Source organism: Apis laboriosa, unplaced genomic scaffold (assembly GCF_014066325.1).
Source record: "Apis laboriosa isolate Shangri-la unplaced genomic scaffold, ASM1406632v1 scaffold14_cov150, whole genome shotgun sequence".
NCBI lineage: Eukaryota > Metazoa > Arthropoda > Insecta > Hymenoptera > Apidae > Apis > Apis laboriosa.
In genome coordinates this window covers 2,619-74,707 of record NW_025221798.1, presented here as the reverse complement: position 1 = coordinate 74,707, position 72,089 = coordinate 2,619, and positions in this window count along the sequence as shown.

Genomic DNA, 72,089 nt, shown 5'->3' with positions numbered 1-72,089 from the left:
TGCTTTAGACCATATAAACTACGATTTAGCTTGCAAACACGGTTGGTTCCATCCTCGTATTCTTTTGGTTGTTGCATATAGATGACTTCGTCGAATTTTCCATGAAGAAAAGCTGTCTTGACGTCTTGACGAAATTGCTGTAAATACATTTTGTTCGAAGCTATAATAGATAATATAGTTCTTATTGAATCGAATCTAGCTACAGGACTAAACGTTTCATGATAGTCAACTCCAGCAGTTTGTTTAAAACCTCTTGTTTAAAACGAGTCTTGCCTTGAATCGTTGTATGTTTCCATCGCTATTTATTTTTAGTTTATAAGTCTATCGATTATCTATGACTTGATAGTCTGATGGCGGATTTACTAATGTCCATGTTTGAGTTTTTCTCAAAGAATCAATTTCGTCACCCATGGCTTCTTTCCATTTGATTGCGTTGCTACATGTGATCGTATCATCATAGTTTTCCGGTTCATAGTGTTCTGTGATCACAATATTTCCATATGTGACTCTGTCTGGTCGGCGTATTTTATTTCTGTCTCTCAAACGTCGGTCTTGTTCGTATTGATTTTTATCTTCTGGATCGTTTGATTCTTCATCTGAATGTACTTGTTCGTTGTTTTCGGACTGAATAACGGTTTTTTTAACGGATTCGACATTTGTTGTGTCATCTTTCTGATGTTCAAAGATTATGGTATTTGACTCTGATTCCCATTTTTCATTTAAATTAATTTCGTAAAGTTGATCTGTGAATCTTACATCCCTATGTATTTTAACTTGTCCTCTTTCAGGAAGCCAGATCCAGAATCCTTTTGTGTTTTCATCATATCCGACGAAAATGCCTTTTTCGGCTTTGACATCCCATTTTCGTCTCTTCTCTTTAGGGATATGAAAGTATACTTCTTCTCCGAAGGTTCTGAGACTTGAAATGTTCGGTCTCTTCTTGAGCCACAATTCAATAGGTGTTACTCCTTTCTCCCCACTGGTTCTATTTAAATATAAACAGTGTAATTAACTGCTTCAGCTCACATTTTGATTGGCAATTTTCCTGCATGTAACGACGTTCTCGCTAAGTCAACTACAGTTCTGTTTTCTCGTTCGGCGCAACCGTTCTGTTCGGAGTAAATGGTACTGTTTTCTGATGCGTAATGCCATATCGACGTATTAGTTCCTCAATTTCTTTATTGACGAACTCAAGACCATTATCTGATCTGAAGATCTTGATTCCTTTTTCTAAATGTTTATTAGTCTTCTTGAAGAAATCCTCTAGACATTGTGATGTCTCTGATTTATTTTTGATAAAATATAAACTTCTCCAGTGGCTGTAGTCATCTTTCAACATTAAGAAATATCGAGCTCCTCCAAGCGAATTTTCTTGCATTGAACCTGAAAGGATGGATGAGTTTTCCAATGCGTTCAGATTTTGTATCGCTTTTTGGGAATGGTAGTCTGTGCATTTTTCCTAAAATGCAATCTTCGCAAGAAAATTTTTGATCCTTAAAAATGATGTTTTCAGATTTTAGAATTTTCTTCACCTGATCCACATTCTGATGAGCCATTCATTTGTGCCAAGAGAAAAGATAATTGCGCACTGCTACATTTGCCTGATGCTCGTCTGTAATGACTTTAAATTTCATTACGACTCCCACTGCAACAATATTTCCATTCTTCATGAATGTGCATATTTTATTATCGGAGTATTGTCGTAGTCCCTTGTCAAGAACTGCATCCGCCGAAAAAAGATTGAAACTTAGTTCTGATACGTGAAAAACATTACTGAGGTACTTTCGCACCCACTCTTTTCCATTAAAAGCAAGAATGTCGATATCTCCTGATCCAATTGCTTCAATATATTTTCCATCGCCTATCTTAATATTCTCTACTGTGTCAAATTTTTTATACGACGAAAACCATTCGCGACGATTTGACATGTGCTCAGTCACACCTGAATCCATGTGCCATGCATCATTGGATGTTTCTAAATTATATTCTGCAGACATGGCTCCAATGAGTGCCTCTTCTTTCCTTCCTTTGTATTTTTCGTTTGCTGCTTTTCGATTTCTACATCCCTTGATCCAATGTCCTGGTTTGTGGCAATAATGACACACGCCTAGTTTAACGTTGCCTTTTTTGAAATTTTTCTTGTATTGATGCTTATTGGCAATAAAAGCAATGTTCTCTGCCCTTTCTTCGGTTCTTATTACCTTGTTTCCTCAATGGTGAGCTTTGAAATAAGATTTGTGAGAGTTCTTTGGGTTGAGTTGATACGCACTAATAAAGTATTTGAATGATGGAGGTAATGTCATGAGTATTTTAGTAATAATCATTTGATTTGGAATTTTCTCACCCAGAGTTTGTAGCCGATGTGCAAGATTCTCGATTTTTACGATGTGAGTAGCGACATCATCGCTTGATTCCTTGGTAATTGTACCATTGCTGCAACAGCATGTGTATACTAGTATCAGATTTTTGTTCGTAAACAGATTCCAGCTTTTTCCATATATCCTTAGCCGATTCACAATTGATAATATGCAAAAGTGGTTTTTCATCCACTGATGTGGCAATTGAACTGTACTGTCAAGTTTTGTCCAGGCAGCGTGTGCTCGATTTGCCGCATCATCTCCTAGTACAGGAAGAATTGATTCACCTGTAATTATTTCCCATGCACCGCAGGATTTCAAAATAACGCGCACTTGAAATTTCCATGAGGCCCAATTTTCCAATCCTTTCAACTTATTAATACGAACAGTTTCGTACTCCATCACGATTAGGGTTATATTTCACGTTTGCTCAAGGCCGGATAACAAACCCACGTGCTTTTTCAATTTAATTGTACTTTACTTAATTATTTATTGTTTCTTTCGTAATCTGAACCCGTAACCTGTTGACTGGGCAGTGGAAAACAATAAATAAAAATATACGGGTTTAGCTGAATGAATATATTTGATTATACGTGATTGCGCGTATTTGTTTATAAAACATTTGAAATACGTGTATCGAAGAGAAACAAATAGCTACTAACTATGAAATAATAATGTTGCTGACAACATTCAATAATGAAATCACATATAAAATTTCAGTGAACTTTAAATTCTATAACAAATACTTATCATGTGAAAGATAAGAATAGAATATATATATTTCAAAACATCATGTAATGTATTTCTTTCTGTTAAATTAGCAAAATATATATAATGTATATATCAAAACATTATGGAATAAAAAAAATCTAAACTACATATATATATATGATTTGTGCTTGTTTTCCACTGAATCTTTCATTTTTAGATCCAGTTACTAAATTAGATTTATGATATATATTTAGATTTAAAATAAAAACAATCATTTCAAATAAAATTTTATTTGAAATAAATATTTATTAATAAAATCTCATTTGATAAAAATAAAATATTTTCAAATTATTCATTTATCAAATATTTTTATTATAATTAATAGAGTTTAGAGAAACAGTTTAAGCGTTTCAAAGCATTTCATGTAAAAAATTCAATGATCTTAAATTAATAAAGGTAATGTTTTTGAACTAGAGGATATCATTTTGAATAAATATACTCATTATATTTTAAAAGAATTGTTTACATATTTAAAACATTTAGAGAACTCTTTTTTTTTCTTTGTTTTGATTTTGAAATCAAAACATATTTTAATTCATATTTTAAATTGGCCATCAAATTGGAAGTATTTATAAATACAAGAAAAATTTAATTCGTATTCAATAATAATATTTTTATTGTTATATTTTTACAATATAAAAATGAACTAATAATAAATTTATTCATTATATTATTATTATTTTTATATTATGTAAAATTATTAAATAATCAAAAGAACTATTGAATAATATATACAGATTTAATTTCACAACAATATAACATTGTTGGCGAACACTCCTATTACATTCCAGAAACTTGAAATCTGTTTCGTAAACAAGTTCGGGACTCGCGATGCGGAACACGTTTTAAATTGTTAGAAGAAATCGGCAGGGGAGAGGGCGAGAAGGATGTCATATGTCGTACATCAATGCAGCCGCGTCCAATTTTGAGACAAGATCGAACTTCAAGGGTCGCCTCCCCGATGAGAAATTCGCATGCACTATACTGGTCGAAGATGTTTCCAATTTTTCGACAGGAAAGAACTTTAAAGTCGCTTGGAAGGGATCCAATACCGGTACTACCGTGCCCGTTCCAGCATTACCGACAAAGCGGCCAAGCAAACGATACTTCTTTCCTATCACGCCCTCCCACCATCCCCTGTTTTCTATAAAATAAACTGACGAAGAACAAACACGCCATTGGCAAGGGAAAAAATTGAATTTGTTAAGAAAGAATAGAAGAATTTTGGTTCTTCCAATCTTTGATGCAATACGTATTTTATAACCGTGCTATTAAAAATATTTTATATTATAATTATTTCTTTTTCTAATAAATGTATAAGAAGAGATAAGTATGTATTATATGAAATACTAGAATTATTTTAACAATTAAACACATCAAAATGTAAGAATTTCATTGAGAACATATATTTTGTTGTATTCATATCATTTTAATTAAAATTATTTATATGTAAAATAGATACTGTACTATAAGCTAAAATTATATTTGTTTTATACGTTCAATTATACTTAATATTCTATTCCCAGTTTGTACATAATGTTTAACTTTAACTTCTTCTTTTATTATTATTTTTTTTAAACATTTTGTAAAATATTATTATTCTTAGTTTATTTTTTATTCATATCTGATATTTTTCCAAGAATAATGTTTTTTTTTCAATTATTTAACATAATAATGGATAAATTAATTGTTTCAATATCGAAGCATATTTATGGATAAGACATTATTATTTACGCATCTTATTTTTTCTTTATTATGTAACTATCGAATAACTCTAGAAATGTAACACATATTTAAGTTTAATTCAAAACTTAATACAAAATTGTTAATATTCATATAATTTACAAAAGAAATCAATAACATTATAGATTTAATATCTGATAATAATTATAAAATTAGTGTTAATATCGTATTATTGTTACACATTCATTCAATACAACCAATTATTAAAACTGATCTTTCTAATATAATTTAGAACGGGAATTATTCTTCAATTTTTTATTATTTCGTTTTTAAACGAATATATTTCATTCCTCCCTCTTTTGAAATTTACATTTCAATATCTCTTATAAAAAAAAAATTATAAGTTAAAAAAAAAAGATACAAGAATATAAGCAAGATCACAATATACGAGAAAATTCCTTATCATTTTTCCTTCGTTTCATTTGCGCAAAATTTCTAGGAGAAAGAGAGAGAGAGAGAGAGAGAGAGAGAGAGAGAGAGAGATCGTGGTAACAAGAAAGAATTCGCGCGACGATTTTAGAGATGAGAAGAATATTCATCCATGTAATATCGAGCTGATACTGAAGAATAACTTTCTCCAGACATGGCGGATAATCTTGTTGTCGTGGGGAACGAGAGGCGGGCAGATATCGTCACAGGGGTCTCTTATCGGAGGTAATACGAACGATGTTACCCCCTCGTTCCTTCGACAACGAGGAACAGCCTTTTACCTTCGGCTCGAATTGCTCGAGAAGTGGAGGATTTAGATAACCGTGGCGCGGAGACTTACTGCTACCGTAATTCTTCTCACATGAATATTGAAAGGGCAAGAGAAAGTACTGGAACATGGAGAGGGGGAAGAGGTGGATCCTCCCTGGGCTATTGTTTCTTCTTTAGAAGAGATTCCCTCCCCAAACGATTAGAGGAAATTCATTGAACAATTTCACTTTAAAATTACATTTTAATAATTTCGTTTTTGTCTTAACCGTATTTGCAATTTTATTATCTTTTTTGAATATAGTTAAAACACTCTGTTATTCGAAACATGACAAGCTTGTTCGAATAATTTTGTTATTTGAAATTTATATTTTATATTTGTTTGATGAGAAAAGATTATCACGGAAAAAGTATTATATGAAAATTTTTGAATCAAAAATTATTATATTTGGTATATTTTTATGTAATTTTTTCCTTTCTAGAGGAATAAATTATTATTTATAATAATAATTATTATTATTAAATAAATATTTATGCATTTCAATATTTAAAATATTAAATATAATAAATTAATATATATAATATAATTCCAACATTAAATTAAAATTAAATATTAAATAAAAATACAATATAATTTCTCGAAACAAGAACACAACTTACGCCAATTCAAAAATTGATCACTGTACCTTATACAATATAGCATAAACATTAAAGAACTAACATATCGTGCAGAACCAATTATCTTCGTGTTCAGATAATTACACAGCCTGAAATATAAGGTTCGCGACGTTACGAAAACAAACGAATACAAACGCGCATTTTGAGCACCGATTAGTAACACGATCTCGTAAGCAACGCGTCATTTAACAACGGCGCGTAATTTCGTACTAATGCCCGAGTTGGGATTAAAACAGTCCAGTCAGTTTCTAGAGCTCTTTCGAGTGCTCGTGAAGCATCCATAACGACATGGGATACAGCAAATGTATTCGTTCGATTCTCGAGAATGTTCATAATATCGTTGTCGAGCAAGTACGAGTGGCTGTTCGTGGTATTCGCTGAATGATCGTGATATTCAAAGACTCGAATATTTAAACGTTTTCGAGTCTAAAGAGGAAGTTGAAAGTTCTCACATTGGCCGATATTGGCCGATATTTTTGATTTAAATATACAATTGTCGAATATAGAGCTTTTATAGAGATGCATATTGTTCGAATTAAATTTTTAAAGTTTATAAGATGTAAAGGATAAAGAAAATGTGTAAAATTAAATTTGGGTGAAATTTATCTCAAATTATAATTTAGAAGTAAGTAGTATTTTAAATAATACTTGTATTTTGTTAATTGAAGAAAATGAAATAGTATGGCAAGTAGTTTATTAAATTATTTTTTTTTTGAGATTTATATAAGACGAAACATTTGTATTTATATAACAATATTTATATAACAAAAATAAGCTATTTGAATATTTATTACTATTTAATGTATTATACAAATACAAAAGCGTTAAATCAAATAAATTTAATTTTAAAATAAATCTTTCTAAATTATCTTATTTTAACGACAAAGAAATATAAATTTACAATCATGCAAAATTATAAATCAATTTTATGTAAAATATAAAAGAAATTTTTTCATTAAAACTTGCTCAAGAAATAATAATGTAATTAAAGCCTTTTTCATCTCAATATCTTAATCAAGACAGAGATTTAAAATATTCATAGCACTCAAGTTTACTAAATTAGTACTCAAATAATAAATTATCCATAGTACAATGCAGAAAATTATGGATTGGCCAAGTAACTAGTGACCTCTATGTTTTTCTTAGAAATATATCACTTCTTTAGAGATTGGTTAGTGACGAGATACAAAAAATTACTATTTTCTTTACATGCCGATATGTCGAAAATTGAAAGTCGTATCGAAATAAATAAAAAATCATTTTAAGGAGCAAAATTCCACGTTTCTAATGGTATTTTATTTATTCACCGAAAGTTACTACGTTCAGAATTATAGCGATTGAAAATTTTCCGCTAATTTGAATAGAATTTAATCAAGTTTAAGATAAATTACATAATAGATAGGCTTATTTTCGAAAATATATTGCTTTCTATTTAAATGATTTATTTGTCATTTCAAATAAATTTGTTATTATTTGCTATTATATTTATCGTTTGATTTTCATAAAAAAATAACTTATATTATTACTATATCTTAATAACACTATTACATACTTGTTACAATTTATTATTAAATATTATTTTACGAACAAATTTTGTTCAAATAATTAGTTCCTCATTTCATTTATTTCAAATGAAGAACATGACATTAAAATATATTACAACATACCAAATAATGATTAGACTCATTCGAAATAATTATTTTTAAATTATTATTTAAATAATACAAATTTCGTCTTAATTTATTATAAGACTTATTGTCACGATATTCGAGTTCCAGTTAAAAACAAACTTGTCGCAAAGCCAGAGAGGTACGGACGAATGAAGAAAGGAAACAACTGCCCGCCGAAGTGGTATGAGTCGGCGATAAGGCGGACAGGCTTCAGTTTGGCGTACAAGTTAAATCCCCGCTGAGCTGAGTACGTCAGATAGTATAAAAGTGTCTGATGCAAAGATGCGCTGATCTTAGGCTTACACTCGCACACGAGTATTAAACGCATTCATCGACGAGGAAAAGGAAAAAGAAAATGAAAATGCGAAAGAAGAGAAAAACTTATACAAATATAATAAAAGAAGAAGAAGAATAATTTATTAATTTACTTTGAAAATTTAGACTGATTATTGAAGATTTTGCATATTAATTGTCTCATAATTAAATTGTCACATAATTAAAAATTAATCAGTTGGAATTTTCTTACATAAGTAGAATAGTCAATGTTAATTTGCTTGTAATGAAAAATATTGAAAATTAACTTGTCTAAAAATAACTGAACATTTTACATTTTATATTCTGCAATTTAAAATAATCAAATGATAAATATTATCTGCTAATTTCAAAATAATATAAAAAAAAAAAAATAGCAAAATTCTGTTAAACCCAAAAAAACTGAAGTTGATAATAAAATCATTCCTTATTCCTAAAACTTTTTAAAAGTTTTATGTATAATAGCATTATAGATATTATATTATCTGAAATACAATTTTTTTATATTTCAACGTATTCGTATAAGTTGATATTTAAATATATATTTCAAATTATTCAAATTATTTCTTTTATCTTTATTATATTTAAAAAAAAAATAAAAATATTTATTTATAATTACTTTTATTTTTACAAATCTATTTTTCCTAATAATAGATCAATGAATCAAATCCTCTTTCACATTTTTAATCCATCGTGTAGTGTTGCTAAAAATAAAAATTGTTGTTATCTTTATACACACAAATAAGAGGAAGCTTTAAGTACGCAGGTTCGGTAAAGCGGAAGGAAGAAGGTATGCTGAGAGAGAAGGGGAAGCAACGGATGAGGAGTAAGCAGAGAAACCGATCGTTGTCAGGGAAACGAAGGAAATCTGCATTTTGTCAAACTGTCGCTGGAAAGTTGGTGGCTGCGTCTGGAAAGGGGTGTGACAAGAGTGAAAGGTGAGGAGTTGGGGATAGAGAAAGAAGAGGAAAAAGATGGAGAACAAAAGAGAAGAAAAAGACGAAGAGGGAGTGGTTGGTCGGTATGGGGGCGATGAAAGGAAAGAGAAAGAGAACAGCCCCCAAAGAAAAAAGTGAGAAAGTTTGGAGTAACTCTCGGGCATGCTGTTATCTAAACCCTTCACGTACCGCTTGAGTAGTTCGGGGATGAAGGGGGATACTTTCTTCTTCGCGCTGCGACGAGAATATCCGTCGAATTACTTTCGATAACGATCCCTGTGACAGTATCTTCATTCTCCACGTTTGACGAAAACAACTTTTGAGAGATGACGGATTCGCTTTGCCTACAGCGTGATCCTCTCGCTAGAGGGCCCAAAGTCTGCATATGACGATGACAATTTTTGAAAGATGATAGATTTGCTTGTGCCTTGATGCGATTTTCTCGCTAGGAAGATTCAAAGGCAGTGTCTTAACATTTCGTATTTAAGGATAACAACTTTTGAAAACGACACGTTCGCATGTGGTTTTATCTATCAGTGTAATTTTAAAAGACTCAAAGGTGGTGCCTAGAACTATTAGAACTTTCACATTTAACGACAATAACTTTTGAAACATGATGTATTCGTTTGTGATTTAATAATGTTTATAATGATTCTCTTACTAGAGCACCCAAATACAGTGTCTTAACCATTCACATTTAAGAGCAATTTTTAACATATAATACATTTACTCATGTCCTAATTTATTCTTTATGATTCTTCTGGTTAAAGTATTTAAAGTCAATGTCTTTACTTTATTGTAAAGTGATAAAATAAATTCTAAAATATGAAAGATTCATTTACTTTTTTATCTATATTCTCTTGTTAAGATCCAATAATGCCTTAACTTTATATGCGTACAAAAACTTTATATAGTGATCCTGTCATTGGAAGATAATGCATATAATGACTATTTCTAAAAGATAATAAATTCTCTTTCTAGAAAATCTAAAGACAATTTTTTTAGATGACAATAACTTCTGAAAGATAACGGATTTACTTATAATACAAGTAAATTTTTGTAAGCTTTGTAATACAAAGTAAGTCTCTTGTTAAAGAATTCAAAGACAATACCTTAACTTTTCATATTTGACAAGAACAATTTTTGAAAAATATTAAATTTTTTTACTAAAAAAAGTCAGTATTTTTTATGTTTGCATATAATAATAGTAAAATTTAATAAATGATTAAATAAAAAAATTTGTGATTTTATTATATAAAATTATTATACTAATGCTATTGCTGAACGTTGTTGTTGTCACTTTGAAGATATTCATTACTATTCCATCAATTTCAAACTTTTCAAAATCTTTCAAAATTATATGATTTAACTTTAAAAAGTACAATATTTTATTTTCATATCTATTGAATTCCTATATTAATATTATTAATCAAATTATATTTTATTGTTACGAGACTTTAATAATATAATATTTCTTTTTGTTTTTTTCATGTGTCAATTCACGACATGTGAATTGATTTCCATGTTTTAGCGTAACGTGAATCAACTCTATGATTTGTCGCAACGATTAAGAAATCGTTTTTACCCATTACGTCTAGCAAACCTCCGCCATTTTAAAGAGATCTAAAACTCGAAATGGCGCGAATTAAATACAAGGAGAAGCTGACAATGAGTGATAAAATAACGCTCTTGAATCGAAGCTCTTCTCGTCCGTGGAAAATCGTTGAGAAGGAAGTTTAGCTTAAGCTTGGACTGATGGTTTTAAAGCCAAGTGAACGAAAAAAATGAAAGAAAGAGAGAAAGGGAGGGAAAAAAAAAAAAGAAAAATGCCTCCGTGAAGTATCTCCCTTTCACGGTGGATAAATCTCGCACGCGCGACAATCTCTTTGAAAAGAGATAAGCGTCCGCGAAAAAAAGGATCCACTTTTTTCTCTCGTTCGTTCGTGCCCTCGACGTCGCCATCGTCGTCGTCGTCGGACAGTGCAACTTCTCACCTCATCCTTTGCTTACTCTGTTTGTTTCTTCTTTCTACGCCGCCGCGCTTCATAAATAATAAATAGGTGTATGGGGGATCCCGGTAGACGGCCAGCGCATTTAGTACCATCTCGGCCTATAAAGCGCACCCATCCTCCGCGAAACTAGACGTTTCGCACGCAGATGTCGCCCGAAGCGAGGCATCGCGAAAATACTCTAGTTGCCTCGGGGATTCACGCGATCCTATGGATGAATTGCAATCTTTCGCGTGCATTTCTGTGTCTTGGATAAAAATGAAGATTAAATTTTGTTTAAAAGGGAAATTTTTTTTTTATTTATTCTTGTGTCTTTTTAGGAATATTTGACAATTTTAAAAATAATAATTTTGGATAAAAATGAAGATTAAATTTGGTTTTAGAGAACTCTCAATATTTTTGATTTATTTTTGATTAATTTTTGCCTCGAGAACTCAATATAAATGAATTGTAATCTTCTAGAATGACATTTTGCATTTTGGAAGATTAAATTTTAAGAAAACTTAAAAATTTTAATTTATTCTTATGGCTTTTAAAATATTTAACAATTTTGAAAACAACTTTGAATAAAATGAAGATTAAATTTTATTTAAGGTGAATAATTGACTTTACTTCAATATTTTTGATTTAATATATTTAATATATTATATTTTATTTAATATATTTTTAATTCTAGTTTTCTCAAGAGTTCATGCTGATAGATAAAATGCAATCTTTATATATCTTGGATAAAAAGAAAGGTTAAATTTTGTTTAAAAAAAAATTTTTTATTTATTCTTGTAATTTTTTATGAAATTTGAATACGAAAATAATCGAAAATAATAATTTTCATTTCTATAAAAATTCAATTGAGTCAAGAATTATATATGTATATATTTATTATTTTTACAAGATATAATGATTCAATTTAGAAGATATATTTCAAATTATAGTATATTAAAAATAATTATTGAAATAGTTTTATTAAACTAATATTATTAATTAAAATAATGTTTTGTTATGTATTTGAAAATGAAATATATCATTATTTTTTTATATTTTTTGATTAATATATGAATGTTTAAATAAATATTAACAAATCAATCACGTCTATAAATAAGAATTTTAACATATAATTATAATTGTATGGCAGACAGAATTTCATTAAAATACTATTCAAATATGTTATCGGATCTATAATGAAGAAAATAAATTGAATTCTAATTAATTATTTCAAACTCAAGTTAAAAAATATACAATTAAAATATTTATTACATATTTATATATTTTGTTTATTATTAAAGAAACAAATTATTATTTTAATAGTATTAATAATTAATAATATCTAACACAAAGAAGATTTTTATTTCTAATTTCAAATACTACTATTATTCAAAACTGATTAAGTCATTTACAATTTGTTTATTATCATTCTCAGTAATGTCATGTATATTTTATTTATGCTAGCATCCTACTATTTAATACTAGATATCTAGTATTAAATCTTTAAATAATCTTTAAATATCTTTAAATAATAAATTAAAAATAACTAATTATAAGTAATAGATAAGTAAAGTAAGTAAAGTAGAACAATTTAGTAAAAAAAAATTTGAGCCTTACTTTCATATTTAATATTGCATATAGTATTTTATTTAATTATTACATAATCTTTGAATAATCGATTCTAGAAGTTATAATATTTGTATATATTTATAATATTTTTTGTAAATTTTGTTCTATTGTTAATTTATAGATTTTTTTTATTTATTTATAGATATTTATAGATATATATCCTTATTTTACGACTTATTAAGAAAAAAATAATAAAATTTTATATTAGATGAAATAAAGTTAAGATAAAGTAAGACTACTCTATTGTTTTACTTCATCTAACATAACAAATTCAATTATTTATGTCTCAATAATTTAAGAATCAAAATTTTCGTACACCAACTTTTGTATTTGTCCTAACCTCTAAAATCTATCTTTTAATGGTATCATATAAGAATATATTTCCTGTATTTCTTTCCAATGGAATATTAATACATTATATCTTTTTCATAAACATATATTTATACTATATAATTAAAATTTATACTAAATAATTAAAAAAGAATTTTTCACCTAAAAAAATTCAATCTAAAAGTTTCAAGTTTTAGTTACGAAATAGTATATAATTTTTACTATATCCGATTATAATTATTTGCATAAACATTTATTGACGCGCATATATTGACGCGTTTGCATAATTTGACCAAGCAATGATCGTTAACGTTTCACTATCGATAAACATCGTGGCGCGTGGCGATGTTTCGCGGCGTGATTGTCGCTTTTCCGCGTGGAAATTTCTATTTGAAATAAAAAAAAAAAAAAAAAAAACTGGATCGTTACGACGAATCGATTCGATGTTCCAATGATGTTCCCTCTCTTTTTTCTCCTCTTTTCTTTTTTTTTTTATTCGACCATCGAGCTCGTCGATAAATCGCAAGTAACGGTAATCGCGATTCCGCCGAGTGGCCGTTAAAAAGTCGACTACTCCGTTAGCCAATATCTGTTCAAATTCGATTTCACGGGACTATAATTCACTAAAATCGGAATCCTTCTCGATCTAGATTTTACAAGGTCGTAATCTGAAATGGATAATACGTAGGAAATAATACGTAATACGTAAGGAATAATACGTAAGGAACGTAAGATAGTGACGATTTTTCTGTATGCTAACAACAGCTTTTCTGTTTGAACTAAGATTCTTATTGATATCTAATTTTTTAAATTTCGAGTATAAAAGTTAGGTTTGTATAATGTTCGAATAAAATTCTTTATTCTTTTTTATTCACTTGTTTTTATAGTGCAATGTAATGTGCAAGAAATTCATTTGCCATTGACAAATTATTTCTGAAAAAGTGATATGATTTTGCTTTAATTGAAAATTGAAATGAAAGCAGAAATGAAAATTAATTAAAATTTCTCTATGTAAATAAGTTTAATAATTGTGATTTTTTTTTTTTTGTTTATCAATATATTAATACTCACCACATTCAAAAAAATGTACAAATATTTTGATTGCTGCTATCATCTGTCGGTGAAATTTTTAAATATTGCACTTTGAATTGTTTCTTTGTCAATTGTTGTTTTAACGATATATAACATTCAAAAACCAATTTAACATGTTTTAAATGAATATTAGTTTTATTATAATCTTTAATAGTAAACATATTTGTTTTGTTATAAATAATGCAATATTAAAAATTACGAATGGTTAGTATTAACTTGAAAAATGATTTTAACGAATAATAAAATCGTTTAATTTGTCTTTCAAATAATAAATGGTTACATGGTTACTTTTAAATCTATTATTCTTTTCAATGATATTTTATAAGAGATATCGTTACAGTAATTCAAATTCAAATTTCAAACGGCATTAGTTAATATATATGATTATATTATATATAATAAGTTTTATATAATAATAAATAAATATAATAAATATTTATGTGTATTTTTATTTCATTTAAAATAACTTATAAATGATATTATTGTTATTAATCGATCATTCATCCAATCAAGAAAACATGTAGATATCTTTATTATTTAATACAACAATCTATTATTTTATTTTATATTTTTCGATACATTGGAACAATTTGATTCAATTATTTGAACAAGAGATGATAGGATTCCTTACCTCATTATCTTTTAAGAGGCGATGTTTTTAAATAATTCAAATTGCTTTTCCGCGCAAAGACGAAGAAAAAAAAAACACGACTATCAAGTGATAAATCAGCCCGACCGCGTTGAATAACGAGCTGTTGAAAAATAAGCCGATTACATTTCGCCTTAAGATACTGTGAAAGAGATTCAATCTCATGCCAGTCTGTCTTTCTCCTCGTTAATATGTTAATCCGCTAAAAATATGCACCGACCCGTAACCGGTGACGAGAATACGCTGTCAGAGCTACGATTATCTGATCTAAAAGGATTCGAAACAAAGCTAACCTGGCGTCGATTAATTCTCACCTCTGAATTTCAGAAAATATTCAAACGTTACTGCTTTCGCACCAGAATTAATTCCTATCCTAATTGCGAGAATTTGGTTTGTTCTTTCGATGATTTTTAATCAAGGATCGAATGAAATATGTAATGTTGTTTAAATAGATTAATTTAAACTTAAATTTAATTTTAAATAGATTTAAATTTAAATAGAATTATCTAGAAGGTTTTCTTCTTATACTGAACTATTTCACTTACATATATCAATGACATTAATTTTAATTTCCAAGATATTTATAAAAAAATATTTTAAACTTATTTTAAATATTTTAAATATTTTAAACTTTAAGAATACATTTATTGTGAATTATGAATTCTGGCAAAGATAGGTGATTAATGATATTCAAATTCCTACATAACCTAAAACTAATAACAAAGAAAAAAGTTTATGGTGAGATTAAATTAGGTTAGATTAAGTTAGATTAGATTATTTAGATTTTTATCGATTTATTATTTAATGACAGGTTAAATTAGATTAGATTTTATTGGCAATATTGTTTAATAGCAACCACATTTTTATAACTCAATCTAAACAATAAAAGAGAAAAATTAATGGTTAAGATTAAAAAAAAATCATTGGTTTATTATAGTTTGTACGTATAATTCATCGTGACATGAATGAACTTTTCGTTTGATTAAAAACTGTATCAACTTATTATAAGTTACGTATAATTCATATAATTTCTAAATGTTACGATTGCATTTCTTAGCTCTTTAATAATTTTATCATTTTCACTGTACATACGTTTATCATTAATTGATAAGACAGTCATTCGGAAAAATTGTGTATCAAATATTCAAATATAATTAATAATATATTTATTGTAAAAAGTAGAATATAATATGTACTATCAATTATAAATCTACGTTTATCAAAAGTTTTTTATAAATATTTCAGAAACTAAAGTTAAGCACTAACATGTATAGAAAAAGAAAAACCATGAAAAAACTGTATTTTTAAATAATTATCATAAAAATTGTTTAATTTAAAAATATGGAAAGTTAAAGAATAAATAAAAAATAATAATTATAAGAAACATAAATATTTTTAATATTTTATCTAAATTTATAAGAGGAAAGAAAGAGAATTAAGGGGAAAAAAATATTTCTACAAAAGAAAGTAAAAGTTTAAACGAATAAATAAATTATAAGAATTAATTATTAAAATTAATTATTAAAATAATTAATTGTTCGCTTGAATTTTTTTCTTTTTTTTCCATTTCCGTCAATATCATTGAAATTATATCACGTTGTGATTTTGCAGATAATATGCTATTGATGGAAAATGAAGCAAAATTCAGGAATAATAAATCAAAAATAAAAGCTACTTTTATCCGATCAGAAATTTTATTTACGAGCATTATATCCAAAAAATGAATGTAATAAAAATTTTTATAAATTTATAAAATATATATAAATGTGATTTTTATATAACATAAAAAAACAGATACCAGTTACGTTTAAATTTCATGAAAATTGGACATAAAATATTTGTGCAATATTTATTTTCTTTTAAATTCATTTTATCCATTTTTTTTCCATTTGAATAAGTTATGTAATTTAGTAAATTATATTAATTTAATGTAATTTTTAAAAATATTATTTTTAAAAAATATTAATTTATGAAAAGTTTATGAAAAATTTATGAAAACATTTTTTTCTTTCTATATATTCGTTTCAAGTAAATTTAAGGATAATTATTTCGTCCATTATTATTTCTTTTCTTTTCTTTTATTTATTTATTTATTTTTGGATATAATTATATATTATATATTTTAATTTTAATTCGTATTAATATTTATTTTTTGTAAATTCAATGCAATATGAATTAAATTAAGCAAATTAAATATCATATTGAGATTATATCTTATATAATTTTCTTTCTTTAATACAACTACAATGATCAAATAAAAATTTTTATTTGAATTAAACAATATATCTGAAAATGCTCTCAAGTTTTAATTTTTTCTTTAATACTTGATCAAATACACAAAATCCATTATATTATAATTTAAATAAAATTGAAAAAAAATAAAAAACAATAAAAATAGTATGACAATGGAACATATCGTATTTAACAATACTATACTTTGTATTTCTCCAATTTGCAAATATTATACGTAATAGAAACATGAACCAAATATTTTATATCTGGTCCTTAATGTTTGATAATCTAATATTATTTGCATAGTGATGTTCAAGTTTCTTCACTGTATAAATTAGAAGTGACTCGACAAAGTAATCTAATTTCATTATGCTATGAATTTGAATTCATCGAATAGAGAGAGAATAGACAGCGTGATGTAATCAGAAATAACACATTAATTAGGAACTCCTCTGAGGACAGATTGTCAAATGTAAATGAGATTCAAATCTTATTTTTAAAATCTTTTTTTTTTCAAAGTTTCTAAATATTAAATTTTTTTGATCGTATTAATAAATAAAACTCTTTTTATAGAGCTTTTCTTTTCTTTTATTTTTTCAGTAATATTTTTTTTCTATTTAGGATTACTTAGGATTTGGTTTAGAATTAGATTCGCAATGAAACAAATAAAAATCTTGACAAAGGCAACGCAATTTACAAAATGGCCCAATGAATATTTAATTTTCGATTTCGAATCCTAATTTCCAACTAAATTTCTTTGTTGGAATTTTCACGGTCGTTCAAATGACAAATATACTGAATCGTACAATAGATGAAATGATTTCTAACTGATTCCTAAATGATCAATGATAAATTCGTGTTTTTTAGATTAACCAAAAAATCTTTTTATTTTCTTTCCTTAATAAAATAATTTAATTCAAAACTTTTATCGGTTTTATTATTCATTCATTTATTTTTACGAAACATTTTCATAAATTTTACATCAAGAAAATTCGAAAACAAAATTTGACACAAAATTATTTATAATATTTTCTTTATAATACATGCATGTACTATTTATTTTCTAATTTAAATTTTTAGATAACAATGTAATATAATGGCGAAAGTTTGTGCTTATATCTTCTATTTTATCATTGATAATACTTGATAAATTTCAGTAATCAGATACTTAATCACTAACGTTTACTTTTTATGAAATCTATTGAATTTCTCATAAAAAAATCGTAACCTACGAGTCTTCGAATATTTCCACGTGTTCTAGACTCTCACAATCATCTTATTTAGAAATTATTATGTTCATCGTGTGGTGATAGAAAATTAATTCTAAATTGCAAATTAATTGATTCTATTTCGAACGCGTGTATAGACTATTAGCGAAATATGGTAGAAAGGATCGGCGTGCCGTCGATTCAATGTCAGTCTAGCAGTAGTAGTTTCAAGTTGGCGAATTTCACCGATGGTGAGGTAGTTAAATTACTTGGAATTTGCTGTGGCAAGTCACGTGATCCGAAAGTTACTACTTTGATGACTGAATGCCCATTGAGTCGGCCAAGTATACGGTCATCTATGTCGAACTCTCCTAAAACTTTCTTCGCCACACACACACAATTTCCAAAGTGCAAAAGATAGTCTTGAGATTCCTTACTTTTGCTTTCCAAAATTTCAAAAATTCTGGATTCTTATTAAATTATAAAATTATATAAAATTCTAATTTTATTGATCGAATTATTTTTTTCTTTTTTTAACTAAAAATAATCCAAGTAAAGGTACTTTGAAATCATTTTGAAATATTTTCAAATAGAATTCATTAATTGTTCATGAATTTCAATTTCAATGGTTAGTTTATAAAATGACGACTACTTAAATAATTCGATACGAAATGTAACAAATAACAACGATTTAATTAAATATGAAAATTTATGAACAAAATAATTTTAAACTTTTTTTAAAAAAATTAGATTTTAAAGGATTCTGAAATTTTCAGAACTCAAATAAAATGAATAATATTTGGGTATCCGATTGCAATATTTATTTCTTATATGGTCGAATTTTTTTTATAATATATATTTGTTAACTTTATGAAACAAATAATGTAACACCGAAACAATGCCATAAATTTCTTAAAATTTTTTTCAAGCTTGTTGAATATTCAATAGATAACAATTCGATAAATTTGGAGATCTATATCCGATAACTTTAATTTTGATATATATTATCAAAATTAATCTTCTGAATGACTTTTTATATTGTTATTTATTAATTGTAAAAAATTATTAACAAAATATATCATTTCAATATTGAATATAGATTATGTTAAGTTAGGTTAAGAATATATCAAAATCTTAAGCTAATTATAGAAATAAAAGTTCGAATTATTGGTGTAAAAATACGAATTACGAATATATTTAAAAATAAAATTTTAGAATTATTATTATTTTTTGTTAATACTGCATTAAGAATAAAAATAATAATCATTCTCAGTGTATATTTAGAAAAATAACTCTCAATAATAATTCTTGAGAATTTTATTTTCGAATGTATATGTAAATAAAAAATATCAATATCGAGATCCTAGGTAGTCGAGATCTCGAATAATCTTGAATTGATTAATGCAAATATTAATGATTCAATTAATTATAATGATTCAATTAAAGTAGAAATTAAACGACACTTTATTTTCATTTCTTTAAAATTTTTTTCAAACTTTTACAAACTAATCCACTTTCAAAAACAATTATTTCTCACAATCAACTTAATCATATGCGTATTTTATAAGAGAACAAGACTTAAATAAATATTATTTTATCACTTTTATTGAATACACTTAAATAAACATACAATAAAGTATACGCAAAGAATATTTTACTTTCTTCTTTATTTCCGCCAATAATTTTAACATTTAATCCATATTTAATATTTTACATTTTCAATCGATAAATACGAAATGCAATTTTAAAATAATTGGTCAAAAATTAATCTTAAATCTGTTTCATCACGCATTATTTATTCGAGATTCGGATGGAAACGAGTTCAAATTCCGAATCCCCTTCAATTAAAAGAAGTTCAATCCTTGAACGAAACGTGGGACAATTCAAAATCGCTTTAAATTACGGCGAAATCACGAAAGACCGTTTGTAATTTTCTATCCGCATTTCCATGGCTTAATGCCTTGATCAATTTCATTCGTGCGTTATGATGCGCGCGCACACGCACGCATCTGTTGGATTAAATTCTGGTGTGTATTCGAGAATTGTTTTTCAGCTTACTTCCTTAATTGGATTTCCGTATTTTGCATACACCATAGTTTCCAGTTGGTGAGAAGAGTAGGGTATATTGACGCAATGCAATATCAGTTTTTATCGCATTTATAAAATTTTTATTTTCCCTTGATAACGCGCGTTATCGATCGTCGATAACGGAATTTAGAGAGAGAGAGAGAGAAAGAGAGAGAGAGAGCGAGGGAGAAAAAATATTGTTAAATAAACAAGAATCGCCATGATGTTTATTATCAACGTTATGTTTACGCAAACATTCAAACCTGAATTTCGTCCCCTCTTATTGAAACATTTTATTTTATGGCCCGTTTTATTCCCACGGTCGCCCCATTTTCAATTCGAAATCTAATTAGAACGTTCCTCCACTATTACGATTAACGAGCCACCGCTCAATCTACACGCGAATGTTTGTGGCGCGAAAGAAGAGGAAGGGGGAGGAAAAAAAAAAGTGAAAGAAAGAAAAAAAATTTTTTTTTATGCGTCACAATGTCATATTATTTACAAGGGGACTAAATCTGCGTTAAACAACGTCGCTTCCGACGGGACGTTATTCGTCCAGAGAATACGGTTCGTTTATCAACGTAGTTTCACCCGTTGCTCGCGGTTCCGTGTCACGGTGAAATTTTTCAAGAACCGCAAATAACTACCCCAAGATGCTGGCCCAAGAGTCACTTTGCAGAGTCGTGCAACATAAAATTAAATGGATCCGCGGGAATATCGCGGAGAATATTACACCGGCAAAGAGAGAGTTCCGCCACGAAGAATTCAGGGGAATTCCATTTCGTTCGGGGACTATGAATTTTGATGAATTTTTTATCAGCAAATAATTAACGAGCTTTGCTTTTTTCGGGTTAATTTTTCACTACTTTAATTGGTCGTGTGTTTCTTTTCATCCCCCCGTGTATTCTATTATGAAAATGGAAAGGAGAAAGAGAAACATTATAGAAACTCGTCCAAATTGTACGCCACGATTAAAATGAAACGTAAAGCTATTTGAGATAGGTACTTACAGTTTCTTTATTTTAGTCTATTTTATGACATTAATTGTAGAATACAGTTCTTTCTTTCACGAGTTTGATGAACTTTTTCGATTTATCTAATTTTCCATCACGTTTTTTGCATAATAATGGGAAATTTTATTTTATCAATAGTGGTTTTTTCATATTGTTTTTCGAACTCGTTAATCGAATTTGGATTCTCGATGTACATTTTCAAAATATAAGTATCGCAGATCAAAAGAAACAATGAATACAAAATTCAATAAATAGTTTCATGAAAAAAAAAACATCAACCAAGATCTTGGCAGCCAAGATCGTGCAATTCAACTTTCGTTAATTTTTTCGAAAAATAAGATTTAAAGTCAAAACATTCACGAATGATTTAAAATATAATATTATAATTACATGATATAAAAATATATTGGAAAATCAGATAAAATTAGATCGAATTAATGATAAAAAAAATGAGATGGTCATTTGAATGATATCGTATTCTATTTTTAATTAAAAATGTGATTTCAATTCGGACGTTTCTTTATTTTCATTAACTTTCACGCTTTATCTACGAATTTACGTACGAATTCTATTATCGCTAAGATTTTTAATAACTAGGGGTAATCCTATTTCCCCTTTGTGATTAAACATTAACGGCCTTATCGCGCACGCCACTCAGAAAAATCGCTGCCCATGCAAGATGACCTAAAACCGTAATATCCGGAGAGTGCAATTAGATGGCCGGTATCTCAGTACTTACCCGAATTCACTGGGCTTAGCGAGTTCTGCCCAAACGACCGGTGATTCTGACACCGTTCCAGACGCCATAACTGGACCCTCCGCGAGATTGTTCCGCCATCTCATGCTTCCGGTAAACACTCGATTCAACCAATCTCGAGTTGAAGAAGTGCTTACCCAATAGAAATCCTACTCCATCTGATAGGGATAAGCGTCAGACGAATGATTTGTGCGATAGACAGGCATGGAGGAGCAGTTTTATTTTTCCATAAGCTATTTCAAATTTTCCATTCATATCAGACATGTACAGATGTCTGAAGATCATCTTGTTTTAGCAGTGTTTAAGTTTATCAAAAGCAGGGAAAATATGGTAGCAGAGTATGTGAAGACAATCAAGAAATGTAATATTTTTAATTTTAGAAAGTCTTTTTTCTTTTATTGTTTTTTTTTTTTTTTTGGAAAAGTATATGAAATATAAAAAAAAAAACTTTCGTCGAGACATCAAATAATTAATTTTCTTCTTAATTATACAGCTCTTTGGCTTTTTATTGTTATTGTATTTTATTACTTTTCTTCCTTTTGTGGTATTTGTATTGATTATTATATATCTAATTTCTTACATATGTATATGTATACAAGTGCTTTATATGTTTATGCTATTTTAGTTTCAGAATAATCTATAAATATAATTTGTAATTATATTGATGTGCATATAATATTTATACTATATTTAATATTCTTTTATCTTATAAAATGTATTCATAACAATACATTTATTATAATTACATATATACTAATATAACATATATTAGTTGTTTATATAAATCTTATTATTAATATTATTATTATTATTTACAACAATAACACAAGTAAATTTATTTTGTTGATTATTATAATAGCTCAGGATCTAACCAATTTAAGAAGATAAATTCTGAACTACCTCTCACACACGTTTTTTATTCCCAAGCGGTCACCCATCCAAGTATCAGTTGCGGTGAACGTAGCTTGACTTTTAATGATCACATGGGAATCAGTGAATTCTACATTGCAAAGGTTATTAACAAATATTGTGGCTATTATTATTATGAGATGTTTGTTAAGCATTAACTGAGATTATTGTTTAAAGAGAATATCAAATCATTTTTAATAATAATATTATTTATCTAAGTGGCTATCCAAATACTAATCGCATTTGATTTGATGATATTATTATTAAATCTTTACATTTACTGTTATTAATCACTATTCGGTAACTTAATATTGAAAATTAATAACATATATTCTCATATTATCAAATATTTTGATTGTAATTAATATAGTTTGATTTTGGTATTCAAAGAAGAATAAATTTTATATTATATTATAAAATAATATTATATTATAAATAAATTTTATATTATATTATAAAAATTGACAAGCATTGTTATTATCATCTATTTCTGACCATTAACCGAAGATTTAAAAATTCCAAAAAGACATAATTCACATATTATAGTATTATATAATACAAAAATATAATACATATTCAAGTATTAATCATGGCCAACATACTGTTAACTTTACTAATTTGATCCCTAGAGAATAAAATAATGTTTAAAATAATTAGTTAATATTCACATATTTTTATTTTTTATTATTAAAATATAATATATACATTTAGCTAATTATCAGAATTTCAATGTTTTCTACATTCTGATCTATAGTCTGCTTTAGAGTTTGAAGAAAATTTCGAAAATATTGATACGATTTTATTTTCAATTTGAATCTAAAATAAAATTTTTTTTGAAAAACATGTCATTTTATAATACGTGTCATCATATTAACATTATTTCTAAATTCTGGCTTTCTCAAATCCACTAAAAAGATTCGTTAGTATATTACAATGATATTCATTTGGATAATCGTTAACTTTGTTCCAATCAAATTATTAAATCAAATATCATAATGTAATTGAATAAATTGAATCTAAAATAATTATCAATCAAATATTAATATCATGTCATTGCACATGAACAATTCCAATGATCGATCAGCGATATTCATTTCAAAATCAACACGATATCCAAGCGAATTCCAACGCTTTTCCAACCACGGGTATTCAACGAGCAAGCGCGTGAAGAAATAAAAACATGAATCGTCAGACAAATAATTTCGAAACGGTGCATTCGTTTAAAACTTGTCACTTTAACTTTAAAAGGCTTGACGATTTCTTCGTGGCCTCGTAATTTATCGAAATTAAGAGGATCCCTTTAAACTAGGATGAGAAAAGAGAGGAAATGAGGAAAAAAGTGTTCTCTTTAAACTTTTATTTATATTTGTGTATTTACATAAAACGTTCCAGTCCTCCTTATTAAATGTTTCACCACGGTTGGCGCACACCAAGCGACCAAACGTCGTGTTGAAATTCTCGGTGAAATTCTCACTAGGAAAAGGGAAAATTAAAGTTTCCCTCGCCATAAAAATTTGCAAGCGATTGAAAAATGAAATGGAATAATGATCGCGCGACGATGGACTGCGAATGATAAAAATCCTCGATTGGGCCATTCCATGCGGCCGCATTACCATAATAGGATTTTAGTGCATTTTTCTGCGGCATCAAGGCCATATCATTCGAAAATAATTCGTCTGATTTCCAATGTGCCAACTCATTAGCTCCTTTCTTGTTGCGGATGTGGAGCTGGTGTCTGAATCACGAAGAATTTTTTGGCGATTATGTCGACGAGATCGGTTTGATTAAAAGATATTTGTAGACTGTTTTCAGAAATTTATATGAGCGTCAGATTGATATTAGGATTCCATATAATGTGCATGCTTTTGATTTATATTAATTCAAGATATGTTCTAATATAATTGTTGACAAGAATATTAATTTTATCGAAGGGATCTGTTAAACAAGATTTGAATAGTGTAAGTTTAAGATCTGTAATGGTTGTCTAAATCTAGATCAGATTCGTTTAAAGATCAGATAAAAGATCGATAACCATTATTTTTGTATTGTTAATTATAAAACTAATGGCAACAGTCATTAAATGATTATGAAATATCTTATTCTTAAACATCGATCATATTTCTATTACTATATTATACTGTATTACAGCATTATCATTTAGATTATAGCTTACTGATTGAGTACTATTATATCCGATGCAGACGCCTGATTAGTCACAGTTCAAATAGTGCACGAATTATTTGTCCATAATTGAATTACGTGCAATAATGTCATATTATCATTGCTTTTATGCTTAATAAAAAAATTTTCTTTTTCTTTTTCTCCATGTTAACGTGTCTAATGATATTAAATATTGCTCGAATTCGCATTAACTGATATAGATTAAATTTGTTTCGACAAATCTCATTCTTACATTAGACCTCCATTATTATATTTGATACAACAAATTGCCTCTTCTTTAAGCTGCAGTTTACTATATCTAGAGCAATTTCTTTAGAGCTGAGAGATTATCTATCATTAGTGCAATGTTTGACAATTAATTAATTAAAAAGAAGATGATACATGTAATATGATTAGATATCATCTGTGTCTCTACTCTTACTCGTTTAATCTGAGTCGATTTAAATCAATTAAAATAGCTATATAAATTTTGAATTTTCTCTTACATTAATGCATTCAATGATTAATAACAAAATGATCAACAAACAAAATGATTTATGATCAGCAGAATTATAAAAAATTGATTAGTAAGCTGCATTTAACATCTTGAGTAAAATGTAATGATTTGATAAAATTCAAAAATTCAATGAATTCATTTTTTGACTAAATTGATTATTTCATACAGTACAATTTTCGATAACTTTTTCAATTGGAACATTAACTTTGATTCATCAGGCTAACTTATGATCAAGAAATCCAACTAGAGATCTAGAATTAATATCTTAGAAAAATGTTTCTGCTTTCGTACAGTTATCAATCGAACAAAGTGCAAAGCTAGAGAGAGCGGAAACGTTGAAATTCTGTGATTCATTGATCCGTAACCGATGGTCGTCGGAACTTCCTGAAAGCATTCGAATAGTAGGAGCTCATGCATTAGCCGAGGCTAACCAAATTTCGATCTCTGAATATTCAGATTTTCCATTATTCGACGGTTCAGAGGCGGGACTCTGTCGCGTACATGGCCGGTCGGCCAAGCAAATGAATAATCTAAATAAATAATCGGATTGAAATTGAATAGCGAATCGTGTTTGCGCGCGAAAATACGGAAGCTGACCAAGAGGAGGATTCGCGCAAATCTCACTTTTTAACCTTTAATGGAGTGTCAGCCGATATGTCAATTAATGAGACACCTGGACATCGACTTCTTCAGGCTGAATTAATCGATCGACTCTATCTACGATCCGTTTCGATTTCCCCCTCTTTCTCTATTTCTTTTCATCGGTTACGTTCTGTCAATTTTTATACTCTGTATTTGTGTCAAGTATATTTTAAACTTGTTGTCGTTGAACTTCCTTCAACCATTATGAGACTAATATAAAGGTGAGATATTTAAAATAGATCAATGAAATGTGTATAATGATCTATGATTTAAGATCAACAAAAATCAATTGTAATTTACTTTATGCAAGCGATAGAATTCTTAACTTATTTAAAAAAACGAAATTCATATAAGCTCTATACATTCAAAAATATCAGTATCAAATTATGGGCTATTCAATACTATGCAAGTTTGATCTGATACTTTTTCTGCTTTTACTTGTTTCTTTCTTTAGTTATGTTTATAAAACATATAAATATCTTCATTTGGTTCATCAAGATTCATTAATTTAAAAATAAATGATTCAACTTCATTTGATATATCATTTTGATAGTCTTCTTTACACGTGTAAGCATTTTTGCTAATAGAAAAATAACGAATTATACAATATAATTAAATATCTTGTTTGATTATTGACACTCAATGTTACATACATTAGTGGAACATATATATATGTTCAAATATAATATTCACATACATATATAACTTCACAATACTTGTTTAATTATTTATCTTTCGATTGTAAATGTAACGATGCAAATTTTAATGAAAAAAAAATAGTACTTATTTTTTTAAAAAATTTCTTTCAAAAATACGAGCCTGAAGTAATAATGCACAATTAAAAAATTTTCGAAGATAATATTCGAATTTCTCAACCGAAAATACCGAGATCTATATTACCATCAAAAAAAAAAATTACAGATAACTGTTGAAAAACTGGTGACAGAATTTCACGCACTTTTAAAATGAGTGGTGTACCGATGCAACATTGGGAATTAAAAAGGATTGAAGAGTAGGGAAAACAATTGTAATGCAAAGCTTTATATAAGCCCTATTTATCTTTTATCTTTTTTCTCTACTCGGATGGTACGCTAATCCTCTTCCATTGTTATTTATTACATAATGACTGTTTTACCTTTGGCACATTCGACTTGAATGAGATCTCTCGCGTGTTTATTCGCGTATTTGTCTCTTTTATAAACCATAAATCACACAATTCGCATGGATTACCGCTTCAATTCGTTCCAAGGAACAAAACGGTATTATCTATCACGTACGAAAATCCTCGATTATTGCTTGCAGTTTCTGCTATTATAACGATATCCGTATAAACTTTGGAGAATGAAGTGGAAAATCTCATTAGTGTCTGAAAGTATATATGTTTGAAAATGACAATGAGAGTATATTTCTTTTATCAAAGAAGAAGCTTGCTTGCACTTTTGATGTGAGATGGTGGATGATTGTGAGTGAAATCCAAAAGAAAAATGAGACATCTAGTTATGTGCTCTGAGCTATTGATGCATAGTAACATAAAACGAAAATTCTTTCAAATTTAGCGTTTCTGAAAAACATTATTTCCATAAAATTAATTTTTGGAACGTTGCAAGATTTTTTTTAATATGTTTAATATGTTTTAAAACGTACTTTTTTAATTTTTATTTTCATTAATTAATTAATATATTTTGTATAATAATTATTAATCCAAAATATAATTTTTTTTATCATAAAATACTTCTTTTTGATAGAATAAAAATAAATAAACGAAAACAACAAACATAAATAATATTTTCAAAACATTTTAAAGAAAAGAATTTTTAAAATAAAATATTCAATTGTATTATATTTCATTAATAGTTTTGTTTTTGAAATTGATGAAAGAGTTTAGAAACTAAAGAACATAATTGGATATTCAGAAGAAGAAAAATCTTCAAAAAAAAAATCTTTAAAATATCTAACTTCAAATATCCAAATATTTATGCTAACAAATCTCGAATTATTGTATATATTTTAAATAATTATATTGTAAATAAAATATCAAATTAATAATTTATTTATTAATTAATTTCAAATTAATTGTCGAGTGGATTTGCATCAATAATAAAAATTTACGATCTGTCATTTGTGGAAAGATTGCTTTACCTGTCGTTGCCTAGAAGACAAGGTTTTATGGAGTAAAACTTTCCTCGAGGCTTCTACGTCAAAGAACAGAAGTTCGATAATAATTATCCAGTGAATTTCCAGAAAAAGCCGAGTTCGTTGGAGCGATGTACGCTCGTTGAACAAAGGGTACTATTGCTCGAACCTGATATAAAGAGGAAGTAGAGAGGAATTCGTGAAATTTAACAAAGCCTGCCCAGTCTGGAAATTTGAATGGTAAAGAGAAAAATAGATGAGGAGCAAGCTCGCGCCATCTTTTTCGTAGAAGGAAAGCTGTGTTCTTAAAAAGAATTATAATATTCGCTGATTTCTTGTTTAAAATCGAAAAACTGCTTGGAACCACGGGGGTCTGCATCCCATTTCCACGATTATCGCGCCATCTTTCACAAGTTTTGTATATTGCAATCGGAGAATCGAAGAATTGAAGGATTTTATGACATTTTGTTAAAAAATAATAATTTTTTCGCATGAGTTTTTCACAGTTATCAATTCTCGTAATTTCCAGAATTTCAAATTTTAATCTTTTTATCCATATTTAAATTGTATATTTTGTATAAATTGTATATTAAGTATCATTTATATCTCTAAAAACTTGAGATAAATATCTTGAAATAAAATGCTATTTTCTATCTCACTCATATAAGAAATGTTTTTTTCTCTTGCTTCTCATGATTCAGTGAAACGAGAGAAATTGAGAAAGAAATCATCAACAATTGTCAGAATTTCCTAAGATAATTAATATGTTATGATTCTGATTCTACTACTATTTTTTAATATCTATTTATATATATCACTTCACGAATATCCATTAATCTCAAAAACGAAAAAATTAATAAAATATAACATAAATTGTAAATGATAAAATATAAATGTCTTTTATCAAATATAATATATTCCAACACACAACACTTAAACTTTCCTAATTTGTGATAAATATTTCTAGATGAAAAACTTTTGTCTTAGTCATAATATATAACTATATTTCATCTAATATAAACATGTTTAAGTGAAGAATAAAAAAATATAAATTTTATAATTTGTTACTAGATATCTCTACTATAAATTACGAGAAGATCCTCCATCTCATCAAAGGGAATCACAACATTATATTTTTCCTCTATAATTTTGATTTTTCTTTTCTAAATATATGTGTTCATCATAATCTTTTTCTATCATTGATGAAATGAGATTAAATATTGTACAATTAAAACTATTTTCAATTTATAATAATAATATCATAATTTATATGTAAATTTATCACTAATCTTAACTATTATACATGGAAAGATTTCTCTATTCTACTTAATATTGTACAATCAAATATAACAAGGCATCTAATATTAACCAATACTTTAACATAAATCTATATTCAAGAAAGAGTTTTAAATTAAAAATTCGAAACTTAAATGCAAATATAATGTATAGCTCTAAATATTGTATTTAACATTAGTCGATATCTAATTGTTTAATTTACGACTTTGCTATATTTCTATAATTTACTAATATTAATATCTCCTGCGATATCGACAATGTATGAAATAAACAGGCGCGAGACTGGAATGAATTTTCCAATCTTTTTTGAAAGATAAAATGGTTTCTATGAAAACCACTTTTCTAGAAGCTTGACGATTGTTATTCGACATTTCTTCGAGCGGTAATCGAAGCACGACACGACGGTAAACATGAATTTGCATCGAATCGTTCGCAGTTCAAGACTTTTCGCTCAACGCACGAATCGTGATGGTAAAAAAAAAAAAAGAAAAAAAAAGAAAAGAAAAAAGAGGAAGAAAGAGAGAAAAAAAAGGAAAAAATGAAAAAAAGAAACAATTTGTCCGCTGTTTTACGATTCATCGAGTAAAGGTTTCGAATTACAAACGATTATCTCGAATTTATCGGTTTCCACTCGTGTCACCAGTCGACCGATTAATCCGTCGGGGAATAGTCACGTTAATTTGTTCGAAACGTTTTACAGTGTATCGAGAATGGAAAAAGTTAAAAGATTTATTTTCTTTTTTTTTTTTTTTACGATTTCCTAAGAGCGTTATAATCAATTGTTTTTTTAATTCTGTGTGCGTTTATCAATTTTCTGTAAAGAAGAAACGTGATATTATACAAACTGATCTGAAAAAAATTTAAAATAATATTAAAACTTGAAATATTTCCAAAAGTAATTATTATTAGAAAATAAGTATTATATTAGTTTCTTATTACTTTCTTATATTATTATTTTAATGAAATATTCATTTCAAAATATTTATATGAGCTATTGTAGAGAATATTAGTATTAGCATTTGAAGTATTATTTTTATACAGTTACTTGACAAAAATTGATACTAAAGACTAAAATAAACATAAAAGTTAATATAAAGAATTATCAATTAAGATTTTATTTATTAAGTTTTTAAAAAATAGTAAATAATCAAAAAGTTAGCCAAGATTTCATTTAGAATTAAATTATAAAATAATAAATAATAAACTATAATTTTTAATTTTATACTAATTATTTATTTTTGCATAGACGTTAATATTTAAATAAAATCAAAAAAAAATTTATATCAAAATAAATTATTTAAATTATTTCTTTCTTTTTTAATACATAATTTCAAAACATTTGTTTTACTTGCTTTCAAAGATCAATTTTCTATGTACACTATCATATTAAAAATTCATTTCATTATTAATCTGTTTTCGATACTAGTTATAAATCTAAAAAATGCGTCCAGATATCTTTTATTAATCACGAACTTAAAGTCTCATTTTATCCCATTCTATCTACTCACATGGTAATATTTATAAATTCCGTTATTACCGACAGAGAAATAAACTTTTTATTTTAATAATCAACGAATTTCCGAAACATTAACATTCCAACTAAAAAATCAATGTCGTCATTAACACAATGACACAACAATTCGTCAAAATTAGCACAGATCGACAACTATAGCTGAAAATTAGCAGAGCATCGCATCGTCGTTTCGGAAGAAAATCAACGGGGAGTTCCCGGTTTGTCGCTCGGTTCGTTTCGTTCGCCACAGTGAAATCGAGCCGTGAGACGTTCCACAATTGACGAACTCGCGCGTTCAAGGCGATGACGTTTCGCCACGGTATTAGTATGCAGGGAGGAGACCGGCTCACTTGCCTCGGGTTTGTTATTGATGATGAACGTGCCGCCCGTTAACGCTCGAGCCGACGCGGCGGAAGCGGAAACACCGACTAGGATACGTTTATTCCACGCCACGGAGTCGAATTTCACTGTTCTACTTGAAACTTAAACGCGATATCTAACTTTTGGAAGATTTCCGGTATGCGACGTTGGATATTCATTAATTAGAATTTTCATTTTGAGAGATACGAGATGATCTTGTATGTACACTTTCCTGTGTGTTTCAAACGTCGATAACTTTCACGCTTTGATGGATAATATGTAGCCAGCATTCTCGGTATAATTAGAGAAATTACTTGGAATCAGAGCTTAAGATGTGTGAATCGCGAATGGTCTTTCATTTGAAAGAGGAAGAGGAAGTTATTAAGCAATTTTGTTTTGTTTTGTTATTTGTTTGTTGACGTTTTGTAATATTGTTGCAATAGCTTGGAAATTTAACGGTTTGAAAGGTATTAAATAAAGTTTAGTGTTTGTTTTATGATGGATAAATCAGAATGGAGAATTTTATAACGAACGATGTTACAATGGATGAATATTATAGCGAGTTGTTTTTCTCGTTAAATCTGCTGCAACGAATGAACATTCTATAACGAATGCAGGAAAATACGAAATTTAAATACAATAAATTAAACTTATAATATGCATATTTATAAGTTTTATATTCATATATTAAATATGTTGTATATATTTATAAAGTATAATAAATTCTTTAACGAATTTAAATTCATTTCTTTTAATAATTAATTTAATTAAAGATATAAATCATTATAATTAAGCATAAATCAGTGTCAGGATATTTTTGTGATTAATATGTATGATATATTATAACGAATAAGATTTTAAAAATAATTCGTCACAATATTTACTATATGGTATTTATTATATAGTATTAATATACTATTACTATTACTATTACTATTATTATTACTAATACTATTACTATTACTAATACTATTACTATTACTAATACTATTACTATTACTATTACTATTACTATTACTAATACTATTTATTACATGTACATAATTATGTAGATGTAATAATATTATTTTTAATAATGTTTTATATGTTATGTTATATTATATATTTTTTTTTAAGAATAACTTAAGATCATTAAAATCGACAAGCATTGATAAATAATTATTAATGGACTATTCATATTAGAACGAACGAAGATAATTTTTGAAGAATTAAAGATTTGGCTTGTTTTGGAATTTGACTTATTCTTCTTTTTACATTACATGAAACAAGAAAGTTGTAATATCTTAACTGCAGTCAACTGCTGATGCACAGTAACGTAAATAAAAAAACTTTAAAATAATTAATTAACTTCTTAAACTTTGATACTTTTTAGTACTTTTACTTTTTACTACTACGGAAGAAAAGAATTCATCGAATGCATTTATAAATATAAAGAAACGATATAAAAACGATAAAAAAATAAATAAAAGTTAAATTTTTTAAATATATAGATCAAATTTATATATTATTAAATATATAGATAAATTTATATATATATATATTACATTTAAAATCTTGTCTCATGACAATTTTTTCTATCTATTACGTGTTAATATATTCGCACACCTTTAATAAAATTCTAGAGGCCAAACAAATACAAAAATTATACAAGAATATCGATTGAGATTTATTCATCTAACACAATGTTTATAAAATTGTTTATAATTTAATAAACAAGATATTTTTGTATATTACTTTTTATGGTCTGTTTTGGTTTTTAGAATTAATTTTTTACAAATGTCAAGTCACGAATACATTAACGTTCTAAACGTTTCAAATCTTCATCACATGAGGCAATTTGTATATAATAAATATTGTACAATAAACATATTAATAATCGTGTATTATATAAAAGTTTATTTTATTCGCTAAATTACACAATTTACAAATTTTGTATAATCTTTAACATTAATATTTTATTACACATAATCTACATTATTCGATATTATATAATTTCGTATAAAGTTAAGAGTTTTCTTCGATCATTGATATAATTTAATTAATTATTACATCCAACTTTTCTCAATGATCTATTCCAACGTGTTTATTCGTGATTACACCGATAATATATAATTAACGGATTATTATAGGTGAGGTGAAAAGCAAGTGTGGTAAGTTAGTTAAAACAGAAAAACAGCCAAGTAATTTACGGTGTTATTAATTTTCCCAGGTCAGGCTCTCGTTAAATCGAGGTTGGTGTTATTTAAGCGGATTAAACTGTCTTCCGGTGCAACGTGAGTTTGCTCTATACTCTCTCGTACGTGTATCGATATTGATTTTTCTAGACCAGCGTTTTTCAATCTTTTTTAAACCTTTTTTTCCTCAATATTCAAATATCTTCTTTAAGGAAAATGTGAAAAATCAAAAATATATATTATGGCAATGTAATTAAATTAAAATAAACAAATATTGAAAATTATTAACTAAATACTCTATTGTTATATTACTATATAACTATTTCTCGAGAAATTAAAAATTGTAGTTTACAAGAAATCAAGTACAGATTGAGTATCATTATTTTAGATTACTGGAGAGAAGCTGGAGAAACATCAAAAAATTTTTTTTTGGAGATTTTGAAATATTTTCAAATTTATAATTTTATTTTTAGAAACTATTTATATTAAAAATTTTTCCTTTATATTTGATTATCTTTTTCTAAAGAAATATAAAAGAAAAAAAATTTATACGAACGCAAAATTTTAATTTTACTTTATAATATCTATCTCTAATATTTAATAAAATTCTATTTCCAATTTATACGAACTATTTATTCCCAATGCTACGTTATTTTATTTGAAATAATATATTATCCATTTTATGAATAAATGTATATGAATTGCTAAATCAGTTATAAAGAAAATTCTTTAAATCCAAATTTACATTGACAAAAAACTAAATACATCTTTCTTCGCTTCCATTTACCTTAATGACATCTTAACGACATTATCGATATATCGTCAAGTATCAGAAAGATATCGATAACTTATCGATAATCAATATTCGCCTCTCCACCACTGAGCTCCATAACTGAGCGGATATCTGCTGTATCCGTGAGATAATAATATAACGAAATAATAAAACTAAAAAAAGAAAAAAAAAATAGAAATACGTTGCCACGCGAATATATAATCGAATAATACTAACCTGGAACAGGAAATATTCTTGTCGTGAACAGGATATCGAAAATTACTTCCGACATTATTCAACGTATCGTGAAACGAAACGAATTGAATTTTCACCTATTATCGACGACAATATCGCCGGTTATCGCTTACACACATTCTCCACGTGTTATTATCATAAGTTAGTACGCGGAATTTATTAACGAATTTATTATCGAATAACGAATTGTGGAGTCATGTCGAATCAATTTTGCGCTTCGACGATTTGCAATGCGAATGACTATCCGATTCTTTCCATCCTCCATTTTTTCTTTCTTCCTTTCTTTTTTCTTTTTCTTTTTCTTCCTACCGCGGTATAAATCGGCCGCTCTTCCTAATTTAAAATTCCTAATGGCGAAGTTATAACTTTCCATCGTCGCAAATATGCCTGCACCAATCGTAAATCATTCCCTACGTTCTGCTTCAGACACAGGATTATATTCGGCACTGTAGATATTCGAGACAACGTCTTTGTTAATAGCACGTATATAATTTTTAATGAAAAAGACTCTTGATGAATATCTCGCGAAAATATTTCCACTAGTGGCTTTAAAAGATTACAAAGACACGTATGTAATTTTCATTAACGTGGGAATGGCTCTCTCTCACGTAAGTTAAAATTACTTATGATGGAAAAGAAAGGTAATTTATCGTAAAATGTATCGCGTTCTTCTCACAATTTCCTGAATTTATGATTGTACAATCGTATTTTCATAATTCATGCGTGCAAATCTCGAGAATTAATAATAAGGATTTTTTAATCAGGTCGTTGCATTTTTTAAGAAAAGGTTTTAACACAACGGATTTTTTTAAATAATAGTATTTTTAATTAAGTGTGTACTTTCTAATTTCATTGAAAATTATATTAATCAAGAGCTTGAACAAATTTGATTTAATATTACAATTAATATCAATGACTATTGGTTTTGCAAATACAATTTGCCAATTTAAATTTTTTATATTAATGGTATATTTGTATATTTATTTTTTCAATATCCTTTACGAAAATTTACTATTTAAATTTATTAGCAATTTTTTACTCATTTTTAAATCTGTATGAAAAAAATATTCAATTTAGACTTTAAATCATATTTTTGAAGTTAGATACTCCGAATGTATGATACAGATAAATAAAACTCTTGTAATTGATTCTAATTAATTTTGTAACCAATTCAAAATAAAAATTAAAGTTGCTTTATATGAATTGAGATTATTTGAAATCTCTTTTATATCCTGAATGATAACAATAATTATAATAATAGAAAAATAGGATTTAAGATTTTATATGTGGACATTAAGATTTTATCAATGATATTCAATAACAATTTGAAATCTTTTTTCACATCCTGAAATAATAATAATAATTATGAAGATAATGATAGTTATATTGAAAGAAAAGGATTATAATATAATATAACATAATATAATATATAACATAATATAATATAATATATTAATATAATATAATACATATTATAAAGAATTTAATTTATTATAATAAATAAATAGAAAATAATAAAGAATAAATAAATAAATTTAAAGAGAAGAAAAATTAAAGAATTCATAAATATAAATTTAAATTTAAAGTCTACGTGAGGCTTAAATAAAATTATATTTTATCTCGGAGAGTTTTATGTAAGAATGTAAACCATTTTATATCCGTGTGAACATATTGGAATTTTAAAATCCACTAGAATCATCGGATCTCTTTAACGTCCGATCCTGGCAGCACGAAGGGAATTCGATTATTGGCAGATATAATTACACGAATAAATGATTTGCGTCTATCAAACGTCGCTCACGCTTTATTGCATTACAGATTTTAATTATTCATTTCCTGGTTAGATGATTTCTGCAAATATCGAGCTTCATCGAGTAAGCTCGCATAAACAGATTGTCATTTAAATAAATATAAATTCTAATCGAAGGTTATATTCATTTAGTCTTGTTGTTTTGTTCATTATTAAAATTTTGCCTGTTTTCTATCTATTCGATCATATTTTATCGATATTTTCGTCATCATATATAATAATGTAATAATATAAAATATAAAATATAAATAAAATAAAATATAAAATATATAATAAAAATATATAATAAAATATATAAAAGAAATATATATATGAAATGTATGTTTATATATATATATAAAACTATATAAAACTATATAAGATTTATTTTATTTCACATATTATATTTATATAAAGATTAAATAGATATCAATAAATTGAGTGTATTTAATTTGTTTTAATACAATTTGAGAACTCATAATGTCTCGTTACTTGGCGTTTAAATAATTTGATATTTATAAGTTACGTACATACACGTAACACTTACAATTGTTATAATTGTTATAACTTATACTCAATAATTTATTATAATTTTTTAAATAAAATTTTAATATACAAAAATCTACAAAATATATTATATATATTAAAAAGATATAAAATATTCAAAATAAAATATCCGCATTATGATTTTAGAAATAAAGTGAATGCTTATTTAAATTCTATTTCTTTATATTATATATTTATAAAAACTTGATTTTATATAAAAATTTTCAAAAAAATCTCTATATATTATTTTTACGATTTTTGAATGAAATATTATATTCCCTTAATATAATGAATTTATTTTTTATAAGAATACTTTTATAAATTGAAAATCGATTTCATTTTTATATAGATCGAGTTAGTCATTATTTTATTATAATTCCGCTAAATTATTTATTTACTAATCGATTAAACCACTAAAATCAACCGGAACGAGGGCAGATATGCAGAATTAACAATCATTGAAACTATATTTCACCTGGTAGATAATCGGCTCATTCACTCGAAATTCTAGTTAATTATAATACTATTATTCCAGGAAATCTCCCTGTTACCAATCCGACAACTCCACATATAAAAGAGGATCGATCTCTTAACCAATTTTCCATTATCGGTACTGAACTATTTATATAAATTTGGAATCGGTCAATTATCGTAAAAATTAAATAAAAAAAATAGTTTTAAACGAATTTTATGTTTTTCCATCAAATTTTTTTATCGAATTGTGATGTCTATTGTATATTTGGTTCATTTATCTTGATCAGAGATGAAAAATTTCTTTACAGAAATCTCAACTAATTAATTCTTTCTAGATAATAAATAGTTGCTTATTATAATAGTTCAAGCATTGATAAATACAATAATTATAATACATAACAAAAAAGACATCAGTGTCTTATATTTTTAATTTTTTTAAATTTGAAGCTAAAGTCACACGAACGTTAAAGAGATATAGATATTTCGATCAATTTTGAAGCAATTATAAATTTTCTAATAAATAATAATGTAAGAAAATGATGACACATAATTTACTAATATTATTAATCTAATCTACTATATTAATGACAGTAACAAGAAAGAATATCAAAAAAGCAAATATATTGTCTTTATCAATTTTAATTAACAATTGCAACTATCGCATAATTATCAATTTTTATCGATTATCAAAAAAGAAATGGATTCGTATTATTGTAGTTTTAATACATGTCTTTTGCAAGAAGGATCATTCGTAATTCCTTTATATAATATGTATTCAGAGATTATATACTTTCCAAATAGGCGACTAATCATACCTGATAACTTTTCTGAAGGCTGATGAAACCATGATGGGGAACTTACCTTACAGTTGAATCTTCCTACGGTGCACAACACCATCTGCTGTTACAGGTACAAGCCTCGGTACTAAATGAGGTATTATAGTCCTGTAAGCATTGTATTACACCAGTTCTATGCATCGTAACGTCCATCATTGTAACGTTCGTGTGATCGTGATCGTAATATTTGTCAAAATCAACACCTGGTATATAACAATCGTGTAATCTTAACTAGTATATATAATATTTAACAACTTTTGCTCATATAAATATTTTTATACAGAACAATATAAAATTAGATATTGATGATAATAATAATAATAATTGATAATAGATATTGAATTTGCATTGTAATCCATTTGTCATTTCAAGACTTATGTGCTCCCAGTCATTGGCCGATGTTTCTTTTTTGTAATTATAATTATTTTTTATTAATATTATATATATTATATTATATTTAAATGCCATTTTCTTATCTTTTTGCATGTATCGTGAAAAGAGAAAAATTTACAAAATTGCGGATATGAATTCTTATTTTTCTTATTTTAATTCATTATTATTTACTACTATCAAAAATATGTATTATATTTACTACATTACACTCATCATTACTTATTTCTTTCAAAATTTAATTCTTCGATCTAACCTAACTTCAATTATAAATATTTTACAAGTAAAAGTAGAACTTATCCAAAGATGAAAAACGATTTATAATAATAAATAAAAAAGACTATAACAAGACTAATCTAATATATATAATTCCTCGTGTAATCGGTCTTATGAAATACGATATAATCTACGAGGGACGTTCAACATCCTCCATTTCAATGCTCGAGTGATCCCAACCTAATCTAACCCAGAATCGTTCCGAATCGAGATATTCGGGAGCCACGATGGTGGGGCGATATGGAAATCAATTACTTTAATGAAAATATTTGAACCGATGGGAGGGATGAGTCCGGTGGATAGAAATTTAAACGGTAACGTTCTTTCCTGATAACTCTGCACTTTAGATCGTTGGAATCGTTAATGGAAATGGAATATTAATAACGCGTGTCGCGTACCACAATCCATCCTCGCGGTAATTCTTATGGAGAACCAATTAACTTATCGAAAATAACCAACGATTTTCTCATCTCCCTCCTTCCTTCCCCCGCTTCCCATCCTCCTCCATTTCTTCTTCACCGTTTAAACGTTGCACCGTGTTCTGGATTCGATAAAATCATTTTTCCGAGATAAACGTAATTTTAATATGTACGCAGAAAAACGTAATTACCTTTCGGATATCGCAAATTGAGATTTCTCGCGTGTCGATATCGTGGATTTTGTGATCAGCTGAAAGATTTATTGCTCTCACGACAACGCGAGATTAATTCGATGCATGTCGTGTGCAACAATCGATAATTTTTTTGAAAAATTAATTTATCGAGAATAACCAACGATTTTCTCCCTTTCATTTTCCATTTTCGGTATTTAAACGTGCGTGTTCTAGCTTCGATAAAATCATATTCTGAAGAGTAATTTTAATCTTGATTCGATACGATATTTATCATTATTATTATTCGAAAAATGTTTCTCATAAATTTGAATGATTTCAGAACATATTGTTATATTACTAATTTTCTTTTAGATGTATACGAAAGTTAATATTTCTTTCAAATGGAATTTTTATTAGATTTTTTAATACAACTTGAAGTTTGTAAAATTTACCATATGAAAGATAAGAAGAAATCTGAACAATAGAGTATTGTTTCATATTATTCCCTGTTTTTTATAATATATTTTACAAACTTCAAGTTAAAATATCTCCTTTTTTATATCAATTGGTGCAGTAAAAAATATATAATCCCATTTAAAAAGAACATTAATGACTTTCATATATCCTTTCCATCTACAAAAAAAAAATAACATTCAAAATATACATCCTTGAAACCATTCAATATCTGAAATTTTTTACTTTCAATAATAACAGTAACATAAAACAAAATCTATGTTTCACATTAATTTCGAATATCCCAAACTAGGGGATTGTTCGCTTGCCAATAATTTTTGAGGCTCGAAAATTTACTGCTTTTTCGTCCTTATGCCAACATGACACATTAATTCAATACATATCATATACAACAATCGGTGATTTTTTCGAAAAATGTAAAAAAAAATTCCTCGTTGAATCAAACGCACAGAAAAGGGAGGTCAGAAAAGGAAGAAAGCGGAATGAAAAATAAAAGTAAAAGAGTTATAACGTTTCATTTCACAACGCGTATCAACGAGAGGACAGTAATTCAGGTCGCCACTTTTTCCCCTTCTCTCTCTCTCTCTCTCTCTCTCTCTTTCTCTCCATCTATCCCAGATCAAAATTTGCCGGTCGCGAGGGAGGCGTTCTGTGCGATTCACGGTAATTCGAGCTCCAATATTTGTCAGACTGGGATTCAAAGTGGCGGAGGCGTACGTAACAACGTGGAGAATTTTCTGCTAGACGCGAGAGCCACGTACGATTGTAAATTGACAGCGCGCCGCGCCAGTTCGTCATGCAGGACGTGTAGGCATCGTTTAATATATTCTAATTCGAGTTTCGACACCATGGAAACCGGGGAACAGAAGGATAAAAACTAGAGTCAAGTGGATTGAATATTTTTCGCGTTTTTCTCTTGGGAACGTCGATATGATTAAAATATTTCGAGGATTTGTTAGATGTTTTAATTTTTAGAGACGAGAATAAAATATTTTTCGTTCCTTTCTCTTTCTACTCCTTCTTCTTTTTTTTTTTTTTTTTTTTTTACAGAATTGTGAACTCTTGTGAACTCTTTGTAATTTGTAGTAATTTTCGTAGTATATATTCCAGGAGAAAGAAAATAAATTTGTATATATATATTTATTCATATAGTCTAAGCATAAAATATATCGAGACAAACTTGATATTGGAATAGAATAAAATCTATATAGATCTATATAGATTCTATATTGAATATAGAACTACAAAAGATTAATATATTCGAAGAATAGTATGTCAATTTTAGAGATTGAAATATAAAAGTTAACATAAAAATGTTGATTAAGTTGATGCTCATATTTATTAAATTTGCAAGCAATTTAAATTTGCTTTACTTAGATGAAGTAAAACAGAGATAAAATGAGACATCATCTAATAAATAATAAATTCAATTGACATTTTTATATAAAAAAAATTTTGTTTGCTTTGATCTTTAAAACCAATTTATCAAAAATATATATTAACATCCTGTATTTAAAAATATCTAAAAAATAAATGAGTAATTTTTCTATTAATTTTATAATTTGCTATGTTTTATGCAAAAGAGAAAAACATTTTGTATATATTTTTCTCTATTTTCAAAAATATAAATTAAATTACTAATTCATACATAATTCTTCATTTAAATTTTTCATTTGGCTAATAAATTAATTTTGATATTTATGTTAAAAAAATATGGTGCTTTCAGAAATTCCTAAAGGATTATTTAAAAGAAAAAATATAGAAAAGAAATGGTAATTTTAAAACACGTAATAAATCCTTTATTATTTCAAGTATAAAGAGATTATTCATGATCAATAGAGGATAAACAATTGACAATTTTAATTTTAAAAAAGTTCCATAAAATTATTTTTCTTTAGTAATTCTATTAACAATTTACCATAATGTTGTAATATTATGATAGTTTATATGGTTTATAATTATTATTTCTATTTTTTTATTTATAAAAATATTGATTAATTGTTTCATCATTTTTTTTGAAATTCTTCAAAAATTCATTGTATTAACAACAATTTTATTTTAGGAATTTTATTTTTCCAATAGTTCATAAACATAAGTAGAAATATAATATTTTCTCACTAGAAAATTGTAATATCGAAAATTGACCGAAAAAGAGGTTAGTTTAAAATACATTTAAATTAGAAATTGGATTAAATAAATTTTTCTAATATCTCATAGAAATATATAAATACACATTTTTTTTTTACATTCACTCAATCCAAAACTTTCCAAACAGATTAGGTTAAATTAGATTTAAGATTAAGTTCCTAATAAAATCAGTAAAAATATAATAATTTCTTCCTCAATTCACTTAATACTTAAGATTTAAAAGGTTAAAATAAATATAGGATTAAATTATATCAATCTTTCCATTATTTAATAAAATAAATAATTTCTTCCTCAATTCACTTATTTTATATTAATATTTAAAATTTAATATTCAAAAAGATTAGGTTAAGTTTGGATTATATTTACATTAGTGAATTAATCTAAGCATTCTATATATGTAGAAATATTATCAGATTCAGAAAACTTACTAAAGCAGATAATTACCAAACTCGTTTCGTTTTATGTTCGAAAAATAATCATCGTTTATTTCTCGAAATAACACCGTAGTGTATTAATAAATAAATCGATTCCATAGGAAAACGAATATTTCATCGAGGGAGAAGGAACATCGAAAATATGCTCGTGTACACACCCCCGTTGTAGATTACGTTCACGCGCTCGAATCAACTATCGCCAATTGTTTCGAAGATTATACGGGCTTTTGCGTGCTTAATCGTCGACGATCCGGGAGCTCGCGCAGACTTGTTCGATTAATCAAGCTTACGTGATGATGAAACGCAGTGCCGTAATTTCGACGTCAGATGTTCTCCAATAAAACCAGAACTCCGTAATTGCAGTTGCGAGACAGAAGTTCTTTGTCTGGCTGTCTCGGTTTTTCACTCGAACGATCAACAACAACGTTTTCAGAATTGTTGATTGACACGACATCCACGCATTAAGGAAAACCGATCGAGTTTTAATTGATTTAAGTATCTAATTACTTTGAACGTAATGAAAGGAAACAATTTTTTAATATCTTTTCTCAACATTCACAATCTTTTTTAACGTTTAATTTTTCTATTTATTTCCAGACTTTCTAAATTCTCTAAATTTGTTTCACGAATGGAATATATTAACATTTTGTGTATATAACATAAATTCGAAATTCCAAGTGATTCACTGATTTAAAACTTATTGCAATCGCGAATATACAAATTAACCTATAAATTTAAAAAAAAAAAATATTTCGTAAGTGCTGTTAAAAGTTATGAATCTTTTTTTTTCTTTTTCTATCTCCCTGTATATCTTACTCGATGAAGAATAGCAATTATGAACCCTTATACTCTTGCCCCTTTTTCTTCATATCGAGAGATTCGTGCAAATAAAATCCAATCAGTTGGCCGCGAATGAAGAGGTCTCGGAATAGAGAACACATGTTTGATCGTAAGTCCAAAGTGATCAAGATAACTCGTTTAACGTGATTGTTAGGCAAACAGCATCAGGCTGGCGTCGACCGTGGGAAGGATTGTAGGATATGAAGGGATCGTTCCACGAGTTAACGATGAAAAGATATTTTCTCCATAATTTATAATTTTTACGATTCCTATGACATATTGATCCTTTGTGATTCTATGGAATGTGAAGATTTCTCGTGAAATTAAACTCGATTCGTTAAATAATCCTATTTCATTTGATATTTTTCTATTTTTAACGGTTAAAATATTCGTTAATGCTTCATAATTTATATCTAAGAATATTTACGACTAACAAGAAGTATCACAATGTAATGATAATGTGACAAAAAAAAATATTATTGATCGAAAGATATTGTTTCTATTATTTTGTCTATTATATATAAGTAAAATGGTTCATTTAAAGGATTGATTTGACAATTGATTATTTTGATTACAATCTTTTTTTTTATATCTGTTTTTAAATTTCGACATTGAGCTTCTAACCATTTATTTCTATTGTATTCTAAATGCGCTATTCCAAAAAAGGGGACAAGCCCTCCCCTGTTCAATTCGATAAAGCTACATGCTACCAATTACTCTAAGTATCCAGATCTTTTCGTACGAACCATTTGACCTAAGTTATCCTTACGGTCGGTTTGCTTTCTAACTTCGTTAATTGTATTGATATTAAATGTTCCTTTGCTAAGATTATAAATTATTGCCTAAAATATAACAAGTGATTCATTGGAATTTAAAAAAAAAATTATAATTTCATATTAATTTGAATTATTACAATAAATTTTGCTTATATATAAGCATTTGTGCAATTTAATACAATTGCATAGTTTAGACTGTTTTTCTTCTTATTGATTGAATTTTGACGATCCTTTCTAATTAATACTGGATTCAATTTTTTTTTATGATTATTTCCGATTTAAAAAATTTATTTACAAAATTATTGTAAATCAGTTTTAAAATTTTTCTTATATATCGATCAGATATATATATCAAATATTTCAAGATAAATAATGGATTTTAAGAGATAAGACAATTTGGAATTGTCTCGAGTCTCTATTCTGTCCAAAGTAAGATAGAAGATAACTCTCCCTATTTACATAACTCGATTCGAAATAATTCCATATAGTCTTAAATCCATCGCTTGTCTCTTGGCAATACGTCTCGAGACAAGTCTCACGTAAGTGAATTTTTAGAATAGGCACAAAGTGGAAAGAAAATGCAATATAAACCTATTTTCTTTAGACTCGATAAGAAGTGATCCATTTATGTCATATCGATCGCGATAAAATGATTTCAGATTTTTTTCGTGGGGAGAAAAACAGGCCCATTGAATATTCATTGCGCATTTGAATTCATTTGGTTCGCGCGAACCGTTCCAATTTCTTGTTCTTGCCACGGGAACGAGGATTGATCTTTGACTCTGAACGCATATTCAATCGATTCACTTCGCAAGAAATCAATTGGTTTGAAATAATGGCTATCACTATCTAAATAGTAGTAGATGTTCGATTTGAGGAGAATGAATAAACGTATCATCTTTGATTTTTCCTCTTTCGCTATTTCGAAAAATTCTTCTTATTTCATTTTTTTTTTTTTTATAAAGATGTTTTCATTTAAAAAAATCATTATCTTTTTTTTGAATTTACAAATATTGAGATGCGGTGAGATGTCATTCAAGAAATAAATTTAGTTTAAGAAAATATAATGAATTAATTTGTTCTTGAACAATTCGATTTAAGCATAGTTAGCATAGTAATTACAATATATAATAGAGAGAGAATATTGTATAATAAATTCAAGCTTTATGCTTTATATAAAAATCATAAAAAGTAACATGAGAATTTTAAATAACTTACTAAAAATTATGGTGTTTCATACAAAAAATTGGATACAAAGATCTGTAAAAAGAGATAATTCAATGTTTATAGATTATTAAATTTAAGATTATTAAATTTAAGATTCCAAAAAAAAAAATATAAAGAAAATAATAATAGTTAATTAATTATTATTTTTTTGCAACTAGATATGTAAAAATAATATATGATAATCAACTTTATTTTTTTATACGTGATGTTAATCAACTTTATTTTTTTTAAACAAAGTAAAAAATTTTATAAAATTTCAAAAAATAAATATATTTGATGATGATATATTTATCATAACTACTACAACCGGATAGGAAATGTACATGAAAAATAAATCGAAAATAAAATTTTTTCATTTTAGGTTTTGTTTTCAAATAATTTAAAATCTTTCGAATATAAATGAATTCCCTTTCGGATATGAATGAATCATCAATAAATGATTGTTCCATATGTAAAATTACGTAGAATAAAATTTTATCCCATAAGTCTTTGTTTTTGAAAGAATCGAGATTGAACACATAATCAAGAAATCAATCATATAAAGTGAATTTTCAAATTCAATTTTCTCATAAAATAATTTTTATCAGAAAAAAATTTATTCTATTATTCTTTATTTTCATATTAAATTATCTTTTGTCGATAATTAATTCATACTTAATCGATAATCAATTTCACTCAAAAACAAAATCTAAAATAAAGTCTAAGAGAAAAATTTATTCAGTATTTTAAATTTATTTTTATTTACACTAAATCACCTTTTTTTTATCGTATCAATTATAGAGCATCTTATTATATATCCAAAAAGGGTAAAAGGAATCTTAATATTTTATAAGAAATGTTTCACAAGTCAACGTACATCTAACCTCAACTAACTTCACGATTGTTTGTGGTAAATACCCGTCCAACTTTGACCGATCGATTCTCACTCTTGGAATTGTCCATTTCCTTTCCCGTTGAAGCTATAAAATAGGAAACTGGTGAATTCCCTTGTTCCATTCCCTTTCGGCGCATCAACTGCGCGTTAAGGTTAGTTGGAAGTCGATTCTCTTTGTTAAACGTTTGCGTACGGGGAACGAATGAAATTGTTCCGAGCATTTCGAAACGATTCAAAGCGTTTTCTGCGTTCCAAGTTTATTCTACGGTTCGTTAGATATCCGTGAATATAGTACGTGTATAAATTTTTTACGAGAATTCGAAATAACCTCCTGATCAATTATTTTTACTCGGATTTTGATATCTCTAATTTCGATCCGTCTTTTAGAACGACAATTTCATTTACTTTTTTCATCTTCGTTTGGAATCTAAAATTCATCGAACTCAAAATAGTTTGTGTCAGTCAGTTAATATTGGAAATCTATTTTAATAATTATAACCGTAACGCTAATGTAAAATAATAAATTGATAAAGTAATTGATTTTAATGGTGAAATTTAATTTTTAACCGGTTATAGACAGTTCCAAGAATAAGATATTGGGATGATGATTCTTTTGATATGATTTTCATTTATATCAATTTCGGAAAATTTATTCGAAAATTTATTGATATTGGAAAATTTATTCGTTTCAATTTTGACTGAGGATTTTTCAAATCTTTATTAAATTTTATCTTTTTTTCAACAGAAAAGTATGTTAAATTTGTTGATTTTTTTTTAATAATGCTTTTTAACAAAATATTAATTATTTATATATTATTATATAAATAATGTAGATGTAATTATATTACAGAAAAAATATATTTAATCAAATCATGAAATTTTTTGCAATTAGACAAAATGTTACGAATCCTTCAATTATGATTTGATTGTTGTACTTCGATTGTTGAAAATTTATTATCAAATATTTGATTTCAATTAAATATCTTAATTATCTTAATAATTGAGACAATTTATAAAAACGAATCGTAAATACTCAAAGTATATTGTATAATTCTTTTAATTTAAATCAACAAAGTAAAAATTTTTTACTTCAAAAAATTATAACAATAAACGAACAATAATTTAATAATTTGATTAACAAATTATTCCTCAATGTATTTAAATCTAATAAAAAATATGAATGAAAGAATTCGTTTTTACACGATAAAAGATAATCATTCGTCATGTTCCATAAAAAATGTTCATTAATCAATTAAACGAATTGTAAAGCAGTTTTAAATTCATAAATTGTAAAAAATGTTTTATTTCATTCTAAAACAAATTACTCTCCTTACATGAAAAGCATCATGACTCGGTTCGCGTAAACAGGATGTGAAGATACGAATGGACACATTCGATCATTCTGTCGTGCGAACAGCCCGATAAGCGATAATGATAACATATAGACGACAATCGGTTGTCTTTGGGGCGTTAATGTACCGGCAAAGTTCTGTCAATTCGATCGTTTGACCTGATTTATTTCGAAGGAAAGGAAGGCGATCGATGAAACAAATTGGACCTGCTGCATCCAATTAACAACAAAGGGATTTCGTGGAGCTTGCTACACTTCTGTGATTTGCTTGAAAAATTGGATGCTTTTCCATTCGAGCTTCGTGCAATATCTAAGAACGTTGATTTCAATTCGATCTCCTTTTATTATGAAGATAAAAAAAGAATAATAATTATTTATTTACTTGTTTGTATGTAACATATGAAAAAACGAAATTGGAAAATTGCAAGATAAAATAGTGACTTTATTCAGAATAATCGCTTCATTGTAAAACTTACTGCTATTTTACAAATACTTCTCTCTATATTGATGATCGAGCAATTGATTGGTTGATCGAGCAACAATTAATATAGCGGAAAAGAATCAAAAATCATTTTCTTTTTCTTTTTACAATAATAAAACAAAGTCCAGAAACGTTATAGTCATTTTAGTGAATGAATATAGGACGATCCTCTGCTCGTGTAGTGATCTATAAAATTGAAAACGGGTCATAAGAGGAAACGCATGTCTGATTGATGAAAATCGTCGATAAGGAAGGAAACGACAGGGACATGGGAAACAACAACAGGAATCGACCGATATCTCGTCACAATGACAGAGTCCATCGACAAACCGAGCATGTAAATAGGCATAATCTATCATCGGCTGGTCAAAATACACATTACATCGTGCTGATTGGCGATAGGGATAATTTATTGACTCGTAATCGTTGCCTTCATCGCATCCTAGCATCATTGTTGATTTTATTAGTGGAGGGATCGATGCACAAGCTTGCGAATTTATCCGCCTCGCCTCTGGCTAGTTAACCACGGTCCACGAAACCGTGTTTCGCCTCGCCTAATTGGCTCCACTGCCGGATAATTAGGATCGTTTCTTTTCACGCTGTCTCTTTATTAGCCGTAATACATTTTTCGTTCCACGCGAGATGAACATTTGCAACGTTATCAATGCGATTCAAAAAGTATACCTGATTTTCACAAGTTACTTTTTGGAACTTTATTCTTTATTTCTTTCGTTTTTTTAAAATCGTAGCGCGTTGAAAAAGATTTGTTCGCAAGAATTTTTAATTCCGTTTGAAATAATTATTATTTTATTATTTTCGTTTCATGTAAATTCATGAATATTGAATATGAATTTTCAAACAAGGCTCTCTTTACACTTGAAATTTTATTTTACTTGAAATTACTTTGATTTTTGTTATTATTATTATTTACATACAATTTTGTTTGGATGGCAATTGAATAATTTGAAGAGATGTATTAATTTTTTTGTGGATGAACGAACAAAGATCATATAAAGATCAACTTTGTTTCTTAAAATAGAATATATAAAACAAGAAAAGCAACAGACGAATATCATTTTGTGTATTCTTTGTTTTTTAGAAAATAATAAATTTTCTAAAATTCAAATTAAAATTGTTTATATATACAAAAATGTGACTCGTATATTTATATGTGAATTGAATGTCACTGGGCGCGATCGTTATTTCGATTCTATTTTATCTTTTGTCCTTTTTAAATCGTCATGCGACATAGTGAGCTCAGTGTAGTAGAACAGAAGAATTGGCACGATAACAAAACATAGTTTGTTCCTATTTTTTTATTCTTTATATCTATATATATATATCTATATAACATAGTTTATTCCTATTGCTTTATTCTTTATATATTCTTTCTTTCTTTCTATATATTCTTTATTTTAATCAACTCATTTGAAAAAACAAAATTGATCTTTTGTATGATCTTTTACATCTATAAAAGTAAGAATAAATCATCTAAATATTTCTCACTGCAAATAATGATAATAATAAAAATTAATTTGACGAGTTTCTATTTACATATCCCAATTTTTCTAATAAATTTTAAAAATAGCTCAACTTCAAAACTTATTCGTTTTAAAAAATACATAAAATAGAAAAGTCAATACTTTCGATAGTAAAGTAACAATCTGTAACAAATCTTCTTATTTAAATAATGTAAATATGTCATGATCAGAAATAAACGAGTCGTAACAGCGGATTTACATTTATTAAGGTTGACTGATTATCGGCGTCCCTCTGGCCCTTTACTTTCTTTGATCAATGCCCATTAATGACCATTCAATGAAAAAAAAAGAAAAAAAAAACAATAAATAATTCGATTGAACGAACATTAATTAAAACGAATGAAAATAATTACCATTTGCCGTGGAAACCGATTAACCCTTTAAATTCGCGGATCCGCGAAATATTTCCGCCCTTTGTGACGACCACTCTTTTGATCGATCCGATAAAGGAATAACGTTTTCGTGGTATTCCTGTTTGCGGAATTTATGGATGGACAAACGTATCTATTGCATATTTTCAGCGCAACCGAATCTCGAAAATTAAAAAGGGGGAGAACCAGATGGAGAACCTTCGAAAAAAACCAGATATTTCTTCGAGCGTGAATTCATCGTGTCGAAAAAATATGGAGGAACGGTTGTCCGTGTTCGAAATTTCGAATCGTGGCAAAGTGTTGCGTTTAACGGACGGGGGAAACGCAAACAGCCGTGACGCTAGGTGGCGCTGCAGCTCGAATGATATAAGACGCGGGCATCGATCGGGTGAAATGCCGTGGAAACGAGATCGATGGCCGCCCTTTTGTTCGAGAAATGCGGCTTGTCGAAAGCTCGTCAGACGGTTACAGCTGATATCGGCCCGTTGATAAATCATGCTACGTTCGCGTCACGGTGAAAGAATCTCATTTCTGAGGGATATTAATACAGGCGCAGATTCACTGTGTGTGCAAAGACTTTTCTTGGTATTCGATCTCGATCGAGCTCGTTCAAACGTCAAATTGCTTAGTTTGACGACTGTTCGAATGCGAAACTGCCAAAAATACCTCGCTTTTCTCATTCTGGCGTTCTCGATGGCATCCGATTTAATTATTTGATGTGTTAAATGATATACAAAATGTTGAAATGTAATTTTTGAAATGTAAAATTTCTGAAATGGAATAAGATATAAATAAAATGTGCGAGAATGCCGAAGGAAAATTGTAATTCAAAGTTTTTTCATATTGTGAAGAAGAACGAAATGAAGAAAAATGAAATGGTAGCCGGAAATATTTGGTCGATAGAAGACCTGGGAAAAATATTCGTTACCGTTCTCAAAAAAATAAATATTACTCTTTACAATATTTACTATCTAATATTTTGTGACGTTTTCATATATAACATTGCTTTTATATGTGCATTTACTGCTTTTTCTTTAATTGGATTGGTATTCAAGTTAATTGCGTGTCCAACAAACTTTTTTCGCTGCTTTTGTTCTTTGATAATAAAAGTATATATATTATTATTGTTATTTATTTATATCAAATCGATTTATGTTAAAAATTAATTATTTATAATGAATTTTATATATCGTTACGTTTAATCAGAAAACTTTTTGTCAGAAGTTTTTAAAAATATATATATATATTGATATTATAACTCTTAAAAATATTTAATAATTTTTTAATAATTTTCTTTATGTTCAATTATTTCTTATTTTTATAATGTCTCATTATTATTCAATATAGAAAAAGATCAAATACAACAATTTTTATAAGTGATTTTTTATGTTTATACTTTAATTTTTTTTTTTATCTGTATGTATATAATTATCGATTCAATGTAAAGCAAGATAGAATACAGACGAACGAAGTGAAGCACAATTTCTGGAGAAAAAGTGGTGCATTCGATGAATCCACTCGTAAAGAGTGGAATGAACGTGCTTCGTTACAGATAAAAGCATAACCCCTATCAAAGTCGTTTCAAGAACTTTTTAACGTCTTTCAATATTATCCAGCTTGATTCTCAGAGAATTTTGATGCAACTTCATTCAAGTATCATTTTTTAATATTTCTATTCTCCATATTCCAATTGCTATTCCTCGTTATTCGTTTGAAGAAAGGAGGATCTTGTTTATTCTCGATCGAATGAATGAGTAAGCTTCTTGAAATGAGTGTTTCATTCGCAATCCCTGACCAAAGATTGCCAGTTATTGCAAAATTGCTCGAAAGCATATTTCAATTCACTTGATACACTCTTGCATTCTGATTTCATTGTGGTGAGAAATATATTGCTGGAAACCATTTCAAATTTGTTGCATTATGCATTATATTTTGAGAAATATATCGTTCAATAAAACGAAAATGTCTTTTTTTATTATATTTGTATTTTATATTTGTATGTTTTATGTGTTAAGTATATATGGAATATTATTCATAAAATATTCTACTATCATACTTTTATCTTTTTAAAATTTCCATTATTTCAAAATAACTGATATATTTGATAAATATATCACTCCAGGTAGTTTTTATTATTATATAATATTCTTTTACGAAGAATCAATTATTTTATTTGATTTATAATGTGTTTGATTTATATGTGTTCCAAAAATCCAGGCTATTAGTATCATGTGTTTTTCGAAAACTAGAAGAAAAATGAATTTCTTAATGAAAAAAAGAAAAAAAAATTAGATTGTAATTAGATTTCAAAAATCATAATACACTAAAACTATGCATAATAAAAAAGAATAATTTTTTTTTTTTTGATACATTTAGAAGTCTTGTATTAAAAATTGTCAAAAAATAATATTAAATTCATAAAAATTCGATAAAAATAATAAATTACCAATTACCAAAAAATAAACTACGATGTATGTAAAAAACCTCTAATAACTAATAACTAATAATTTTTAGGATTAATTTCTTACGAAAAATATTGAAGCAATACAATGATTAAAAAAAAAATTTTATTTGACTTTTATGCATCCACTCACGAAAGAATTAATAAGATAATCAGAACAACACCAACTTAACTTTCCCCGTGAAATATTTTTCGCTGCGAGCAATAATACAATAGAATAGAATACAATAGGAAATTAAAATCAAGCGAGATATTCTGCATAGATAAAACAAAAATCCTAGGAATAAATTCGTTCTATGAAATATTTTTAATGATAGAATACAAGTAGGAAATCAAGTCGAGACACTGTAAAATCAAAAAAAATCCTAGAAATTAATTCTTTTTCCGAGGAGGGGTGGGGGAGGGAGTTGATTCAATAAAGTCAGAAAGGAGAAAATATCGGTCTCTGCGATCCAATTCTACCCATGAAAACGTAGTCATCGTCGGAAATGTAGCCAGCAACGATCTGAATAAGCGTGCGGTAAATGCGAGGTCCATAATTAACGCGGTATAATAAGCATGTTAATGAGGCGTTGGGGAAGGGGGAAGAGAAAAAAGCGAAGAAGATTCGTTACTGATCTCCTTTCTCCTCCGTGTTTCGCTTCTTCCTTTTTTCATTCCTTCGAACGAGAGACCGCCTCTAACGCGATTTTCTTCGAGACGCTTTGGAGACGGCGCGGTCACGCAATTAAGAGATCAAGATTTCACGGTTATGACGGGTAAAAATTAAACAGGAGGGGAAAAAATGGGACGTCGCGATTAATAATCGGATAAACCGGCGAATTGATAAACCGGTCGTCCTCGTAAATCGCTTTATCGAAACCATAAACGTCTGGGGTGATATTTAAAACTGGGGAAATTGGGGAGATTGCTGCAACTGTACGAACGTGATAATACTTTTTTTTTTTTTGATGACGTTAATTGATCTCTCACGTGCTCGCTGAAAAATTGTTATCAACACGGATATACAGGTCATTTCAGGAAGTTGAGAAACGGAGGAAATGAAACGATGTTATTTGTTATTTAAAGTTTAAATATTATAAATTTAAAAGGCAGACAATATACAGACAAAGTAAAGGTAATAGAATATCTTATGATGCATTACAAGTTTATAGTTGAAAATATTTCATGATCTTGAAAGCAATGATATTTTAATTCTACTTTAGGATGTTTCATATATTTATATGTAATTTTATAATTATAAGAAATATTGATTATAATTCTTTATGAAGACTAATCAATTAGAATAGATAACAAATATTGGAAAGAATGATGGAAGATATTTAATTTTTCTTAATTGGAATGACATATTAATTTTTCTTTTTTTTTTTTAGAAAACTGTAAACAAGTTTAATAACTAATTTACTTGAAACAGTTTTTTATCCTGCGTAATTAAAAAAGTTACAACGAAGAATACTTTATATAAGAGAATATAAAGAAAAGAATTTATATCACTAAAGAAACATGATGAAATTCTTTTTTTTCTTTTTATATTTTCTTACGTAAAATATAAAAGTAGATATCTAAAGATATGTTCATGAATCTTTTTTAGAATATTTTGTAAATAAGTGAAAAATAAACAAATCTAAAAGATCCCAATATCATTAATGAATAAGAAAAATAATGTTCCATTTGGTTTATTAATTTTTGTTACTTTTGATAAATAAATAGCAGTTATCGTGTATTTCTGAAATGTATTTGACTAAATAAATTGACTTTAAGAATTTAAAACACTATATTTGTATTTTGGCTGTTCGTTTATTTATTATCAAATTGAATACAAATACCGTCACATATAAAGCAGATATTGAGGAAACGCGAATGCACCAATGAACGAAGGGATGCAGAACAGGCGGTGCCATTTCCTTGCGATAGTTTGATATATTCCTCCTCCCTTAAGGCCAAAGTATCGAACTTTCCTTAGATAGAAGAGAAACTTAGATAATGAAATTACCGTTATCGACGTTCATATTGAAACTTATACCCTTCCGAAGGGAGGGTTTTTTTCTACACTTTAAAGAAAAACCGTGGATAAAATGAGATCTCATTATTGATGCATACGAAATCAATCGGCTGAACAACACGTAATTGAAAAAATTCTATCAGTTTCGTGAGATCATAAATTTGCTTGAAAATTTTAATTTTCTTGCAGGAAGAAAAATAAATTCTAATAGTATCATCAAAAGAATTCCATATTGTAAGGAACATAAGATAATATCGTGTTGAGTTACATATTGGTAAATAATACATGCTATTTGATGCGACTTGAGCGCACCATGCGGCAATCAGTGATACTAATATCTTCACAAATGCAATTAATATAGAAACAAAGTAGTCATATATTTTTCATTTACTTTTACACAATTTATACATGAATTACATACTATGTAAAAATAATAAGATTAGTTGAACTACTTTATTCACAGGATTCACTTTGCTTATTAGTTGAGTCAAGCAATAAAAATTGTTATTGATTATGTTGATAAAAATGCAATTTTTATTAACATAAATAAAACATTTAAATATTTAAATATTTAAATATTTTTATTAACATTAATAAAATAAAGCGAATAACATTTCTCTTTCTTCTGTGATGTTTTATGAAAAAATTCACAATATATTTTAAATTAATATTTTATGTTTTGCAATTTTTCATAGACTTACTATTTTATAAGATAGAATTTTCTGTTCTATCTAATATATTAGGAACCCTCACATTTACATGTGCTTCAATAAATAAAATTTTCTTAAGATCTTAAGAATTCAAGCAGTTTTCAGAAACATCTACGTATTCACTGTTTCTTCTCAATCTTAATATATTACGCTTTCCTCTTTATGACTATATGATTGAATTAGTATAAATGATTCATTTAATCTCGTATACACCTTAAAGAAAAATAATGTAAATTAATAATCTTCACCTATTCTATATATCTATGTATATATATATTTTCCCCATTTTTGAAGATTTCGAACTCCATTAGCAGTATATTTTTCTTTAACTAGTCGAAGGAGATAAGAACGAAAAAGTTTCCACTTTGAGGAAGGAATAAGGAAGACTGAGAACTAAAATGGTGCAAGCTACGACAAAAGTGGATGATCCCCTATATTTAAACGTGAAAAGATATCTCGAGTTGAAGGCAACGAATTTCCGCGTCGAATTCGCTTAAATCCTCAACGGAAGAACAAAACTCGCGAATTCCACGAACTTGAGAGCCCGGCGGAAAACTTCGAGCTCTAAACGGGGACCCGATTATCGAAAGAGAGAACCAAGTAGCGGCTCAAGAATTACTGAATTCCATCTAAGAAATCTGTCCGATTTATCCTTCTCGAAGGAAGTATGAAAATTTCTGTTTAAGATTAATAGAGAGGGTGGAGGTGTCAGCTGCGAGTGACGTTTCGTTTCGACGCGAGCAACCCGGGTTATTACACGCACCATACGAAAGAAAAGAACAATGAACAATGATTCCAGCGCGCTGACAGTTCGGATTTATAGCTTTACACCAGTAGATAATACCATCTTGTCTCGCCTCCTTTCGGGAGAGGAGGGGGGTTGGAAAATTTCAGTCTTCCGGATTTCATCTCACAAGTTTTCCACAGCTTGATAACATCGTTCTTTCCATTATTAAAACTTATTATGTTGGAATTATAAACGGGGAATAAAAATGGAAATATGATGCGAGCCGGATATGTAAATGAGCGAACGAGAATGTAAATAAATAAACTGAGGCTGCAAGACGAGACTGTAAATGCGCAAAGTGAAAGAGTAAGTAAATAGACTGTTAGTTTTTCCTTCGAATTTCTTTTCGCGAATTAAATTTTGTTTTTGTGAATAATATCGAGCGGGGAATGATTGTGTGTAGTTGTAATTGCGTAATTTATGCGACCAACTCGATCGGTAAACCGGCTGTTAAAAATTTCATGTTCCGTCGATAACGTAGTCAGTCGACTTTTCTGTTATCCCGTTTGTCATCGGTGACGAGTAAAATACACGGACCTATCATTCTTACTTTGTCGGTGATACATCGGCTCCCCGCAAAGTAATAAATCGATAAAATATCGTGCCAACCCCGATTTTATGGATGCATTAAACGCGAAACATTCTTCACGCAGGTACACGCTTACGTACTTTGGCTCAATAGGATGTAGACAAATGAGCCAAACGTTTACCCCTATCGAGAACCTTCGAAACTTTGCATGCTTTTACTCTTTCCTTGATTTATAATTTCGCTTAGCCACTTAAAGCCGGGTAAAATATATAATCCTTTGATTTTTCTTTAAATTTATTCATTGTAATTTTGTATTTTATATGCAAAAAAATTATATGTGCTTATTTTTATGAATGCTACTTAAATATGGATAAAAAGGAAATTGTTTCGTTTACTCTATCCTATCTTCTACTTTAGATAAGATTATTATAATAATTTTTTCCTACTATCAAACAATCTGTTTCTTACTATAACTCTTACTACAACTTACTACTTCTTACTACAATTTACTACAACTCTTCTTATAACATTCAATATATGAGAATAAATAAAAATTTACCATTGTCTTTGCAATTTTGCAATTCTGATTATGTTGATAGATATAGAAGTTAGGATAAGTTAATCTAAATCTATAAAAAGAAAAACTATATCCGAAAACTAAATCTACGTGACTATGATTTCTCTATGAGGATAATAAATATTGATTCTACGTATAAACTCAATAGAAATATATATACATACAATTTAATATACATACAAATGGTGATCATCATAAAAAATACTTGCTGTGCAAAAAAGAATTTTGTCACAATAAAAAATCTTTTTGACAAGTTCATTCAATATATGTATTGGATGCTAGTCGTTTTAATATAATTATATAAACAATTGATAAATCAAAAAAAAACATTGCACAAAATATTTTTTAATATATTTATGAATATTTTATTAGAATTATATATGTATAATATAATACATTTTAAGATTATCAAAATTGGAGAAACAGCGATATATCAACGAGTTTGGCAAACAATTCCATATCATAAATCCGATTAGAACAAACAATAGAGATCGAATACAATTTTTCATAGAAATCAAAGAAAGAAAAGATTCGTTTACGTGCTTCATTCCTCATAAATTTCTTTGCTTTACGAGAATCCAATACTTGGCAACCCTTTGGGAGCTAAAAAGTTTACAAGTCTGCCTGTCTTTTCACCAGCTCTTTTTTGTGGATGACATAGGTAATCTTGATATATACGAAATGTTACGAGCAACACTGTGGAAACCTTTTAACGCGCTTGACCGGGATATCGTGCAAAAGAAACCATTGAGCCATTCGTATTGTGATCTTAATAGCGCTAAAAGATTGTACAGAGATTTCTTTAACTATACTTTCGCGTAACATAAGATAAATAAATTTTTTCGTTCGAAAAATATTTCATCCTCTTAACTTTTGCAGTTATAAGATTTTTTTAAAATCATAAATTAACATGTTCCATATAATCTAAGAATTTCAAGAAAATTAGATTGGAATCATTGTTATGATATTTTTTCATATAAAATGTATTTATTAAAATTTATTGTTATATTATTTCGAATTAAAATTAATATTTCACCATCGATAGTACTTAAATAAACTATTATCTGTTGACTTATTTCTCTTATTTATTTCCATTAATTCAAAACATATAATATTTAATTTATAAAAAACATATTTATTTATTATTATTATTATTATTATTATTATTATTACTTAACAAAATTTAATACATTATTTTAATTTTTCAAAGGAATATTAGCGAAAAAAATTCGACGTGGAAAAGTTAACGAATGAAATAATTTGAAAAACATAGAACAAATTAAAATATTTATGTATTTCCTTTGTACGAAATGTAGTATATTATTTCAAGAACAAAGCGCTGCTACGTTTTAGACACGAAATTTTATTATATACGGTTATTGCTAAAGTAAATACTGTGTAACAGTGCGTGTCACATAGCGATGTTTCTATTTAAACAGTATTTAACTATAATAATATTTCTCAAAGCATTAAATAAGCTTCGTTAAATAAGCGTAATTTTTGCACAGTAGCATCGTCAAATTGCATTTTCTTGTTATAATTTCACGATGTTGTGTATTCTGCATAATATAGTAGCTCCAAGATAATTAGATTCTTTGTTCGATTCATCCCTCCTCCCTTCGATTAATCCTTCAAATCCATCGATTAAAAAAAAACATCTCTATTGAGATTTGATTGTGTTTTTTAAACTAATGATAGATACAAAAAAAAAATATATAAAAATGAAAGAAATATAATTCATCAACTGCTACGATATAACTGAAAATCTTGCAAAAGATAAACGTGCCTATTCGTAACAACTTTAAAACTGTTACAAAATTATTGATTATCATTTAAAAAAGCACCAATCGAGAAAATATATTTTTTCAAATACAATAATTAATAATCATTCAATAATCAATATATAATAATTAATAATCATTCAATTTCATACAATAAATAATAATGGAGTTGATAAATTTTTCATATTAGAACTTTTATGAACAAACATTGTTTGTAAAATTGTTTTACTAATTATGTCATTTTCTGTTTTATATATAAGGAATAAATAAGTCTGGATGTTTTTATTACATAAAATAGCAATGATTGTCTTTCTCATTGTAGAAAACAAACCAAAATGTTTAAACCTTTAAATTTTAAATCGCATAAAAACGCAATAAGAGGAACATTATTTTTTTATACTTATTTAACTTTAACTGCTCCCTCTTATTGCAAGCAATATCCCCAATTTTATGAGAGATAAAACGAATGTAAAAAAGGATCTTAATTTCAAACATTCCAATGATCGTTTCTACTTCATTTTCTTTTGTTTCGAGGAACAATTCTTCCACGAAGATCAAAGTTTTGCGTGTAACCTCACATTTTTTCCCCCCTTCTTTTTCAGGCAAAGTTATAATGCAATTTCGAGAAATCGATCGAAAAAAAAAAAAAAACAATCAAAACCAAAGGCAGAGCGAATTTTAAGGGACGAGGAACCACGTTCACTCGCTGGCCTTGTTCCTTCGCTTAGAGGCAATATTTGCACGGCCTCGAAAATTATTGCCTCACAGATTCGCTCGTAGCGATACAAACTATTCGAAAACGAATAAAACATTTTTTCTTTTCCATCGTGTTTTATAAAAGGACTAAAGAACGACAGGGAGTAAGGCCTTTTTTAATAAAGCACGAAATATTCGTTTTGATATTTCTGGCCGTGCTTATTTACATCTCTCGTTCCGAGAGACGTATTCTTTCATAGAATCATTTTTGTAGCTTCTTAAAGAAATAATATTATATTTTAATTGAGATTTGATGAAGGAAATTCCTTTGTGATTCTATCATAATCATAATTTTTATTGAAAGTTTGTCGATTCGCCATTTTATAATCACATTTCTCTATCGTTCGTTTAAGAATACTTTTTTTCGGGATACAAATATTGACGAAAATGTTGACTCTTCCTCTCTACTCACTTTGTTCATCGCGTAAAAGCTTTGGGGAATAAACGATGCGCGTATATCAAGCTTTGTATATCACCGCGCTCCATTCTTCGAGGAGAAAAAGAAAAGCCAAATAAAACAATTTATAGTTTGCCGAACACTTGTCGCGACATCTCGATGTACGTCCCTTGCGTCCAACTTAACCTTAAAACTTTCAACCGGAACTTCAAACAGGTGTTTTATCAAACGGTGACTAAACTTTCTTCTCGATTTATTTTTAATATAACAATTTTTATTAAAAAAAAATAATCTTTCGATAAATTGCAATTATCTTTTTATACTTGTTCTAAACTAGATTTCGTTAACAGAGAAGTAATAAATATACATGAAAATAGCAAAAAATTAGAAAATAAATTTTCTTTATTACGTTTCATTATTTTTAAGTTTACATAGAAGAATATTTTTTTTATATGTATATATACAATCTATATATCTATTTATATTGCGATTGCAGTATTTGACTTATTTATTATTAATATATTTTCAATCAGTGAGAAAATTTATTTTTTGCATTTCTAAATTTCTGTTTAGCAATTTCTCTCTAGATCAATTGTCTGAGTATTTGCACCAAAATTTTCGAATTAATGAAATTAAACGAATATAATTTAGTTAAATCTCTTTCTTTTCATTCGTCATCTAATCAAATTTAATCAAAATTCGAAGTTTCCATATAAAAACGTAACATTGGATTTTCATATGAAATACATAAAAAATACAAAAAAATCTCATTACAAAAACTTTGCACAAAATGAAATATTTACAAACAAGTTTAATAAAAATATGAAAAAAATGACATGTTTTCGAAAGAGTAAGATATAAAAGTTAGAATACGTTAGAGAAGATATTTGTCACAGCGACGGTTAGAGTTTTTGAAATGAAACCAGTTTCGTATAGTTGGTCAAAGAGGACACGCGATAAAGCAAGAGCGTTTCCTCAAAGAACTTTCAAAATTCTTTTACAATATAAAAGGATTGAATCAAGGGAATAGAGATTTCCTCGACACAAATAATTTTTGAATTTTTAAATTTTTTTATCAATACTAATATTCATATTTACTTCATGAATACATTGATCGTTTAAAAATTATAGGCAAATTAAATTTCTAATATATTTTGCTTCTATCTATTCGAAAGATTTAGAAAAAAACATTAACTCAAAACGAAATTTAATAAAAAAAAAATATATATTCTCAACGACTTTGAGTCAAGAAATACACGATTAATTTTCTGTCAATGTCTTCTTTCATTTCTCATTTTCACAAATTAAATCTCTAGAGTATGAAATTGATACAATAGTAAAACATTAATGAAATTAAATAATTTATGAAATTAAATAATTATTTTAAAATGAAAAAAATTTTGAAAATAAAGGAATAAAAATTTATATAGTAGAATATATTTGAAAAATATTTTTTTTAAAGATTTTGCTTTGTCTTCTTTGATTCGATGTAAAAAAGAACATAACTTCTTCTTCAAGTTCATATCAAATAATGACAAATATAACAGCTATATATGTTCACCTAATCTAATGAAATTATTTAATGAATGCATAATTATCATGCAACGATTATTAAAACAAAGACTTTATGTCTTTGTTATTACGATACAAGATTTACATCAATTTTTCTACATATTTTCTACAAATATTATATTATTTATTAGAAGAAAGAAAAAATGATTTGTATCTGACAAATCGACATAACAATCATCAGAAAATTCAAAGAGAAGCACGAATATTATATACGATTCGTTTTATCATAATCTCGAAACTTGAACTTGAATTTAGTGGTGAACGTATGATTTTATTAGAAAGGAAGCGACAGTTAAAGTACAACAATACTTAGTTTTATCTGTTCTTGACCGTATAAAATATATTTTTTCGCAACTTTGAACCAAGTAAAATACGTTACACGCTTAGAGAAAGGAACCTTAATTTCTCCAACAAGGAATAAAGTTCTTAGCTCCGACCAAGAAGCTACACGTTCTTGGCTATGCTGTTTCGTGTCCGATCTTCTCTTGCTTTACAAGCGGAATCCGGATTAACGGATTGAATAAATTTCCTTTTTGTAATGGACTCTGGTTGCTTAACGTTAAGCAGATGGCGTTACATTCCACGAAACTGCAACGTTTCGTCTTCCTGCTGTTTTAATGTCGGTTTTAACGTTTTTACTAATCCGCCGTTATTCCGTTCATATTTTTGTTTTACTTGGATATAAATTTAACTAATTTATCAAGTATCAAATGACTCATGTTTAAATTTTCAAATTTTTATTTCGACTCAAAGAAAAATTAAATTTTCGAATGCACGTAATCTATGACCAGTAAATATAACCTATATCACACGGTTATACAACAATATGTGCATTGTATATACTTCGTTTCGTACAAGCTGCGCTGAAATTATCCTTAAAATCTTGGATCACTTTTCAGATTCACTAACTACAAAGATTCCAAGCGCGGTTTGGGATTTCGCATTTTCGAAATTTCCCCATGCGTTCGTATCCACCATCGATTCGGTTCCAGCGAAAGGCGAAGGGGACAAGAATCCTTTGGAGTTGTAAACAGAGATTTGCATAACGGTCAAAGAGGATTGATGTTCCAAAGAGATCGCGCTAATACGATGAAATGTTTCGCGCATGGGAATTCGAAGTTTACAGGTTCCGGAAGGAATTTCATCGTCGGTTTGCCGTGCGATCGATCCGCCGTGGATTAATCAGTCAACGGTTAGAAGCGGTAAACTCGAGGCGGGTTTGTATTCGCCATGCGGTAAACCTATTATCATTTGCATTGCGATGTCGTCGTATTTCCATGCCGAGGATGGAACAGAATCTTCGCTCTACGAAACGATACTCTCTCCGTGGCTACGTCGATCATTTTAACCAAGCATCACACCTCCCATTTCATTAAGATGAAATCCCATTGCGTGCAATTCTACGCCCTTTTTCTGATAATTTCTTTTTTTTGCTTTCTTTTTTTCATTCGAGAATTTGTGTTTGAGAATTTTGGAAAACCGAGCAAATATAATACACACGGTATAGTGCTGTGTGACAGTAATAATAATAATAATAATAATAATAATAATAATAATAATAATAATATATAACAGCAGTAGTAGTAGCAATAGCAATGATAATAACAGTAATGGTAGCAGTAGTTGCTTTTCATATAACGATACATCAATTCATTGAGAATTATATGACTTTGTTTAAAGAAAAAAAAAAGAATATTTTTTGATATTATCAAAAAGAAAAAATAAATATAATGCTTTCGTTATACACATAATCGATGGTTTTGTTTAGATGTATGCTATTAAGAAAATGTTGCTATTACATTGAATTTCGTCTGTATATATGTAACTGTGGCAACACAGCAGATGTGATTTAATTATGACAGTCACTTTCTGAAATATGCTTCATACCGAATATCTATTGTTGCCATTTCTGTTATAGTTTCGTCCAAAGGTGATTACGTTTATATTTTATTTTTTCATTCTGCGGATTCGAAGAGAACCATTTCTGAAAGCATCTATAAGAAAAAATTGCTGAAAATTATCAAAATCTATGCGTTATCGATAGATTTCATTTTGCTTTACGTTTACATTTTTATTGATACGAGATTAAATATAATTGTAATATTGTACATAAATTTGAATACAAAATTACCTAAAACGAGAAAATCGAGTAGTGGATATTCTTTAGGATGTAATATTCCATTGAAACGTGTTTAATCTAATAGCAAGATAATGAGACCTCTTTGTCAATTCACGAGTACACGTTACGAATATTTTAACCTGAACATATCTCTGAACTTGAGTTGAATCAATTTTCAAAATCGTTGATTTGAAATCTTTCATCTCGTAGTCTTGTTGGAAAAATCTTGACGCGATACAAAACACGAATCTCTTTGATGCGTTTAAACGCGCGCTCGTTTTTATTGAAATCCGTCTGAAATATTTCGGTTCGAGCTTCGAAAAAGAAGCAAGAAAAAAAACGAATTAGCCACTCTAAATAATAAATGTGTCTGAAAGATGCTTTTGCAATGTCGAAACACACGTAATCGTAATCAATTCCTCCTATCCTGGAGGATGGAATCGGGTCAATGAAATCAATCTCAGATGGTCGATGCTTTCGATCAAAGCTTCCGGATACGAATTAATGTAAATTAATGTTATTAGTCGCTGCTCAGAATTAACCAGAACCAACCTCTTCCTCGGTTCTTTGTTCGAAATAATGAAATTTCAAACGCGCTTCGTTCTTGGCTAATCTTTTCTGGAAGAAGCAAAGGTAAATAAATGTTTTTATATTCAGGGGAACGAGTATCGATTATCGAAGAATATTGTATTTATCGTTTTATTAATTTTAGAAACTTTCTGTTAAAAAAGAAAGAAGAAATTTTACGTTTTAGATAGTACTTTACTAGATAAGATACTTACATTGATTGAATAAAGAAAAGAGTAAAATGAATGAAGAAAAGTGTAAATTAATATTTTCAATGTTTTAAATAATTCTTTTTTTTTAAATCTCGAAAATTAAGATGTAAATTATTTTATCATTTTTTCGTGTCTTTTTATCGTTATAAAAATTTTATTTATATTTACACTTCACGTAATAACTTCTAAATTGAGCAACTTCTAAATTTACTCGGTTGAAAATTGTAATTGTTTATAACTTTGTAAATATTAATTTTTGATTTATGTTTAATATTCGTTCTGAAATATCTTTTTCTATTATGCTGTATATGTCATTTTTATTTGTGAATTGATATAACAACTTTTTTTGTGATAAATAATTCGATAAACTTACTTAATTGAAATTTTTAGTTCTTTTTTTAAAAATAAATTTTCAAAATACTTCAAAAAACTTTTCTATAATTCTATACATTCAAAATTTTCTTTCGATTAAGCGAAAAGATTATTTGCTTTTGAGCTAGCTATATTTATGAATAAAAAGAATTATTATAGAATCATAAATTTTTAAAATCTTTTTTTTTTAATTATCTTACACAATAATATAATCTGAAGATATAATTCTTTTATAACCAATCTGCAGCTTTCAAATATAGCATTTGAAATACATAAGAATTTCCTTTATTAAAATGAAATAATTATAGAAACGTTTCACTTTCAGATTCAATCATGAAATAATATCGAGGTTTCATCTATTCCAATAAAGCCTTCAATGTATCATTTATAAATCTTTCATATTAATATTCAAATAAAGATCATTTCAAGATTCTGTTCTGTATTAAAATATTTTTCTTCGTCATATTACTTACATTAATCAATGAAACATTCAATGATATAACTATAGATTCTAAATAAACTTTCTTTATCTTCATCAAGTGTCATCTCCTTTCTCTTAAGAATGAAGAAAAGAATCGTATAAATATAGATTAAAAAAAAGTCTTTTAAATTAACATCCAGTTATAGAAATAAATTATTTCTATAACTGAACAAGAACTGGTGTATAGGATTGTATTAAGCTTATTTACGTTTTACTTTCTCCAAAAATTAACTTTTTTAACTATAATATTACTCATCTTATTACATTAGTTTTCTGAATTTAATTCACAAATTCTCGTATCACAAACATATCAAAATTTGTTCACCTATATAACAATGAAACCGTAACAAGAAAACTAAAAACACTTATCTTCGCATCACCTATTAATACCTCTATCAACATCGTTAGAAGAGAAAAAAGATCTCCCTTTATACTCGACACCGCCTGAATTTTTTAGTTGGTTTATCCCTGCAGAAAGAATATATAAAGAAAAAAACCATTCGACAATAATAAAATTCAATCGATAACCGAATTTTCGAAATCAATGATACTCAAAAGATCGCGGATTCCGCGTAGAAGGCAAGACATTCGCGGAACGTTGATCACGAGCAGGTGAGCAGGGGGAGGGATATCATCGGCGTCGGCATCGTTTCTATCGACACAACACACAGGCGCAAGAACGGAGATATAGAGCCGGCTCGAAATCAATATGCAATTCGCGAAACGTAGTTCGCGGGCCTCGAATACAATTGCACCCTGCCTCATCCCTGGCCGACAGGTCTCCTCTCCTCCCCACTCGAATCGAGGCGTCCCAGGATCGTGTCCAACCCCCCGCGGCGCGACCCCTCCTTTTTTCACGAATATTGGATTTCAAGCCGGAACGGCCGATGCGATCCGATTTATTCGTGTTCCTCCGGTCCCCTCCTCCTCCTCTTCTCTCCTCCCCACGGCCTCGAATATATATATACGCTGGCTGGATACGTAAGCTCGGTCAATTCAATACGTATTGTGAAAATCGGAAATTATACGGTAACACGCGTATCCTGGTGGCACGGCCCTTTCGTTTCTTTGCGGTTTATTCGTCCCCACCATCGAAGAGAATCGCGATCACCGCCGCTATTACAGGAGCATTCGGGTCTCGGGACCGTCGTTTCATCGAATTTCAATCGGCTTTCCGGGGGAGCCTTCTCTTTTTTCATCGGGGGAGGGTAGGGGAGGGGAATGGTTGGATTATAATCTAGGGGACGGGTGACCGTGAAGCTGGATGGATTTTCAGATTCGTTCGAATTTGCGGAAACTTGATTTTGATTTATTATACGGGGAAATGTTTCATTCGTTTGTTGAACGGATAATATTGTGTAACGATAAACCTGATTAAGAAACCTGATTTTTATTAGTAACTTTTTAACTTTAAATTTTTTTAAATTACTGAATTAAAATCTTCACGAGATTACTCGAAACAATAACTTTGATAATATATTAAAAAATCATCAAGAGGTATGATAAATAATTTTAATTGTAAATAATCCTCTTATTTAGTTTAATTAAAAATAAAAATCCATTAATGTATTAAAAATACGATATTCGACGCATGTAGAATTACGAAAGTATTAAATTTTTTTCATGAATTTTGCGTATTATAATAATTGTGCATTCTTTCACTGTTTGGTTTTGGATTAATTCTAATTTTCGTTTATTATTAATTACTTTTTATTTTTTAATAATTTTAAAAATAAGTTAAAATAAAAACTAATGAAATAACTAACGATTTTCGATAATTTTGAGTCATAAAAATGGCAAAATGTTCTCAACTATCGATAATTTTCTTGTACAATTGTATTATTTTTTGTACAATATTTCTTCAAAATACTTTTAAATGAAACATTCACAAATGGCTGACAAGGACTCTAGAAAAATAACGTTTTACACCCTCCACGTATCTAAATGTTTCTCAGACAATAAATTATATCAAAGTGATTCGAAAAAATGGAGGACGAGAAGCAATCGAGGAAAGAAACTAAAAGAAACTCGTGATGTTCCAATTTTTTTTTTCTTTTCTTTTTTCCTCTCTTTTTCACGCGAATTTATTTCAACCAGGGAGCTTTTCTATTCGTATGTAAACGAGTCGGAACAAGCATATTTTTGCGCGATCAGTTTCAAGATGTCGAGGGATAGGATCGAGGCAAAAATTTATTATTATTGTTATTGTTATTACTGTTGTTATCACTGTGTATTAAATTAAAAAAAGAAGTACCTATTTTAATATCCAACCCCAATATTTATCCGGGCAGATGACTTTTGAGAATTCAATCGAAACGAAAGAAACGAGTATGAGTCAGATAAAGGATCGATGTCAAATTTTCTTCAACAGTTTATACTGTTCGATGCACTCGAAGCTCATTTCCATTTCCGATAATTCCACTTTAATAATCGATGAAAAAGAGCGAAATGTTAAAACGGATGTTAAAATATTAAAAATATAGAAATTGTAAAAAATTAATTGACATTTAAAAATAAGGAAATTGAAATTTAACAGAATGATGTGTATATACAATTTATACAATTTATACAAAATTACACAACATTGTAAATCAAATCCTAATTTGACTAATTTAATCTTCCATTGCATCATCTAATCCATTTTCATTATGCTCAACTACATCAACTCATGCAAATTAATTAGCGTATATCAGAAATAAATAAAAAAAAAGTAATAATAATATTCACGATACAGATTACCATCTTATTCCAAAAGCACTTATAATATTTTATTACGTAAAGCAAGCAAGAAAAATCCTAAATTAGTTATTCCAATAATATAAATTCGAAAAATTTGAGCATCGAGACACGAAATTCTCGAAATTCTGCGGAATTTGCAGACGTCCCAAACGTCGTGGGGGTCGAGTTTCGAATCGATCTAACTTCCCTGCCCCGCGTTTATCTTTGCGACTCTATTTAATTATTTCATTCTAATTTATTTGTCCTCGAGGAGGTGGTAACTCGTTGTTCTCCCCCCGGTAACAAGGCCTGTAACTGTGTTTAATGTACACATACCATCGGACTTGGAATAGCAGACAGGCATGCAGGCAAGCAGTTTAGAGGAAGAAAAAAAAAGGAAAGAATTCGGGACGTGAAACGACCCCGAGGGAACATTTACAAATGATAACTTACCCTCGATAATTATCCATACTGTTATTTAGCTTGGGAAATGCTAGCCTGATATGATTTTATTTAAATTTCGCAAGGAGATAAATCAAGGCTTTGATTGAAACGCATGTTTTAATCGATTAAAATAAACGGCGGGCGTTAATAAACGGAAAGATCGCGTGTGCATTTATAAATTATGCAATTTTCGATGAAATGTTTCATGAACAACAGGGAATAAAAATATTATAATCGCTTTGTGGATACGTGGTTTTGGATGCGATTAACGTACAGTCGGTCGCAAAAATGTATTTCGATTAACTAGTTTATTTGATTGAAATTTTGATGAAGAAAAGAAGATCGACTCTATAATTATTTTTAAAATATAAATTTGTGTGAGAGATAGAACGATAAATATTTTGAACGATTTGTTTCTATTGTAAAAAAACACGATAAACTTTTATTTCATATTCCATTCCATAAATATCATATAAGATCAAAATTTTCAACATAGATAAATTATCCTGCAAAGTATGAAGACTTTTCGCATAGACTGTAGAATATCATATAAGAATATAATAAAAAATTACCAATTTCAAAACGCGAATCAAAAAGAAAGAAAAAAAAAATATGTAAATTACTAAAATTTCTCATAATTTCCTAATGCATTTAGTAATAAATGTTGCCTGTCGGTACATAAAATAGGAGGAAAGAATAGTCGAATAAAAAATTCAATAAAGAACATCTCGACATCGCTAGATGTGCAGTATTTATAGCTCGCCTTCACGTTTTCTCATTCGTCCGCGTGTTTTAATCTAAAGAAGAAGAGAGAGAAAGAAAGACAGATAGAGAGAGAGAGAGAGAGAGAGAGAGAGAGAGAGAGAGAGAGAGAGAGAGAGAAAGAGAAAGAGAGAAAGTGGTTATGCATCCTCTATCTTCTTTGAAATAAAGTACGCAATTTGGTTTCCTTAATTACTCGAATAAGCCGGCGTTGATTATTGAACGAACATCTTTCACGCCTAGAGGCAACCGCAAAGTTCTCACGAAACCGGCGAAATATCGAAGACTCCCCCGTGTTTCACGGAATTCTGGCGAAATCGAAACAAATTAGTAGACGGATTCTCGAAATAGAAGCGCATAATTTCATTGCCCCGTACAGGTATGTACAGTATCGGATAAAATGATAGCACATTTGATGTATTTGAATAATTCGTCTAATTAAGAGTAGAAAATGTTCCAAAGTTTAATAGCGTTTGATTATATATGAAATTTCAGGGTTTTTCCAAGTTGAAATAAAACAAGAATAAAGAAGGTGCGTTTTCGGTTTGTTTCTTAATTAAAAATATACACGTCTCTTTATATAGATTAACAGTTTTTTCAAATTGTTTTGCATTTTCCACTTAGTTTAAAAAATCGGAATTTTTAGATATTTTTATCGATTTTTAATTGTCGACAATTAAAGCTAAAGAAGAAATTTTTTAATTCTCATTTTATTTTTCATTTTATGTAAAAAAAAAGTTCCTCCTTCAATTTTTGAATATCTATATCTATCTAAATGTATAATTGATAAAATGAATTTTTTCTTCTCCTAATTAAACGAAACGTAATTCAAATATGTAATAAAGTGTTCTATCATTTTGTTCCGAAACTGTAGCTAAGAATTCGCAATTTCGATCGATAATCTCATTCCATGCGCATTCGAGCAAGCATAACCATCCCTGTACGGAGCTCTATAATTCAATGTGATCAGATACGGGATAAACGATGTTTAAGCTTGATAAGAATTTTAATTGAATCAAATAAAGCGTCGCTCGAACGATTCCAGCTCGTTCAGGCGAGAAACTCACTGTTTCCCGTTTTATCGGGACACTTCGATTCAAAGAAGTTTAATTCGAAATTGCGAATTCATCGTATCATTTACGCCCTTTTCCATCACAAACATCGATAATTATTTGTAAACTAGATTGATGTTTTTGTTTTGCATGATTCTCAAAAGAAAAAAAAAAAAAAGAAAAAAAAGAAAAAAAGAAAAGAAAAAGAAAAAGCGAACAGAATCCAAGCTTCCTCCGATTTTCTTTTTTTCGAACGATATAATAAATGAACGCACGAGATTTCTTAAAACGGTTTTAAATCCTCGCGCTGAGTTTATTAAATCGCGGACGCTGTTGATAAATCTTTTGGAATATTACTTTCCGGGGGGAAAAGGAGATTTCTCGGGAACGGGTTGACCTCCGCTTTTTCATCGGGTCAGTTACTTACAATTGCATTTACCACTCGGGAACGAGAAATCGTGTGCAAGGGTTAATAGTTTTTATAATTAACTTTGCATATTGTTCCGAGTAAAAACTCAGGGCGGAGAACAGCAGTTTTTGATATTTTTAGATTGCATTGCTACAGATGGAGATAAGGCGCTACTGGAAAGTAGACTGTACATTAATGAGACGATGTTCCGCCGTTTCTGTGATTACCAAGTTTACTAATTTCGAATTTTTCTCGCGCAACGTTGTTCCTAAGAAGAAATCGAATAGATGGTAGATAGAATAATGGAAATGTAAAAAGTTTCTTGCAATACGGAAATTTTTTTAAGAATGTTATAGTTTTTTAATATATAAATATAAAATAATATATAAATATAAAATGCTATGATAAATAATGTATAGGAATAAGAATTTTGTATTAAAAATATTAAAATATAAAGCAATATATGATAAGTCAATGATTTTTTAAAAATTAATAGTTTCTAAGATGAAGTAAGTTTTATTTGAAACATTTTTTGAATATAACAATTGAGAAACAATTAAAACATCTTGTGTATATATTCTGTGTTTTACTCTTTCCGAGTAAAAAAATAAAGAAATTATTTATTTTCGTTTAATATTGCCATTTTACCTCGATCCTCTTATATTCAATTTCATTTATTCCTTTAAACGCTGAACACTTGTGTGTAAATGTGTATATTCGTATGTGAAAAAGTGTGTCTAGAATCTAGAAAAGCGTACACTTTTTAAAAGGAACTGGAAAAGGAAACGTTTTAAGAAAATTGTCCTATATGGTACGGTGCCGCGATTAGAGAAAAGAGAAAAGTTTTACCGCTTCATTTCTTTCTCCTTTTTCCCTTCTATCTTTATTATTAGATATACCCATTCACACGTTCCTTTCATTTTAATGCATTTGATAATGTTTTGTTAATGGATAATATTTTAGAAAAAATAGCGAGATAAAATAAATATCATGTTAAAAACCTATTGAAGTTGATGAAAAATATTGTAACATCATTTCTATGTATTTCATAAAAAACCGTTCGAAAATTTATGAAACTCGTTGAAATATTTTATGCC